The sequence below is a fragment of the Hypanus sabinus genome (genome assembly GCF_030144855.1).
Source record: "Hypanus sabinus isolate sHypSab1 chromosome 5 unlocalized genomic scaffold, sHypSab1.hap1 SUPER_5_unloc_4, whole genome shotgun sequence".
Taxonomy (NCBI): domain Eukaryota; kingdom Metazoa; phylum Chordata; class Chondrichthyes; order Myliobatiformes; family Dasyatidae; genus Hypanus; species Hypanus sabinus.
Genome location: NW_026778920.1, coordinates 290,741 through 362,463, shown reverse-complemented (window position 1 = coordinate 362,463; position 71,723 = coordinate 290,741). Strand labels below are relative to the sequence as shown.

Here is a 71,723-nt window from a genome sequence, read left to right as displayed (position 1 = left end):
CGGGACCGGGGGCAGACTCGGGCAGCGCGGCCCGGGATGTGGGGAGACTCGGGCAGCGCATTCCCGAGACCGGTGGAAGACACGGGCAGCGCGGCCCTGGGACTGGGGGCAGACTCGGGCAGCGCGGCCCTGGGACCGGGGGAGACTCGGGCAGCGCAGCCCTGGGACTGGGGGCAGACTCGGGCAGCGCGGCCCTGGGACTGAGGGAGACTCGGGCAGCGCGGCCCTGGGACTGGGGGCAGACTCGGGCAGAGCGGCCCCGGGGATCGGTGTGAGACTCGGGCAGCGCGGCCCCGGCACCGGGTACAGACTCGGGCAGCGCGGCCCCGGGGCAGCGTGGAAAGTCGGCCAGCGCGGCCCCGGGACAGGGGGGGAGATTCGGGCAGCGCAGTCCCTGGACTTGGGGGAGACTCGGGCAGCGCGGCCCCGGGACCGGGGGCAGACTCGGGCAGCGCGGCCCCGGGATGTGGGGAGACTCGGGCAGCGCATTCCCGAGACCGGTGGAAGACACGGGCAGCGCGGCCCTGGGACTGGGGGCAGACTCGGGCAGCGCGGCCCTGGGACCGGGGGAGACTCGGGCAGCGCGGCCCTGGGACTGGGGGCAGACTCGGGCAGCGCGGCCCTGGGACTGAGGGAGACTCGGGCAGCGCGGCCCTGGGACTGGGGGCAGACTCGGGCAGAGCGGCCCCGGGGATCGGTGTGAGACTCGGGCAGCGCGGCCCCGGCACCGGGTACAGACTCGGGCAGCGCGGCCCCGGGGCAGCGTGGAACGTCGGGCAGCGCGGCCCCGGGGCAGCGTGGAACGTCGGGCAGCGCGGCCCCGGGACAGGGGGGAGATTCGGGCAGCGCAGTCCCTGGACTTGGGGGAGACTCGGGCAGCGCGGCCCCGGGACCGGGGGCAGACTCGGGCAGCGCGGCCCCGGCACCGGGTACAGACTCGGGCAGCGCGGCCCCGGGATCGGGGGGAGACTCGGGCAGTGAGGCCCCGGGACCGGGGGGAAACTCGGGCAGCGCGGCCCCGGAACGCGGAGAGACTCGGGCAGCGCGGCCCCGGGACCGGGGCGAGCCTCGGGCAGCGCATTCCCGGGACCGTGGGAAGACTCGGGCAGCGCGGCCCCGGGATGTGGGGAGACTCGGGCAGCGCATTCCCGAGACCGGTGGAAGACACGGGCAGCGCGGCCCTGGGACTGGGGGCAGACTCGGGCAGCGCGGCCCTGGGACCGGGGGAGACTCGGGCAGCGCGGCCCTGGGACTGGGGGCAGACTCGGGCAGCGCGGCCCTGGGACTGAGGGAGACTCGGGCAGCGCGGCCCTGGGACTGGGGGCAGACTCGGGCAGAGCGGCCCCGGGGATCGGTGTGAGACTCGGGCAGCGCGGCCCCGGCACCGGGTACAGACTCGGGCAGCGCGGCCCCGGGGCAGCGTGGAACGTCGGGCAGCGCGGCCCCGGGGCAGCGTGGAACGTCGGGCAGCGCGGCCCCGGGACAGGGGGGAGATTCGGGCAGCGCAGTCCCTGGACTTGGGGGAGACTCGGGCAGCGCGGCCCCTGGACTAGGGGCAGACTCGGGCAGCCCGGCCCCGGGGATCGGAGGGTGACTCGGGCAGCTCGGCCCCGATACGGGAGTGAGACTCGGGCAGCGCGGCCCGGGACTTGGGGCAGACTCGGGCAGCGCGGCCCGGGACTTGGGGCAGATTCGGGCAGCGCGGCCCCGGGGATCGGAGGGAGACTCGGGCAGCTCGGCCCCGATACCGGGGCAAGCCTCGGGCAACGCATTCCCGGGATGTGGGGGGACTCGGGCAGCGCGGCCCCGGGACAGGGGCTGGGGGGAGACTCGGGAAGCGCGGCCCAGGGGCTGGGGGGAGACTCGGGCAGCGCGGGACCGGGACTTGCGGGCGACTCCGGCAGCGCGGCCTCGGGGATCGGCGGGAGACTCGGGTAGCGCAGCCCCGGGACTTAGGGGAGACTTGGGCAACGCGGCCTCGGGGATCGGAGGGAGACTCGGGCAGCGCGGCCCCGGGACCGGGGCGAGCCTCGGGCAACGCATTCCCGGGATGTGGGGGGAGTCGGGCAGCGCGGCCCCGGGACTGAGGGGAGACTCGGGCAGCTCGGCCCCGGTACGGGATTGAGACTCGGGCAGCGCGGCCCCGGTACCGGGGTGTCTCGGGCAGCTCGGCCCCGGTACGGGAGTGAGACTCGGGCAGCTCGGCCCCGGTACCGGGGTGAGACTCGGGCAGCGCGGCCCCGGGGATCGGAGGGAGACTCGGGCAGCGTGGCACCGGGTCCGGGGGGGAGTCTCGGGCACCGCGGCCCCGGGACTTGGTGGAGAATCGGGCAGCGCGGCCCCGGGACTTGGTGGAGACTCTGGCAGCGCGGCCCCGGGATCGGGGGCAGACCCTTGGGAGCGCGGCCCCGGGTATCGGAGGGAGACTCGGGCAGCGCGGCCCCGGGACCGGGGCGAGCCTCGGGCAACGCATTCCCGGGATGTGGGGCGCCTCGGGAAGCACGGCCCGGGGACCGGTAGAAGACTCGGGCAGCGCGGCTACCGGACCGGGGGCATACTCGGGCAGCGCGGACCCGGGATGTTGGGAGACTCGGGAAGCACGGCCCGGGGACCGGTGGAAGACACGGGCAGCGCGGCCCTGGGACCGGGGGCAGACTCGGGCAGAGCGGCCCCGGGGATCGGTGTGAGACTCGGGCAGCGCGGCCCCGGCACCGGGTACAGACTCGGGCAGCGCGGCCCCGGGGCAGCGTGGAAATTCGGCCAGCGCGGCCCCGGGACAGGGGGGGGAGATTCGGGCAGCGCAGTCCCTGGACTTGGGGGAGACTCGGGCAGCGCGGCCCCGGGACCGGGGGCAGACTCGGGCAGCGCGGCCCCGGGATGTGGGGAGACTCGGGCAGCGCATTCCCGAGACCGGTGGAAGACACGGGCAGCGCGGCCCTGGGACTGGGGGCAGACTCGGGCAGCGCGGCCCTGGGACCGGGGGAGACTCGGGCAGCGCAGCCCTGGGACTGGGGGCAGACTCGGGCAGCGCGGCCCTGGGACTGAGGGAGACTCGGGCAGCGCGGCCCTGGGACTGGGGGCAGACTCGGGCAGAGCGGCCCCGGGGATCGGTGTGAGACTCGGGCAGCGCGGCCCCGGCACCGGGTACAGACTCGGGCAGCGCGGCCCCGGGGCAGCGTGGAAAGTCGGCCAGCGCGGCCCCGGGACAGGGGGGGAGATTCGGGCAGCGCAGTCCCTGGACTTGGGGGAGACTCGGGCAGCGCGGCCCCGGGACCGGGGGCAGACTCGGGCAGCGCGGCCCCGGGATGTGGGGAGACTCGGGCAGCGCATTCCCGAGACCGGTGGAAGACACGGGCAGCGCGGCCCTGGGACTGGGGGCAGACTCGGGCAGCGCGGCCCTGGGACCGGGGGAGACTCGGGCAGCGCGGCCCTGGGACTGGGGGCAGACTCGGGCAGCGCGGCCCTGGGACTGAGGGAGACTCGGGCAGCGCGGCCCTGGGACTGGGGGCAGACTCGGGCAGAGCGGCCCCGGGGATCGGTGTGAGACTCGGGCAGCGCGGCCCCGGCACCGGGTACAGACTCGGGCAGCGCGGCCCCGGGGCAGCGTGGAACGTCGGGCAGCGCGGCCCCGGGGCAGCGTGGAACGTCGGGCAGCGCGGCCCCGGGACAGGGGGGAGATTCGGGCAGCGCAGTCCCTGGACTTGGGGGAGACTCGGGCAGCGCGGCCCCGGGACCGGGGGCAGACTCGGGCAGCGCGGCCCCGGCACCGGGTACAGACTCGGGCAGCGCGGCCCCGGGATCGGGGGGAGACTCGGGCAGTGAGGCCCCGGGACCGGGGGGAAACTCGGGCAGCGCGGCCCCGGAACGCGGAGAGACTCGGGCAGCGCGGCCCCGGGACCGGGGCGAGCCTCGGGCAGCGCATTCCCGGGACCGTGGGAAGACTCGGGCAGCGCGGCCCCGGGATGTGGGGAGACTCGGGCAGCGCATTCCCGAGACCGGTGGAAGACACGGGCAGCGCGGCCCTGGGACTGGGGGCAGACTCGGGCAGCGCGGCCCTGGGACCGGGGGAGACTCGGGCAGCGCGGCCCTGGGACTGGGGGCAGACTCGGGCAGCGCGGCCCTGGGACTGAGGGAGACTCGGGCAGCGCGGCCCTGGGACTGGGGGCAGACTCGGGCAGAGCGGCCCCGGGGATCGGTGTGAGACTCGGGCAGCGCGGCCCCGGCACCGGGTACAGACTCGGGCAGCGCGGCCCCGGGGCAGCGTGGAACGTCGGGCAGCGCGGCCCCGGGGCAGCGTGGAACGTCGGGCAGCGCGGCCCCGGGACAGGGGGGAGATTCGGGCAGCGCAGTCCCTGGACTTGGGGGAGACTCGGGCAGCGCGGCCCCTGGACTAGGGGCAGACTCGGGCAGCCCGGCCCCGGGGATCGGAGGGTGACTCGGGCAGCTCGGCCCCGATACGGGAGTGAGACTCGGGCAGCGCGGCCCGGGACTTGGGGCAGACTCGGGCAGCGCGGCCCGGGACTTGGGGCAGATTCGGGCAGCGCGGCCCCGGGGATCGGAGGGAGACTCGGGCAGCTCGGCCCCGATACCGGGGCAAGCCTCGGGCAACGCATTCCCGGGATGTGGGGGGACTCGGGCAGCGCGGCCCCGGGACAGGGGCTGGGGGGAGACTCGGGAAGCGCGGCCCAGGGGCTGGGGGGAGACTCGGGCAGCGCGGGACCGGGACTTGCGGGCGACTCCGGCAGCGCGGCCTCGGGGATCGGCGGGAGACTCGGGTAGCGCAGCCCCGGGACTTAGGGGAGACTTGGGCAACGCGGCCTCGGGGATCGGAGGGAGACTCGGGCAGCGCGGCCCCGGGACCGGGGCGAGCCTCGGGCAACGCATTCCCGGGATGTGGGGGGAGTCGGGCAGCGCGGCCCCGGGACTGAGGGGAGACTCGGGCAGCGCGGCCCCGGGACTTGGGGGCACAGGGAATCGGAGGGAGACTGGGGCAGCGGGGCCCCGGGGATCCGAGGGAGACTCGGGCAGCGCGGCACCGGGACTGGGGGGAAACTCGGGCAGCGCGGCCCCGGGACTGGCGATGGGGTAGACTTGGGCAGCGCGGCATCGGGCCCGGGGGAAGACACGAGCAGCGCGGCCCTGAGACCTGGGGTAGACTCGGGCAGCGTGGCCCCGGTGCCTCGTGGAGACTCGGGCAGCGCGGCCCCGGGACTTGGTGGAGACTCGGTCACCGCGGCCCCGGGACTGGCGATGGGGTAGACTTGGGCAGCGCGGCATCGGGCCCGGGGGAAGACACGAGCAGCGCGGCCCTGAGACCTGGGGTAGACTCGGGCAGCGTGGCCCCGGTGCCTCGTGGAGACTCGGGCAGCGCGGCCCCGGTACCGGGGTGAGAATCGGGCAGCGCGGTCCCGGGACTAAGGGCAGACTCGGACAGCGCGGCCCCGGGGATCGGAGGGAGACTCGGGCAGCTCGGCCCGGGTACGGGAGTGAGACTCGGGCAGCGCGGGATGAATCGGGCAGCGCGGCCCCGGGACTTGGGGGAGACTCGGACAGCGCTGCTCCGGGACCGGGTGGAGACTCGGGCAGCGCGGCCCCTGGACCGGGGGGAGACTCGGGCCTCGCGGCCCCGGGACTTGGGGCAGGATCGGGCAGCGCGGCCCCGGGACCGCGGGATGAATCGGGCAGCGCTGCTCCGGGACCGGGTAGAGACTCGGGCAGCGCGGCCCTGGGACTTGGGACATACTCGGGCAGCGCGAACCCGGGATGTGGGAAGATTCGGGAAGCGCGGCCCGGGCACCGGATACAGATTCGGGCAGCGCGGCCCCGGGACTTGGGGGAGACTCGGGCAGCTCGGCCCCGGGACCGGGGCGACCCTCGGGCAACGCATTCCCGGGATGTGGGGGGACTCGGGCAGCGCGGCCCCGGGACTGGGGGGAGACTCGGGCAGCGCGGCCCCGGGACTTGGGGGCACAGGGAATCGGAGGGAGACTGGGGCAGCGGGGCCCCGGGGATCCGAGGGAGACTCGGGCAGCGTGGCCCCGGGACTGGGGGGAAACTCGGGCAGCGCGGCCCCGGTACCGGGGTGAGAATCCGGCAGCGCGGCCCCGGGACCGCGGGATGAATCGGGCAGCGCGGCCCCGGGACTGGCGATGGGGTAGACTTGGGCAGCGCGGCATCGGGCCCGAGGGAAGACACGAGCAACGCGGCTCTCAGAGTTGGGGTACACTCGGGCAGCGTGGCCCCGGTGCCTCGTGGAGACTCGGGCAGCTCGGCCCCGGTACGGGATTGAGACTCGGGCAGCGCGGCCCCGGTACCGGGGTGTCTCGGGCAGCTCGGCCCCGGTACGGGAGTGAGACTCGGGCAGCTCGGCCCCGGTACCGGGGTGAGACTCGGGCAGCGCGGCCCCGGGGATCGGAGGGAGACTCGGGCAGCGTGGCACCGGGTCCGGGGGGGAGTCTCGGGCACCGCGGCCCCGGGACTTGGTGGAGAATCGGGCAGCGCGGCCCCGGGACTTGGTGGAGACTCTGGCAGCGCGGCCCCGGGATCGGGGGCAGACCCTTGGGAGCGCGGCCCCGGGTATCGGAGGGAGACTCGGGCAGCGCGGCCCCGGGACCGGGGCGAGCCTCGGGCAACGCATTCCCGGGATGTGGGGCGCCTCGGGAAGCACGGCCCGGGGACCGGTAGAAGACTCGGGCAGCGCGGCTACCGGACCGGGGGCATACTCGGGCAGCGCGGACCCGGGATGTTGGGAGACTCGGGAAGCACGGCCCGGGGACCGGTGGAAGACACGGGCAGCGCGGCCCTGGGACCGGGGGCAGACTCGGGCAGAGCGGCCCCGGGGATCGGTGTGAGACTCGGGCAGCGCGGCCCCGGCACCGGGTACAGACTCGGGCAGCGCGGCCCCGGGGCAGCGTGGAAATTCGGCCAGCGCGGCCCCGGGACAGGGGGGGGAGATTCGGGCAGCGCAGTCCCTGGACTTGGGGGAGACTCGGGCAGCGCGGCCCCGGGACCGGGGGCAGACTCGGGCAGCGCGGCCCCGGGATGTGGGGAGACTCGGGCAGCGCATTCCCGAGACCGGTGGAAGACACGGGCAGCGCGGCCCTGGGACTGGGGGCAGACTCGGGCAGCGCGGCCCTGGGACCGGGGGAGACTCGGGCAGCGCAGCCCTGGGACTGGGGGCAGACTCGGGCAGCGCGGCCCTGGGACTGAGGGAGACTCGGGCAGCGCGGCCCTGGGACTGGGGGCAGACTCGGGCAGAGCGGCCCCGGGGATCGGTGTGAGACTCGGGCAGCGCGGCCCCGGCACCGGGTACAGACTCGGGCAGCGCGGCCCCGGGGCAGCGTGGAAAGTCGGCCAGCGCGGCCCCGGGACAGGGGGGGAGATTCGGGCAGCGCAGTCCCTGGACTTGGGGGAGACTCGGGCAGCGCGGCCCCGGGACCGGGGGCAGACTCGGGCAGCGCGGCCCCGGGATGTGGGGAGACTCGGGCAGCGCATTCCCGAGACCGGTGGAAGACACGGGCAGCGCGGCCCTGGGACTGGGGGCAGACTCGGGCAGCGCGGCCCTGGGACCGGGGGAGACTCGGGCAGCGCGGCCCTGGGACTGGGGGCAGACTCGGGCAGCGCGGCCCTGGGACTGAGGGAGACTCGGGCAGCGCGGCCCTGGGACTGGGGGCAGACTCGGGCAGAGCGGCCCCGGGGATCGGTGTGAGACTCGGGCAGCGCGGCCCCGGCACCGGGTACAGACTCGGGCAGCGCGGCCCCGGGGCAGCGTGGAACGTCGGGCAGCGCGGCCCCGGGGCAGCGTGGAACGTCGGGCAGCGCGGCCCCGGGACAGGGGGGAGATTCGGGCAGCGCAGTCCCTGGACTTGGGGGAGACTCGGGCAGCGCGGCCCCGGGACCGGGGGCAGACTCGGGCAGCGCGGCCCCGGCACCGGGTACAGACTCGGGCAGCGCGGCCCCGGGATCGGGGGGAGACTCGGGCAGTGAGGCCCCGGGACCGGGGGGAAACTCGGGCAGCGCGGCCCCGGAACGCGGAGAGACTCGGGCAGCGCGGCCCCGGGACCGGGGCGAGCCTCGGGCAGCGCATTCCCGGGACCGTGGGAAGACTCGGGCAGCGCGGCCCCGGGATGTGGGGAGACTCGGGCAGCGCATTCCCGAGACCGGTGGAAGACACGGGCAGCGCGGCCCTGGGACTGGGGGCAGACTCGGGCAGCGCGGCCCTGGGACCGGGGGAGACTCGGGCAGCGCGGCCCTGGGACTGGGGGCAGACTCGGGCAGCGCGGCCCTGGGACTGAGGGAGACTCGGGCAGCGCGGCCCTGGGACTGGGGGCAGACTCGGGCAGAGCGGCCCCGGGGATCGGTGTGAGACTCGGGCAGCGCGGCCCCGGCACCGGGTACAGACTCGGGCAGCGCGGCCCCGGGGCAGCGTGGAACGTCGGGCAGCGCGGCCCCGGGGCAGCGTGGAACGTCGGGCAGCGCGGCCCCGGGACAGGGGGGAGATTCGGGCAGCGCAGTCCCTGGACTTGGGGGAGACTCGGGCAGCGCGGCCCCGGGACCGGGGGCAGACTCGGGCAGCGCGGCCTCGGCACCGGGTACAGACTCGGGCAGCGCGGCCCCGGGATCGGGGGGAGACTCGGGCAGTGAGGCCCCGGGACCGGGGGGAAACTCGGGCAGCGCGGCCCCGGAACGCGGAGAGACTCGGGCAGCGCGGCCCCGGGACCGGGGCGAGCCTCGGGCAGCGCATTCCCGGGACCGTGGGAAGACTCGGGCAGCGCGGCCCCGGAACTTGTTCGAAATGTCGGGCGCGATTACTTCGAAGTGACAGCCGCCAGTTCTGGGAAAGTGTGGGAAAATGCGTTTGGTTCGACTGGAAGTCAAATGCCGCAGCTGGGGAGCTTATCATATCCGTGGCAGGAGATTGGTGGGAAGTTTTTAGGGTATCCCTTTTGGCTACGGGGGCAGATAAATTGCTTGTGGTGCCAAGGGGATCTGTCAAGGGGATCAGTTGTTCCGTTGATTCGAGAGGTGTCAGGAAACTTAGAGGAGGCCCAGTGGGGGAACGGCTTGGGGTCTCTGGGGGAGCAGGTTCCCAGCAATATACTAAGGAACTCCCGAAAGGAGCAGACCCTATTCCTGAAGGCTTAGAGGGACCACGCACTCAAGTGTTGTTACGGTTAAAGCCATGTTAAAGCCATCCTCGACACCGGGGCGTCGGTTAAGTTGTTGTACAGTTTGCTTTATAACCGTTATTGGAAGCATTTACCCTTGACGACATTGAGGACACTGGAGATTCGGGGTACCAGTGCCGGTGATTATCCAGACGTCGGTTGTTGGTCAGTGAAAATGGAGTCCTTAGAGGCAAATGTGGAGGAGTCTGAGGTTCATGAATCGTTAATGCTGATGTGTCCGGACACTGTTGAGACGGAAAGCGTTTTAGTTTTGGAGAGAACCAATATCCTGCTGGTGCGCTTGGGGACCTGCCCGGAGGAGGCGGGTGAGCGCTGTTTGGAGACATTGTCGATGCACCCAGAGTTTCGAGCTGCTTGTGCGGACGTGTGTAGCAGCATTGGGCCGATACCGAATTCAAACAAGAGCCAGTGGCGGTACGGCCTGGGGGAAGTATCTGAGGGTGAGACCCTCTCAGTGGACGCTGCGAAATACCACGAGGAAGGGAAGTTGACCGCTGAAGACACCTCGGAGAGAGAGAGGTTGCGGCGACTGGCCCCTGAAGCTGTGGAAGACGTAGGCAGCGTGTGTGTGGATTATATTGCGTTGAAGAGGCGCACTGTCAGTGACCAGAATATGGCCCTGAGGGCCGAAGAGGCGATGGCCTGCCTGAGTGGTGTGAAGTGGTTTAAGGTGCTGGATCTGAGGAGTGGATGTTGCCAGATCCCGATGAGTGGGGCCGACAAGGAGAAGACGGCCGTTATAAGTTCCCTATGAGTCTTCCAGTCCGAAAAGATGCCACAGGGCATATCCGGAGCCCTTGCATCCTTCCCGCGGGGCAGGTGGAAGACCCTGGGGGATGTGGAGGCGTTTGGTCTTCTGGTGTATGTGGATGATCTCTTGGTGTTTGGATTTGCCTCAGGAGAATATGAAGTGAGGTCGTTGCAGGAGCGGCTGAGAACTACAGAGTTAAAGTGTTTTCGGGACACGTGCCAGGGCTGGCGAAGTTCGCAGCTCCTGAGTGTCTGTCTCTACGGAATCAAGTTTGAAATGAAGACGGAGAGACTGGAGAAAGTGATCTGGAAGAAGTCATGAGGAAGAAAAAGCTGGAGAGAAGGGCAGTGAATACTGAACTGGATGCTGACCAATCTTTAACTGCTGCTTTTCCGGTCGGGGTGGAAGAAGCTGTTGGAGTAACTGCGTCGCAGATTGAGATGGCCAGGATGCGTGAGTCAGAACTGCTGAGCCTGTGGCGAGATTTGGAGGGGCCAGAGAAGAAGCTGATCTTTCGATTGCAGGATGCTGAAGAGACTGCAGGAGCAGTGCAGGCCACGTGTTTCCGTTGGAGAAGATCAAACAGCAGCTACCGATCGCAGAAATGAGGAAGAATACAGATTCGAAGGATGACGCGCTGGATGTGTGGTACATGCTGCCTTTTGCTGACTTTCCCTCAACTGAGGAAGAGACCTTTGGCCCTTCTCCCACTGAGTCAGGTGTAGTGGGGAGGGTTAGCTGTGTGTAGTAGGGGCATGAGTGAGAGGTTGAGAGAGGAGTTGGTAGTGGGCCCGAGGTATCCCCAGTTGTGTCCGAGCCTGAAGAGTTTAGGTGAGGGGGTACGGAGGTCTCAGAGGGTTAGGAAACTCCCAGATAAATTGGCCTATGTAGCGCCTGAGGAACAGGGCGTGAGGTTTACTGTTTGGGGAGCAATGTCACTGTTTGTGCCTGGGTTAGGGTTTGGGTTTGCGTTGGCAGGAAGAGTGGGCGAGTTATTTAATAGTCATGAGGACATGACTTTTATTTGCTGGGGGGAGAGTGTAAAGGGGGGTTTCTTCTTTTTCTTTGTTACTGCGTATGTTAATCGAAATGGCTTCTCTGTTAAAAGTAGGAATGCTTCTTTGTTGCGAGAGAGTGCTGGAAGCTTGTTTGGGTTAAAATTTACTGATAACGAGAATTTTATTCCTTTGTAAACCAATTGGGATTAATGTTGTTCTTTATTCTGAGTCTGTAAGCATTTGTTGACGGGCATTTTGGGGACATCGGCGCGAGGGGGTGAGAGAGAGATAACGTGATGCTGTAAACTGGGCGAGGAACGGACCCCAAGCGGGGGTCCAAGGCCAGGAGGTACCCCGAGGAGAGGAGACGAAGAGAGATGTGCTTGGTTGACCACTTCGGGTGGTCATGAGCTGTTTGGAGAGTCGAGGAGTTCGGAGGGTCCTGAGCTGCGAGTCGAGGAGTTCGGAGGGTCCTGAGCTGCGAGTCGAGGAGTTCGGAGGGTCCTGAGCTGCGAGTCGAGGAGTTCGGAGGGTCCTGAGCTGCGAGTCGAGGAGTTCGGAGGGGATCAAATGGTGGCCGGAAGACTTCAGTAATTGAGCTCCAACGGCTGTGCACGAAGTGGTTTGGACTTTGATAAGTTTGGCGCCTTTTCTTTATTTTTTTCTTCATATATACTGTATCGTTATTAATCACTTAGTTAGAGTAACCTTTATAAATTGTACTCATTTAATCGCATATGGTGTATTGTCTGTTTTTGGGCGAGGCGGGGACATCACACAGCATCCACACCAGCTGATTACCCAGTTTGGCGGGGCCGAAGGCTGCTCCCCCTAGACGAGAACGAGCTGAGCGAGCCTGAGGCGACCCAGGGGGTTACAAAATGAAAAGAAAAAGCATTCCACCAAAATGTGTTGTTTAACTCAAGGTAATATTCCAAAGAAAAAGATATGAACTAATACTTAAGAAAAAATATAAAAACAAGTAAACAGATTTTACACAATAACCTACCGGCGAAAAACTCTGAGAATAAATGTACTGACTGAAGAAAGGATGATGGAAAGAAAAACAGAGAGAAAAGAAAGTCCTTCTCCACCAGTGTAAGCAATCAGACCGAACCAGGGCGAGTCGAAATCACTGGGAGGTCATCGATACATTTCTGGGCATCTGAAGCCGAGTTAAACCTCTTCTCGTCTCCACTAGTGAGAATTCTTCAGAGGCGAGCTGGAAATCGAAGGGAAGGCCTGAATCAGCGATTAAATAATTATTTCCTAACTCCTTTAACCACGGCTCGCAGGCTCAGAACTTGGGGAGCACAGCCCTCGCCAACACGAACTGGTTGACCCTTATGTTCCAGCTTTCCACTCTGACGAGCTTCTTAAGTGAGGAAATCTTTTGTCTGCTCGTGATGAAACCAGATAATTACCGGACGTGGCCTGTGTCCTGGGTCCGGGATAGGCCCTGAAGTGCGGTGAGCCCTGTCTGCCTTGGGCGGGGTCGAAGGTACTTCATAGAACATGGAATAGTACAGTACAGTACAGTACAGTACAGTACAGTACAGGCCCTTTGGCCCACAATGCTGTGCCAACGCCTAAACCCTGCCTCACATGTAATCTTAAATTCCTCCATATGCCTGTCTCGTGGTCTCTTAAATTTCACGAGTGTATCTGCCTGGTGCGCTGTCAATAACTCTAGGAGACAGGAAGTAGAGTACAAAATGACAGGCTTTTATTAACAGCGGAAACGGCCACGACCATGTTGAAGACTGAGGGAGGAGCAATGCCCCTCTCGTCTTTATACAGGGGTCTGTGGGAGGAGCCACAGGAGCAATCGGCAGAGGGGCGTGTCCAGACAGGTATACATGGTTTACCACATTCACCCCTCGTTTTTTTTGAAAGAGAGTCCCCACAGAGCGAAGTTCCTTACAAGTATATTTACAGGTCGAGTCTATCAGGCGCTCGAGTCTGTCGCTGCGATCTCCGTAGCACCCGGCGGTGATTGCAGCGGTGACGGTGGTTCTGCCAGCCCGTTAGGCGTCAGTGATCCCTCATGCGTGTGCGTGGTGCCCGGTACGGGAGTGTCGAGAGGAGTCTGTGTAGGGCTTGGTGTGCGCGGTGTCTCGTGGGTATATACATCGACCAGCAACCCTTTTGACTTAAGGGCTAAAAGTGTGGCCTTCCACACTGTGGCATTCTCCCTCTCCGCCTGTCCATTTCCCTGGGGATTATAGCTCATGGTCCGACTAATAGCAATGTCCCTACCCAGCAGGTACTGGCACAGCTCGTCACTCACAAACGAAGACCCTCTGTCACTGTGGATATAGCAGGGATATCCGAACAGAGTGAAGAGCTTGCGCAGGGCTTTTATGACGGACATGGTAGTGGTGTCGGCGCAGGGGATGGCAAAGGGGAACCGCGAGTACTCGTCGATTACGTTAAGAAAGTAGACATTGCGGTCAGTGGAGGGAAGGGGGCCCTTAAAGTCGATACTATGTCGCTCAAAGGGGCGGGTGGCCTTGATAAGTTGCGCCTTTTCGGATCGGTAGAAGTGCGGTTTGCACTCTGCGCAGACTTGGCAGTCCCTGGTCATCGTCCTGGTCTCCGGGCTTTCACGAAGTGAAAAAACCCGGAGACTCCCGGGTGCCAAAGATCTGCATGTCGGGCATATAGCCGGTCGATCTGTGTGCGCTGACCCATGTTCCCCGGGATAGGGCATCAGGGGCTCACTGAGCCGTCCAGGCCGGTACAGGATGTCGTAGTTGTATGTGGAGAGTTCGATTCTCCACCTCAAAATTTTATCATTTTTGTTTTTGCCCCGCTGTTGGTTGCTAAACATGAACGCGACTGAGCGCTGGTCGGTCAGCAAGGTGAACCTTTTGCCGGCGAGATAGTGCCTCCAGTGCCTAATAGCTTCCTCTATGGCCTGGGCTTCTTTCTCCACCGCGGAGTGCCGAATTTCAGGGCCTCGAAGGGTACGGGAGAAGAACGCCACCGGTCTTCCCGCCTGATTGAGGGTAGCAGCCAGCGCGAAGTCGGAGGCGTCACTCTCTACTTGGAAGGGAATGGTCTCGTCCACTGCATGCATTGCTGCTTTGGCAATGTCCCCTTTAATGTGGCTGAAGGCCGCGCGGGCCTCGGTTGAGAGGGAAATGCGGTGGACTTGACCAGGGGGCGGGCCTTGTCGGCGTAGTGAGGGACCCATTGGGCATAATAGGAAAAGAAGCCCAGGCACCGTCTGAGGCTCTGAGGGTGTTTGGAAGAGGGAGTCCTAACAGGGGGCGCATACGGTCGGGTTCAGGGCCAATGACCCCATTCTCCACGACATACCCAAGGATAGCGAGCCAGGTGGTTCCGAACGCAGACTTGTCCCTGTTATAGGTGAGCTTAAAAGGCTTGGCCGCCTGGAAAAAATCGTTGGAGGTCGGTGTCGTGATCTTGCCAGTTGTGACCGCAGATGGTGATGTTATCCAGATAGGGAAATGTGGCCTTCAGTTGGTACTAGTCCACCATCCGGTCCATTTCCCTCTGGAAGACAGAGACAATGTTCGTGACACTGAAGGGGATGCGCAGGAAGTGATAGAGCCTTTCGCCCGCCTCGAAGGCGGTGTAAGAGCGGTCCTCTGGGCGGATGGGGAGCTGCTGATAAGCGGATTTCAGATCAATGGTCGAGAACACCTTGTACTGAGCTATCTGGTTGACCATATCCGCGATGCGGGGTAGTGGGTACGCGTCAAGCTGCGTGAACCTATTGATGGTCTGGCTATAGTCCACGACCATCCTATTTTTCTGCACGGTCCGAACAACGACCACCTGGGCCCTCCAAGGACTTGTGTTTGGCTGAATGATCCCCTCCCTGAGCAGCCGCTGCACCTCTGACTGAATGAAGGCCCTGTCCCCCACGCTGTACCTCCTGCTTTTAGTTGCCACAGGTTTACAGTCGGGGTCAGGTTGGCGAACAGCGATGGGGGAGGGATCTTGAGGGTGGAGAGGCTGCAAGTGGTGCCCGTAGCGCGGCTGTTGGCATGGTGTTGGGTGGGATGTGCGGGTCAGTGTGTGGGGGTGGTCAGTAGCGGGGTATATGACGTATTCCTACAGAACTGAGGATTTCTGACGGTGATTGGTGGGAGGAGCCCATCATTGTCACGCTTTTCAGGTGGCTCTGGATGTCGAGCCCCAATATCACAGGGGCACACAATTGAGGCATGACCAGTAATGTAAAGTCTCGATATTCTGTGCCCTGAACCACTAACGTCGCTACACAACCCCACCCCCACCCCCAGATGTCTGTTATATGCGACCCAGAAACCATGGCGACCCTTTGGCTTACCGGCCGTGTCACAAGTCCGCAACGCTGCACCGAGTCCGGGTGGATAAAACTCTCTGTGCTGCCCGTGTCAAGCACGCAGCTTGTCCTGCGCCCCTCCACCAGGATATCCATCATTGACCTTGCGAGCTGGTGGGGAGCGCTTTGGTCGAGGGTCACGGAGGCCAGAGTTGAATCGCTGTCTTGGTCCGGCGCGGTGGGATTCCTGGTTAGCACCCATGGGTCGTAGGCGGTGTGAGGTGGCGCCAACCAAGATGGCGACCCCCATGCCTCGCACATGGTGGCGGCGTACAGGCAGGATGGCGACCCCCTATGTCTCGCACACGGCGCTGCTCGATCCCGCTCACGGTTTGGACATACAGGCCTTGGCCAAGTGGCCCTTCTTTCTGCAGCTGGAGCAGGAAGCTTCTCGGGCCGGGCAGAGTTTCTGGGGGTGCTTCTCAAGTCTGCAGAAGTAACACTTAGTGGAGTCGCGAGTGGCAGCAGCCGTGGTCGATTCGCCGGCGGCTTGCGGGTTCTGCGGCGGGAGATTGCGTGCCTGGAGAGCGTCAGTGTTGTGCAGCCTGTCAGCCAGCTCAATCGCCGAACGTAAGGTAAGATCGGGGTGTTCCAGCACGTACACTGACCTGATCCCTGTGACGAAGGCGTCTCTTACTAGCAGCTCGGCATGCTGTTCCGCCGTCAGCCCCCGGCAATCGCAGGCCCGCACGAGTGTCTGTAGGGCCCGGACAAACTCAGCGCTCGACTCTCCCGCCCGCTGCTGCCGGGTTGCTAAGCGACGTCTTGCGTAGACGGTGTTCACCGGCCGCAGGTTTTGTCGTTTGAGGGCGTCCATCGCGCCCTGGTAGCTCGGTTGGTCCTTGGTCATCGAGTAGACCCGTGGACTGACCCTGGAGAGGAGAACTCTGCGCATCGTGGCAGACTCGGTCACTTGAATCTCCTCCAGGGACGATTGGAAGCAGACTAGCCAGAGTTCAAAAGCGTTGCCGGCCTCCTGGGAATGGGGGTCGAGATCCAATCTGTCGGGTCGTAAAATGGATTCCATGTTTTAAAATCGCTGTTAATGAAATTGATGCGCTATCAATAACTCTAGGAGACAGGAGGTAGAGTACAAAATGACAGGCTGTTATTAACCGCGAAAACGGCCACGACCATGTTGAAGACTGAGGGAAGAGCAGTGCCTCAATCACCTTTATACAGGGGTCTGTGGGAGGAGCCACAGGAGCAGTCAGCAGAGGGGAGTGTCCAGACAGGTATATGTAGTTTACCAGCTGCCTCCACCACTGACTCAGGCAGTGCATCCCATGCACCAACCACTCTCCGAGTAAAACACTTTCCTCTAATATCCCCCTTGAACTTCCCTCCCCTTGAGTTAGGAGTCATGGAGGGATTGTCTACTGAGTCTCTGTGGGTGGAAGTTAGAAACAGGAAGGGGTCAATAACTAGCGGCTGTTTTTTATAGACCACAGAATAGTAACAGACATTGAGGAGCAGATAGGGAGACAGATTCTGGAACAATGCAATAATAACAGGGTTGTTGTGATGGGGGATTATAATTTCCCTGATATTGATTGACACCTCCCTGAAGCAAGGGGTTTCGATGGGGTGGAGTTTGTTAGGTGTGTTCAGGAAGGTTTCCGGACAGTATGTAGTTAAGCGTACAAGAGGAGAGGCTGTATACGATCTGGTATAGGGAAATGAACGTGGTCAGGTGTCAGGTCTCTCAGTGGGAGAGCATTTTGGAGATACAGATCACAATTCTATCTCCTGCACCATAGCATTGGAGAGAGATAGGAACAGACAAATTAGGAAAGTTTTTAATTGGAGTAAGGGGAAATACGAGCCGATCAGGCAGGAATTTGGAAGCATAAATTGGGAACAGATGTTCTCAGGGAAATGTCCGGCAGAAATGTGGCAAATCCTTGGGGAATATTTGCGTGCTGTTCTGCATAGGTACGTTTCAATGAGGCAGGGTAAGGATGGTAGGGTACAGGAACCATGGTGTACAAAGGCAGTTGAAAATCTAGTCAAAAGAAAAGAAAAGCTTATGAAATGTTCAAAAAACTAGGTAATGATAGAGAACTAGAAGATTATAGGGCTAGCAGGAAGGAGCTTCAGAATGAAATTAGGAGAGCCAGAAGGGGCCATGAGAAGGCCTTGGCGAGCAGGGTTAAGGAAAACCTGAAGGCATTCTACAAATATGTGAAGAGCAAGAGGGTAAGATGTGACAGAATAGGACCAATCAAGTGTGACAGTGGATAGGTGTGTATAGAACAGGAGGAGACAGCAGAGGTACTTAATGAATTCTTAGCTTCAGTATTCTCTACGGAAAAGGATCTTGGCGATTGTAGTGATGACTTACAGCAGACTGAAATGCTTGAGCAAATAGACTTTAAGAAAGATGATGCGTTGGAGTTTTTGGAAAGCATCAAGTTGGATAAGTCACTGGAACCGGACGAGATGTACCCCAGGCTACTGTGGGAGGCAAGGGAAGAGATTGCTGAGCCTCTGGCAATCATCTTTGCATCATCAATGCGGAGGATTGGAGGGTTACGGATGTTGTTCTCTTATTCAAGAAAGGGAGCAGAGATAGCCCAGGAAATTATAGACCAGTGAGTCTTGATTGGGATCCAAGGGGACCTTGCTTTTTGGATCTAGAACTGGCTTGCACACAGAAGGCAAAGCGTGGTGGTAGATGGGTCATATTCTATTAGAGGACAGTGACCAGTGGTGTGTCTCAGGGATCTGCTCTGGGTCACCTTCCCTTGTGATTTTTATAAATGACCTGATGAGGAAGTGGAGGGATGGGTTAGTAAATTTCCTAATGACGCAAAGGTTGAGGATGTTGTGGATAGTGTGGCCGGCTGTCAGTTTACAGCTGGGCATCGACAGGATACAAAACTGGGCTGAGAAGTTGCAGATGGACTCGACCCCAGGTAAGTGTGAGATGGCTCATTTTGGTAGGTCAAATATGATGGCAAAATATAGTATTAATGGTGAGACTCTTGGCAGTGGGGAAGAACAGAGGGATCTTGGAGTCTGAGTCAATAGGACACTCAAAGCTGCTGCGCAGGTTGACTCTGTGGTTACGATGCATTGGCCTTCATCAATCATGGGATTGAGTTTAAGAGCGGAGAGAAAATGTTGCAGCTATATAGGACCCTGGTCAGACCCCACTTGGAGTATTGTGCTCAGTCCTGGTCACCACACTACAGGAAGGATGTGGAAGCTATAGAAAGGGTGCAGAGGAGATTTACAAGGAAGTTGCCTGGATTGGGGAGCATGCCTCATGAGGAAAGGATTACTGAACTTGGCCTTTTCTCCTTGGAGCGACGGAGGATGAGAGGTGACCTGATAGAGGTCTATAATGAGAGGCATTGATCGTGTGGATAGTCAGAGGCTTTTATCCCAAGGATAAAATGGCTAAAACGAGAGGGCACAGTTTTATGGTGCTTGGAAGTAGGTATGGAGGACATGTCAGGGGTAAGTTTTTTTTTTACGCAAAGAGTGCTGCATATGTGGAATAGGGAGCCAGTGACGGTGGTGGATGTGGGTACAATAGGGTCTTTTAATAGACTCCTGGATAGGGACGTGGAGATTAGAAGAATAGAGGGCTATAGGTAACCCGAGGTAATTTCTAAAGTAAGGACATGTTCGGCTCAGCATTGTGGGCGAAGGGCCTGACTGTGTTGTAGGTTTTCTATGTTTCAAGGAAAGTTTCCATTCTGGATAAAGCAGTGGCTGCTTGGCAGGTGGCAAAAGGTGGGAATAAAGGGAGCCTTTTCTGTTTGGCTGCCTGTGTCTCGTGGTGTTCCAGAGGGGCCTGTGTTAGGACCGATACCTTTTACGTTCTATGTCAAAGATAGAATTGATAGCTGTGTTGTTACGTTCAGCCGATGTGAAGATCAGTTGAGGGGCAAGTAGTTTTGAGGAAGCAGAGAGGCTTCATAAGACTCACAGATTAGGAGAGTGGACAAAGAGATGTCAAATGGAATACAGTGTCGGAAATTGTATGGTCATGCACTTTGGTAAAAATGGTTGACGTTTTTTCTAGGTGGAGAGAAAATACAAAGTGCAAGGGAATCCTTGTGCACGATTCCCTGAAGATTAGTTTGCAGTACGAGTCTGTGTCGAGGAAGGCAAGAGCGATGTTAACATTCATTTTAAGAGTACTAGGATATGAAAGCAAGGATGTAATATTGAAAATTCATAAAACACTGGTGAGGCCTCGCTTTGAGTATAGTGAGTAGCTTTGGGTCCTTTATCTTAGAAAGGGTGTGCCGAAACTGACCAGGGTTCAGGAGTTTTACCAAAATGATTCCACAATTGACTGGCTTGTCATTGGAAGAGCTTTCGATGGCTCTGGGCCTGTTTTCACTCAAATTCCGAAGAATGAGGGGTGACCTAATGGAACACTATTGAACGGTGTAAAGGGCTTGGTAGAGTGGATGTGCAGAGAATGTTTCCTATGGTGGGGGTGTCTAAGACCAGAGGACACAGCCTTAGGCATCCTTATGGAATACAGGTCCTCAATTCATTGAAAGGGACGTCACAGGTAAAAACTTTTGAAGAAAGCCGTTAGCGCATTGGTCTTCATGAATCACAGTACCGAGTGGAAGAGATGGGATGTTGAAGATGGCGATTCCCAGTTGGAGTATTGTGTCTAGTTACCAATGGAAACATGTAAGTGAGGTTGGAAGAGTCCTGATAAAACCCACAGGGATGTTGCAGAGTCTGGAAAGTTAGAGGCAGAGTGAAGGATTGAACGCTTCCTTGGATTGAGAGAATTTTTATAGAGCTATACACCGTTATGGGAGGTGTAGATGGGGACATACAAGCGAGCTTTCCGCACTGTGGTTGGGTGAGACTACAAGTAGGGGTCATGGGGGAAGTGTGAAGGGTGGAAAGTTTAAGGAGAACAGGAGGGGGTAACTTCCCTGAGAGGAGAGTGAGAGCGTCAGCGCAGGTGGTGCATGCGAGCTCGATTTCAACGTTTGAGAGAAGTTTGGATCGGTACATGGATGATGGAGGGCTCTGGTCCCTGTGTGTGCCGATGGCAGCAGTGAGAGTAAAGGGCTTGATTCGGACTTTCGGGACCGAAGGCCTGTTCCTGTTTCGTATTTCACAATGTCTGTGTGACTGTGTTCAGTTGAATCAGAAATACTACCCTCACGGGCTTGTTGGACCAACAAGCCTCGACCATGCCGCAGCTTAGAATCGCAGCTTCCGCCCGCATTCAAGGTGGTCACGGAGAGGCCGAGACCGTACAAACTCCTTTCAAGGAACGGCGCATTAGGGTTGATCCATTTTGCTGGCACTCTCAGAGCGTTACGCTGACTGCTGCACCACACCTGACCCGTTTCCAGAGCCAAAGTAGAACCGGAGCAGATTGTCAGCCACCTGTTTTCATCAACAGTCCAGGAAAAGAACGGATAACGTTTATCTCTGAATTTATTCGCAGTGAAGGTATGGGGATGGGGCTTGGTCTCCACGTTGTAAACTAAAGCCATCCCAGACTCCTAACTGAGATGAACTCCCACCCTCTGGCAGGGAGATGCAATTCAGGACTGAACTCGTTACCCGCCAGTTCAAGGGCCCAAACTCCGGTCTCGTGTATCAGTCCTCCCGCTGTCTTTCTCTGCACAGACTCTGGAGACAAGATTCAGGGAGAAGATTTAGGACGGAGATGAGGAGAAACTGTTTTTCCCAGAGAGTGGTGAATCTGTGGAATTCTCTGCCCAGGGAAGCAGCTAAGGCTTCTTCACCAAATATATTTAAGAAACAGTTAGATAGATTTTTACATAGTAGGGTAATTAAGGGTTATGGGGAAAAGGCAGGTGGAGGGAGCTGAGTTTACGGACAGATCAGGCATTGAATGGGGAGGGGCAGCTCAATGGGCCGGATGGCCTACTCCTGCTCCTATTTCTTATGTGCTTATGTGCCAGTCGTCAGCATTCGAGGGGGAGCCTTTAGGACCGAGATGAGGAAAAACTTCTTCACACAGAGCGTGGTGAATCTGTGGAATTCTCTGCCACAGGAAACAGTTGAGGCTGGTTCATTGGCTATATTTAAGAGGAAGTTAGACATGGCCCTTGTGGCAAAGGGATCGGGGGTATGGAGAGAAAGCAGGTACAGGGTTCTGAGTTGGATGATCAGTCATGATCATACTGAATGGCGGTGCAGGCTCGAAGGGCCGAAGGGCCTACTCCACCTGTTTTCTATGTTTCTATGTTACATTGGAAGATCTGCAATTATTGAGGATACGAAACTGCGTTGATGATCTGACAGCAGATGTCTGTTAACTCTCAAATTCCTGGTGACAGCCAGGAGTATATCAAGGAGTCCTCGGCTGTCTATTTTCATTAATTCGACATTAATACATACGGAGAATCTTTTTAAAATGCTGTCTGTGATCTCATTAACTCTCTCCAGATTCTACCAGAGAGACACACAAGGAACAATGCACGGTTTCCAATTAACCCACCTATCCACAAGTCATATTTCAGGTAGTTATTACACTACAACAATCAGGTTAGTGAACCAGCGTGGATATCTGTTCACAACAACACTGACCTGTCTCCACAACCTAGAGACTCGCTTTCAAAGACTTTACAGCTCATGTTCTCTGTGTTATTTGTATTTTTATTGTTACTGTTTGCGCGATTTGTCATCTTTTACACATTGTTTGTTTGCTTGTCTTTGTTTAAGCATAGTTTTTTCATAAAGTCCATTGTATCGATTTTTCCTGAAAGAAAATGAATCTCAAAACACTATATGGTGACACACAATACTTTGATAAATTTAACCTTGACGCTCAGTTCCCCCTGCGGTACCGGCTTCGAGCAGCAGGTGGCAATCGTGCACCGTGAATCTCCGCCATCCGTTTGCCTCTGCAGACGTTGTTTGACACGCTACAACAGTCTTGGTCCAGTCCACACCCCCTCTCCTTACCAGGGAGGGATCCTCACAGACTGAGGGGATCACAAGGTACAGGGTACAGAAGTCAGGGTACAGGGTACAGGGTACACGGTGCTTCAGCAGCGGTCGAGGAAACGGTCACCAACTGACACAGACATGATAGACAGTCGGAGTCTCTTCATCCTCAGCGTGGGAATGTCAATTCCCCCAGGGAGTAAATGTAAAGAGGTTTAAAGGAGTTTAATGAGGCAAGTTTTTTTTTACACAGAGAATGGTCGGTGCCCGGAACGTGCTGTCACGGGAGGTGGTGGAAACAGATACAACAACAACATTTCAGTGACATTTAGACAGACACATGAACAGACAGGGAGTGGAGGGTTGTGGACCATGTACAGGCAGATGGGGTGAGATTGAATTGGCACAATGTTCATCACGAATGGCCTGTTCCTATGCTGTATTGTTCAGTGTTCTGTGTTCAGCTGTTGTTGACACAGCACTGAACAACAACAACTGGTATTTAGGTACAGTCGCTGTGTAAATGCAGTAAAGTGTCCCGGGTGCTTACACAGACGTGTTTCTCACTGGATACAAAAACAATGAACACAACAAAATCTGCATCCTGTTACAAACACTGGGGACAGTGGAGTGAATACAGTCAACACGGGGTACAGAGGATGCTCTACACAGTGTGCATTGGTTACTGCTCCCCTGTGTAATCCGACAGACTTGTCAGAAACACACTGAGTCTCAGCAATTTGCAGAACGGTAAACTTTATTTTTCGAGTCTGCAGAGTCGGACCCAACCAGCTCCTGCTAGATTGAGTGCCGAATTACACTTTGCACAGTTTTTTTATACCCTACTTGTTTACGACTTTGTGAGTTGCACCCATGTGAGGTGCAGACATTCTTCCTTAATCTCATTACAAATTACAAATGTGATTACCCTTTGGCCCACTTATCAGCCTCAGCGCATTAACACCATTATTGTTCAACCGTTAAGCATGTCTTCCCGTTACCCGTATCGCTTCTTTCATCAGCAAGCTATTGTTTCATCCTGATTTTGCAAATTGGTTTATACGTTGCCCTGCAAGTTGCTTTGCACGTTCTTTCTGTGTCAGCACATTCTAAATGGACTCCTTAAGTACCGTCTTTAATTTAATCATTTCTCTCAGACTGAAGACCAAAACATTAAAAGACACAAAAATCGATTTGTGTTTCAAGAAATTGAGAAACAGGAGCAGTTGTGGCCATTCGGCCCCTTATTCCGGCTCTGCCCTTCACTCAGATCATGGCTGATCATTGACCTCAGTGTCAATTTCCTGCACCATCCCATCATCGCTGTGCCCCTTAAATCCAGAAATCTTTTGTAGAGAATTCCACCACACACTGGGAGAGGAAGTTTTCCTCATCTCAGTCCTGCTGAGGCGACCTCTGATTGTGAGCCTGTGACCCCTGGTTCCACACCCCACCCAGGGGAAACATCATTCCTGCCTCTACCCTGTCAATACCCAGTGAGACTGCGTCTGTACCAGTGAGAACACCTCTTCTAATTCTGAGACAGTCTCACTTAGAGTGATCTCCCGTCAAGGGCAAAGCTATAAAATAAGATCATCAAAGTTGAACCGGGATGTTCAAGGAATGTTTTTGGACACAATGAGTGGTAACTTCCTGGAATGCACGGCCGGGATGGGGAGTGGTGGAATCAGATACGATCGTGATGTCTATCAGACATTTAAACAGGGAAATGAACAGACAGGGAATGGAGGGTTTGGATCTTTTACAGGCAAATGTGATTACATCATGGTCAGCACAGACAGTGTGGGCAGAATGGCCTGTTCCTGTGCTACACTGTTCTGTATTCAGTGTTTGAAATATCACAACCGGGGACCCAGCAATTTCTTCCCTGGATTCCCACCATGTCAGAGATACACTGGGCCAGACCCCCAGGTTTATCAGCTTTCTGTGTTTAAGCTGGCCAGCCTCCATCTGGCAAATGAGCGGCTTGAAAACTGAGTTTGTGAAGGCTCAGGATCAGCCTGTCCTTGTTAGAGTGAATAGTGAGACTGGAGGGATGAGGGAACCCTGGCTGTCGAGGGTCATTGAGGCTCTGGTCAGGATGGAGTCATGTCTCAGGGGAAAGAGGCTGAGCTCCTCAAGGGGTAGAAGGGGTGTGGAGAACACTAAAACGGGAAACTCAGATGGACATGAAGGGGACATGAGATAGCTTTAGGGGGTCAGATAAAGGTGTACCGATGTACCGATCCAAACTTCTCTCAAACGTTGAAATCGAGCTCGCATGCACCACCTGCGCTGACGCTCTCACTCTCCTCTCAGGGAAGTTACCCCCTCCTGTTCTCCTTAAACTTTCCACCCTTCACACTTCCCCCATGACCCCTACTTGTAGTCTCACCCAACCACAGTGCGGAAAGCTCGCTTGTATGTCCCCATCTACACCTCCCATAACGGTGTATAGCTCTATAAAAATTCTCTCAATCCAAGGAAGCGTTCAATCCTTCACTCTGCCTCTAACTTTCCAGACTCTGCAACATCCCTGTGGGTTTTATCAGGACTCTTCCAACCTCACTTACATGTTTCCATTGGTAACTAGACACAATACTCCAACTGGGAATCGCCATCTTCAACATCCCATCTTTTCCACTCGGTACTGTGATTCATGAAGACCAATGCGCTAACGGCTTTCTTCAAAAGTTTTTACCTGTGACATCCCTTTCAATGAATTGAGGACCTGTATTCCATAAGGATGCCTAAGGCTGTGTCCTCTGGTCTTAGACACCCCCACCATAGGAAACATTCTCTGCACATCCACTCTACCAAGCCCTTTACACCGTTCAATAGTGTTCCATTAGGTCACCCCTCATTCTTCGGAATTTGAGTGAAAACAGGCCCAGAGCCATCGAAAGCTCTTCCAATGACAAGCCAGTCAATTGTGGAATCATTTTGGTAAAACTCCTGAACCCTGGTCAGTTTCGGCACACCCTTTCTAAGATAAAGGACCCAAAGCTACTCACTATACTCAAAGCGAGGCCTCACCAGTGCTTTATGAATTTTCAATATTACATCCTTGCTTTCATATCCTAGTACTCTTAAAATGAATGTTAACATCGCTCTTGCCTTCCTCGACACAGACTCGTACTGCAAACTAAACTTCAGGGAATCGTGCACAAGGATTCCCTTGCACTTTGTATTTTCTCTCCACCTAGAAAAAACGTCAACCATTTTTACCAAAGTGCATGACCATACAATTTCCGACACTGTATTCCATTTGACATCTCTTTGTCCACTCTCCTAATCTGTGAGTCTTATGAAGCCTCTCTGCTTCCTCAAAACTACTTGCCCCTCAACTGATCTTCACATCGGCTGAACGTAACAACACAGCTATCAATTCTATCTTTGACATAGAACGTAAAAGGTATCGGTCCTAACACAGGCCCCTCTGGAACACCACGAGACACAGGCAGCCAAACAGAAAAGGCTCCCTTTATTCCCACCTTTTGCCACCTGCCAAGCAGCCACTGCTTTATCCAGAATGGAAACTTTCCTTGAAACATAGAAAACCTACAAAACAGTCAGGCCCTTCGCCCACAATGCTGAGCCGAACATGTCCTTACTTTAGAAATTACCTCGGGTTACCTATAGCCCTCTATTCTTCTAAGCTCCATGTCCCTATCCAGGAGTCTATTAAAACACCGTATTGTACCCACATCCACCACCGTCACTGGCTCCCTATTCCACATATGCAGCACTCTTTGTGTAAAAAAAAACTTACCCCTGACATCTCCCCTGTACCTACTTCCAAGCACCATAAAACTGTGCCCTCTAGTTTTAGCCATTTCAGCCCTGGGATAAAAGCCTCTGACTATCCACACGATCAATGCCTCTCATTATAGACCTCTATCAGGTCACCTCTCATCCTCCATCGCTCCAAGGAGAAAAGGCCACGTTCAGTAATCCTTTCCTCATAAGTCATGCTCCCCAATCCAGGCAACTTCCTTCTAAATCTCCTCTGCACCTTTTCTATAGCTTCCACATCCTTCCTGTAGTGAGGTGACCAGGACTGAGCACTGTACTCCAAGCAGGATCTGACCTGGGTCCTATATAGCTGCAACATTTTCTCTCAGCTCTTAAACTCAATCCCATGATTGATGAAGGCCAATGCATCGTAACCACAGAGTCAACCTGCGCAGCAGCTTTGAGTGTCCTATTGACTCAGACTCCAAGATCCCTCTGTTCTTCCCCACTGCCAAGAGTCTCACCATTAATACTATATTTTGCCATCATATTTGAACTACCAAAATGAACCATCTCACAATTACCTGGGGTCAAGTCCACCTGCCACTTCTCAGCCCAGTTTTGTATCCTGTCGATGCCCAGCTGTAAACTGACAGCCGGCCACACTATCCACAACATCCTCAACCTTTGCGTCATTAGCAAATTTACTAACCCATCCCTCCACTTCCTCATCAGGTTATTTATAAAAATCACAAGGGAAGGTGACCCAGAGCAGATCCCTGAGACACACCACTGGTCACTGTCCTCTAATAGAATATGACCCGTCTACCACCACGCTTTGCCTTCTGTGTGCAAGCCAGTTCTAGATCCAAAAAGCAAGGTCCCCTTGGATCCCAATCAAGTCTCACTGGTCTATAATTTCCTGGGCTATCTCTGCTCCCTTTCTTGAATAATAGAACAACATCTGCAGCCCTCCAATCCTCCGCATTGATGATGCAAAGATGATTGCCAGAGGCTCAGCAATCTCTTCCCTTGCCTCCCACAGTAGCCTGGGGTACATCTCGTCCGGTTCCAGTAACTTATCCAACTTGATGCTTTCCAGAAGCTCCAGCACATCCTCTTTCTTCGTGTCTATTTGCTCAAGCATTTCAGTCTGCTGTAAGTCAACCCGACAATCGCCAAGATCCTTTTCCGTAGAGAATATTGAAGCTAAGAATTCATTAAGTACCTCTGCTGTCTCCTCCTGTTCCATACACACCTATCCACTGTCACACTTGATTGGTCCTATTCTGTCACATCTTACCCTCTTGCTCTTCACATATTTGTAGAATACCTTCAGGTTTTTCTTAATCCTGCTGGCCAAGGCCTTCTCATGGCCCCTTCTGGCTCTCCTAATTTCATTCTGAAGCTCCTTCCTGCTAGCCGTATAATCTGGTTCTCTATCATTACCTAGTTTTTTGAACATTTCATAAGCTTTTCTTTTCTTTTGACTAGATTTTCAACTGCTTTTGTACACCATGGTTCCTGTACCCTACCATCCTTACCCTGCCTCATTGAAACGTACCTATGCAGAACGGCACGCAAATATTGCCACATTTCTGCCGGACATTTCCCAGAGAACATCTGTTCCATATTTATGCTTCCAAGTTCCTGCCTGATAGGCTCGTATTTCCCCTTACTCCAATTAACAGCTTTCCTAACTTGTCTGTTTCTATCCCTCTCCAATGCTATGGTGCAGGAGATAGAATTGTGATCACTATCTCCAAAATGCTCTCCCACTGAGAGACCTGACACCTGACCAGGTTCATTTCCCAATACCAGATCATATACAGCCTCTCCTCTTGTACGTTTAACTACATACTGTCCGGAAACCTTCCTGAACACACCTAACAAACTCTACCCCATCTAAACCCCTTGCTTCAGGGAGGTGTCAATCAATATCGGGGAAATTATAATCCCCCATCACAAAAACCTTGTTATTAAAATCCCCCATCACGTCAACCCTGTTATTCCTGCATTGTTTCAGAATTTGTCTCCCTATCTGCTCCTCAATGTCTGTTACTATTCTGTGGTCTATAAAAAACAGCCGCTAGTTATTGACCCCTTCCTGTTTCTAACTTCCACCCACAGAGACTCAGTAGACAATCCCTCCATGACTCCTAACTCAAGGGGTTGGAAGTTCAAGGGAGATATTAGAGGAAAATGTTTTACTCGGAGAGTGGTTGGTGCGTGGGATGCACTGCCTGAGTCAGTGGTGGAGGCAGCTGGTAAACTACATTTACCTGTCTGGACACGCCCCTCTGCTGACTGCTCCTGTGGCTCCTCCCACAGACCCCTGTATAAAGGTGATTGAGGCACTGCTCTTCCCTCAGTCTTCAACATGGTCGTGGCCATTTTCGCGGTTAATAACAGCCTGTCATTTTGTACTCTACTTCCTGTCTCCTAGAGTTATTGATAGCGCATCGATTTCATTAACAGCGATTTTAAAACATGGAATCCATTTTAGGACCCGACAGGTTGGATCTCGACCCCCATTCCCAGGAGGCCAGCAACGCTTTTGAACTCTGGCTAGTCTGCTTCATAATTTCCTGCCTCTCTCCCTTCTTGAAATGTGGAGTGACGTTTGCATTTTTCTTGTCTTCTGGAACTATTCCAGAACTTAGTGATTCTTGAAATGCATTACAAATGCCACGATATCCTGAAGTTGGACGGTGAACAGCCAGAGGTCATGGTACATATTGGTAACAACGACATGGGTAGAAAAAAAGAGGAGGTCTTTCAGACAGACTACAGGCAGTTAGGAAGGAAGTTGAGAAGCTGGACCTCAAATGTAGTAATCTCGGGATCACTGTCTGTGCCATGCAATAGTGAGGATAGGAACGGAGTGAGGTGGAGGATGTATGAATAGCTGAGGGATTGGAGCACAGGACAAGGGTTCAGATTTCTGGATCATTGAGACCTCCTTTGGGGCAGGCGTGACCTGTACAGAAAGGGCGGGTTGCACTTGAATCCGAGTGGGGGCAGTATCCTGGCAGGGAGGTTTGCTCAGACCGTTGGGGAGAGTTTAAGCTAGAATTGCTGTGGGGTGGGATCCGAAATGAAGAGACGGAGGTAGGGGCTGTTGACTCACTTATAGAGAAAGCTTGGAGACAGTGCGAGAGGAAGGATAGGCAGGTGATAGAGAAGGGATACACTCAGACTGATGGTTTGAGATGTGTCTGTTTCAACGCAAGAATCACCATGAACACCTGACCTGCTGAGTTCCTGTTTGTGTGTTTGGCGTTGGATTGTCAGCATCTGCAAATTCTATCTTGTTTGTGAGTCGATTCCTGCACTGCGAAGTCTCTTCCAGGGATGCCTATGCTGAAGAAGTTTAAATCTTTCAATCGATGGGAATTCAATGAAACGCTCTTTCACAGCTCCCCCCTGATGCCCTCTATCCTGTTGAAGTGTCTCGGCCAGAAACAGTCACTGTTTATTCAGCTCCAGAGATGCTGCCGGAAGTGCAGAGTTAATCCGGCATATTCCGTGCTTTGCCTTGGAATTCCGGCATCTGCAGAGTTTGTCATGTTTGTGCTATCACAACCTCACATTTCTTGCAACTCTATCTGAGCACTCTACAAATCTGCCCCTCTATATCCGTGGACTGTTTGATGGTCTGCAATACAGCCCCGTTAATGTGGTCATACATTTCTTGTTCCTCAGTTCAACCTATAACGACTCATTAGGCGAGTTCTCCAGTCCATCCTGACTGAGCATCGTTGTGACATTCCCAGACTAGCAATGCCTCGCCTCCTTTAACCCCTCACACTCTATTGCGCCTAGAACAACTGAATTAAGGAATATTGAGCTACCATTCCTGCCCTTCCTGTAATCAAGTCTGACTAATGGCTATAATACCACAATTCCATGTGTTGATCCATGTCCTGCGCTCATCTGCCTTTCCTACGATATTTCTTCCATTGAAATATTCGCAGCACAAATATTCCTCACATCATGCTCAATGTCTTGATTCCGGAAATTGTCCGAGGTCTTAACAACATCTGTCACCTCAACCTCTCCACTGTATGTTCTGGCACTCTGGTTCCATTTCAGGTGCAAACCGTCTGTTCTTACCAGGCCCACTTTTTCTGGAAGAGAGCCCAACCAATTGATCAAAAATCTGACGCTGTCCATCCTAAGCCAACTCCTTAGCCACATGTTAAACAAAAGGGTAACTGGTGAGGGAATATGCCCCTTGAAGGATCCGTGTGGTCATCTATGTGTGGAGACACAGCAGATGGGTGAGGTCTGAAATGAATACTTCTCATCTGAATTCACTGTGGAGAAGGTGATGGAAGCTGGGGAATTCCGGGAGGAGAATACGTATGTCCTGAAACATACCGACATTACAAAGGAGGCTGGCCAGATTAAACACAGAAAGCTGAATAAATCCCGGGGTCTGGCCCAGTGTATCGTCTGACATGGTGGGAATCCAGGGAAGAAATTGCTGGGTCCCTGGCTGTGATATTTCAAACACTGAACATGGAACAGTACAGCACAGGAAGAGGCCATTCAGCCCAACGTGTACTGTTCTTCTAATTTTGAGACTGGCCAGTCAGTGTCATCTCTCTGAGGACACCACGTGAAGGGTAAAGTTTCAAAATGGAATCAGGCTGTTGAAGGAATGTTTCCTGACACAATGAGTGGTTTGTTCCTGGAATGACGGCCGGGATAGGGAGTGGTGGAAACAGACACAATCGTGATGTTTAAGAGGTTCAAAGGTTCATTTTATTATCAAAGTTTACAAGTCGGAAATTCTTCAGTTCAAACAGGCATTTAAACAGGGAAATGAACAGGTAGGGAATGGAGGGTATGGAGTGTTGTAGAATAGAGATACCCAGGGGAACAAGTACACAGTCCCTGAGAGTAGAGACACAGGTAGACAGTGTAGTGAAGAAGGGGTCTGGTACGCTGGCCTTCATCGATCAGGGATTAAGTAGATGAGATGGTTTGTCGTTGAGAGAAATGATTCTTAAGGAGTCCATTTAGAATGTGCTGACACAGAAAGAACGTGCAAAGCAACTTGCAGGGCAACGTATAAACCAATTTGCAAAATCAGGATGAAACAATAGCTTGCTGATTAAAGAAGCGATACAGGTAACGGGAAGACATGCTTAATGATTGAACAATAACGGTGTTAATGCGCTGAGGCTGATAAGTGGGCCAAAGGGTAGTCACATTTGTAATTTTGTAATGAGATTAAGGAAGAATGTCTGCACCTCACATGGGTGCAACTCACAAAATTGTAAACAACTAGGGTATAAAAAAACTGCAAAGTGTAATTCGGCACTCAATCTAGCAGGAGCTGGTTGGGTCCGACTCTGCAGACTCGAAAAATAAAGTTTACCGTTCTGCAAATTGCTGAGACTCAGTGTGTTTCTGACAACGTGGGGGCTCGTCCGGGATCCACACTCCGGCCGCGGTGGACACGAGGAAGGACATCGGAGACGGTGCACCCCGCCGAGTTTGGCGGTCCCTGACTCCTTGCTCGTCGCTCCAACGCGGCTTGAGCGAGTGATATCCGGACAGCGCAGAGCGGTAAACGGGGAGAAGGGGACAGTACCTGGTACTGGAAGACCCCAGGACGCACCGGGTAAGTGCCTACTATTATAGTAGAAAGGTGCAGGAATAAGTAAGGACGGAGAAGACCGGGATCGCTACCCGGGGGTCCTCCTGATTAAGTAAGAGCGGAATAAGATGGGAGGGGGTGGCTCTAAAAAGAAAGAGGAAACGGAGAGACCGGGACCATACCCGGGGGTTCCTCCTGATAGTCCCCTCGGTAGAATGTTTGAGAATTGGGGATGTGGAAGACTAAAAGGGAAACAAAAGAAAAAAAAAATGATACAGTACTGTTTAATTTGGTCGAAACAGCCGATAGAAAAACCTGCGGTCTGGTGGCCGCGGCTTGGGTCTGAGGAGGATTGGGTATGACAAGCCTTAAACATTTACGTTAATTCAAAACCAAATGTAAAACCGGAAGAAATTGCTTATGCTTTTTGTTGGGCTCCCTGGCCAGGAGTAACAACAAAGAGTTTTAAATTGGGCATTAAAGGGGAGCGGAAGTGGGACCCACTCGATCATTTACCCCCTCCCTATGTCCAGCCTTCTGCGCCCCTTGCGGGAGCAGAGGGAAGACGTGAAGAAAGTGAAAAAACAGAAGAAATAGACCCGAAGAGGGAAGAGAGGGATGTTAGGGAAAAAGCAAAAGCAAGGATCGAAACAAGGAGTGTGACAGGAGCAGATAAGAAAAAGAAAGACGAATTAAAAAAGGAAGAGGTACAGCTGTGTCCCCTTCGAGAGGTTCCAATGGGAGGAGAACGGGGAGGAACAGGATTTGTAAACGTCCCTCTGACAAGTACCGAAGTACGAGGATTTAAGAAAGATATGAAAACTTTATTAGAAGATCCGATGGGACTGGCAGAACAGTTGGATCAATTCTTAGGACCTAATGTTTACACTTGGGAAGAAATGCATGCGATTCTGAGAACGCTATTTTCTGCACAAGAGAGGCAAATGATACGACAAGCTGCAATATCAATTTGGGGAAGGGAACAGCCGAATGAGTTACCGGGGGACCGGAAATTTCCAGTAAACGACCCACAGTGGGACAAACAAGCAGAAGAGAGAAGACGGCAATATCCCATTGCCATGGAAGGGAGGAGGGGATTACAACCTGTAATTGAGACATTAGTATCAGATGGACTCCTGGAAGAATGTATGTCACCCTTTAATACCCCCATCCTACCGGTCCGAAAGCCCGACGGCACGTATCGAATGGTTCAAGATCTGAGAGGCTTAAATGCGGTAGTCCAAACACGATACCCGGTAGTGCCTAACCCCTATACATTAATGAGCAAAATACCTCCTGAACATGAATGGTTCAGTGTGATAGATCTAAAAGATGCCTTTTGGAGTTGCCCGTTGGAGGAAGGTAGCCGAGATATGTTCGCATTTGAATGGGAAAATCCATTCACTGGGCGGAAGAAGCAACTCCGGTGGACCGTCTTGCCCCAAGGGTTCACGGAGTCCCCAAACCTATTCGAACAGGTACTGGAGCAAGTATTGGCTGGATTCCATTGTACCGAAAAGAACCAACTATTACAGTATGTCGATGACCTACTACTATCGGGACCAGCAGAGGAGGTAGTGCGAGACGATACTATAAGACTCCTGAATTACCTAGGAGAAAAAGGATTGCGGGTGTCCAAGAAGAAACTGCAATTTGTCGAGAAGGAAATAACATATCTCGGACACAGAGTCAGTAAAGGGCACTGCCAAATAACCCCAGAAAGAATAGCGGGAATAACTAAAATACCGCTTCCCAGGACAAAGAAGGAAATAAGACAATTTCTGGGCTTAGTGGGCTATTGCCGGATTTGGATAGAGAATTATACCTCCCTGGTGAAGTTTATGTACGACAAATTGGCAAAGGAAGACCGGGGAATAATCAGCTGGACCGAAGAAGAAGAACAGAAGTTTAGGAAAATAAAAGGGCAACTAATTCGGGCCCCGGTATTAACACTGCCAGCACTGGAAAAGCCCTTTCAGCTGTATGCAACAAACAATGAAGGAACTGCGTTAGGAGTACTAACCCAAGAAAAAGGAGGAAAGCGGCAACCTGTGGCCTTTTTATCAAAAATGTTAGACCCGGTATCCCGGGGATGGCCGACGTGCATACAAGCCGTAGCTGCAGCAGCCGTACTAGTAGAAGAAGCACGGAAATTAACCTTTGGGGGAAGAATGACGGTGTATACCCAGCACTCCGTTAGCACCCTCTTAGCCCAAAAAGCTCAGCGGTGGTTGACGGACTCTCGCATACTGAAATACGAAACCATTCTGATGGTCGGGGATGATGTAAGCTTTGAAAGGAACAATAGTTGTAACCCGGCACAGTTCTTATACGGGGAATCAACAGGGGAGCCCGACAAACATCAGAAGGCGAGTGGACGACCCCCGACGGACGGCAAGTACTGAATAAGGAAGTAACTCGTCATATACTGCAACAACTACACCAACAAAGCCATTGGGGAGTGCAAGCTATGTGCGACACTATCCTAAGGGACTATGTTTGTAAAGGGATATTCACACTAGCTCAACAGGAGGTGTGGGGCTGTTACACCTGCCAAAAGGTAAACAAGAAAATGATGCGTGCCACCCATAAGGGGGGACAAACACTAGCCGTCCGACCGTTCCATCGGATCCAAATAGACTTTACGGAACTACCACAAGTTCAGAGATGGAAGTACCTGTTAGTAATTGTGGATCACTTCACTCGGTGGGTGGAAGCATTCCCAACCACTAAAGCGGACGCCCCTACAGTGGCACGGATCCTATTAGAAAATATAGTCCCGAGATATGGAATAATGGGGTCTATTGATTCAGATAGGGGAACACACTTTGCCTCAAAAACACACCAGCTAATCTGTGACGCCTTAGGAATCCAGTGGAAGCTGCACACCCCCTGGCACCCTCAGAGCTCAGAAAGAGTTGAGAGGATGAACAGCACTTTGAAGACGCAATTGACAAAACTGATGATGGAAACCAAGCTACCCTGGACCAAGTGTCTACCCCTGGCCCTACTAAGAATCCGCACGGCTCCTCGAAAAGATATAGGAGTATCCCCTTATGAAATGTTGTTTGGCCTTCCATATTGGAACAAGGTGGAGGGCTATCCTTCCCTGCAAGGGGGAGATGTCTTTGTAAGGGACTATTTACAGGCACTGTCTCGTTCTTTTGCAGAATTGCGCAGGAAGGGGTTACTCGCACAAACCCCACCTCTGGACTTCGCACTCCACCGAACTCAGCCCGGTGACTGGGTCCTGATTAAGACTTGGAAGCCAGAGAAGTTACAGCCGCAGTGGGAAGGCCCATTCCAGGTGCTACTGACCACCGAAGCCGCAGTAAGGACAAAAGAAAAAGGGTGGACCCACGCCGCGAGAATCAAGGGACCCGTAAAGCCCGAAGAAGGTGCAGAATGGACTTGCGTCCAGGGAGAAGACCCGATGGTGCTAAAGCTCAAAAGACGGACAGAATGAACTTTGGGACTGTAATGTATATACTGCTATTGTTGAGAAGCGCTGAAGGGGGATGTGATAAGTGCAGGACGACGGTAAGGGTGGGCATGACGGTTTTTCCAGGGTCCTTTGTATCACACTCGCATGTAAACGAGAAATGTTATGACTACAACAAAAAGGAGGAGTATGTGGAAAGTTTAATCTAACCAACTGCTGCTTAAAGATAGATGACAACGGAAAGGTGGTTCAAAAAATATCAGATAAAATAAGGAAACTGGCCCACGTGCCGGTACAGACCTGGAAGCCGCTGGGGTATTGGGACTGGCTGGACGGATGGTTGACAGGAGGCTGGTGGCGAACCGCTTTAGGGGTTATAGGAGGGGGATTGATGGTCCTCCTTCTGCTACCATGTCTGATCCCCTGCTTGCGGGAGCTAGTAGCTAGGGTGGCAAGACAAGTCATGCAACCAGGGGCCCCAGCTGATCCTGTTCAGGTACTCCTACAAAGGGAAATAGAGCTAGAGGAAGAAGCCTATGTAAACCCGTGGCAAAAGCCCAACTGATAGCACATTCTAAAAAGAAAAAGGGTGGATTGAGAGAAATGATTCTTAAGGAGTCCATTTAGAATGTGCTGACACAGAAAGAACGTGCAAAGCAACTTGCAGGGCAACGTATAAACCAATTTGCAAAATCAGGATGAAACAATAGCTTGCTGATTAAAGAAGCGATACAGGTAACGGGAAGACATGCTTAATGATTGAACAATAACGGTGTTAATGCGCTGAGGCTGATAAGTGGGCCAAAGGGTAGTCACATTTGTAATTTTGTAATGAGATTAAGGAAGAATGTCTGCACCTCACATGGGTGCAACTCACAAAATTGTAAACAACTAGGGTATAAAAAAACTGCAAAGTGTAATTCGGCACTCAATCTAGCAGGAGCTGGTTGGGTCCGACTCTGCAGACTCGAAAAATAAAGTTTACCGTTCTGCAAATTGCTGAGACTCAGTGTGTTTCTGACAGTCGTGTTACAGCTGTACAAGACATTGGTGAGACCACACTCAGAGTACTGGGTGCAGTTCTGCTCACCGAGCTGTAGAAAGGATGACATTCAGCTGGAATGTGTGCAGACAAGATTCACAGGAATGTTACCGAGGCTCAGGGGCTTCAGGAGAATCTGGATCGACCGGGACTGTTTCCCTGGAGCAAAGTCAAGGGGGGTGGGTATCGGGTGTGTGTGTGTGTGTGTGTGTGTGTGTGGTGTGTGTGTGTGTGTGTGTGTTGTCGTGGTTTCTCGTGCCTCACAAATGACCAGGAGACGCAGAAGATTCTTCAAGAAGGGTTAAACTTTAATTTGCAAATCAAAGCTGAGACAGTCATTGAGCTAGTCGCTGATTGGCCACCGATCCTCGGACACGGCATTTTTATCGCAAAATCCTGGTCTAGTTTCACAAGCACCACACCTCCAGTTCTAATCTACATTTCTTTAGCTACCCTCCATTAACACACCATTGTCTTTTACATTCCTAAGATTTCATTCTCTTGCTAAATTGGGTACTTGCATAGCAAATAGCAAGTTTCAAAGCTGACCACATCTCCTTGCTACCTCTCATTAACATATATTAACACACCATTGTATTCTACATTCCTAGGATTTCATCTTGGGTACATGCATAGCAAGCTGACTACATAGTTTTGGTTACACAGCAAATGATACAAGTTTTAGACTCCATAATATTTTTATACTCCAATAGTGTGTGTGTGTCCACGATTGTTTTTAATTGTCGGCGTGTGTTTTATTGCCGATCCGACCGCTGTAAATTGCGTGTGTGTTGCTCCTGTTGCCATTTTCCCACGTTTGCCTTCTGTAAATAAAATCCTTTACTACCAAGACTGTGTGTCCAGAGTCCTTGTCTGTGAGACCTATCGAATCTGTTTCCTCACTCACAACAGTCGGTAAGTGGGACGAGCTGCCAGAGGAAATGGTAGACACAGATAGAACTGAACCATTTTTAAGACATTTCGACAAGTTCCTGATTGAAAACGTTTAGAGGGATGCTGGCCAGGTGGGATGTGCTGAGGAAGCCTCTGTGGTTGTCAGGGACATGTTACGTCGAAGGGCCGGTGTGTGTGCTGTCACCTCCATTAGTCTCATTCGGAAGAGTGGGACCTCACATCAGAGGAGGGCTGTACAGGGGGGAAGTCAGGAAGTTTTCCTGCATCCGTGTTTGAGTAATCCCGGTGTATCCGACACCTCACAATCTTCTGCTGCATCAAGATTCCACATTTCAGTGTCAAAGATATTTTCCTAACAATTTAAATAATTGATATTTAATCACCTTTCCACCCTCCTGCTTTACACCTCTATTTATTCCCCGGACCCTTCTATCCTCCCTCTGGTCAGTCTGTACACTGCTCTGAAGAACATCAGAAACAGAGGCAAGGAGGCCATTCAGCCCCTCACACCTGCTCTCCCATTAGACATGATCAATACCACTTCCCTGTGCTCATGCTGTTTCTACTGATTCACTTTGTATCCAAAACTCTATCCACATCTCTCCTCAACATAGTTACTGTGTAAGTGTGCAGAGCCCTGTTAGATTGTGAGCTGTGTAAATACATTTACTCACCTCTGAATGGTTGTCCCTCACTGTGCCTCATCATCCTGATCACCTGGGAGCCTGGAGTAAATCTCAGACTCTCTCTCTCTGTCTCCGCCATACACAAATATACTCGGGGGCTTCACCATTTACATTTCTCCATTGCGTCAATGACCAACACAATCTGCCCGAGGATTGTGCTGGGATCAGCCGGCTTGTGTTCCCACACTTCCGGCTCCACGTCCCTCTCACCTTCACCGTACCTCTCCGGGTAGTTCCAATCTGAGCATCGGTTTCCCTAATGGCCCACTCCCCCCTCCTATCACATTCCTCCTCCTTTATCCCCCTTCCGGAGGAAATTACACTGCACTCCCGTTTTGTCTTCAATCAGATGCTGGAAGAACTAAAACAAAACAGAAATTACTTGAAACCCGCAACAGAGCAGGCAGTGTTTGAATCTTGTGGGAGAGGTCACCGACGAGGAACGTGAAGCTTGTTCCTCTCTCCACAGATCCTGACCAACCTGCTGAGTTTTTCCTGCATTTCCTGATTGTTCTGGATCCATTTTGGATGCTGTTGAGGGGGTGACCACAACGATTGGAGCCTGGTTGTGTGGTGCAGACGGGAGAAAAGATGAGGAAAGCGGTTGTCAGAGGGGATTCCATAGTGAGGGGAACAGGCTGGAGGTTCTGTCAGCCTGATAGAGATACCCCCATGGTGTGTTGCCTCCCAGGGGCCAGGGTATGGGATGTCTCGGATCGGGTGCAGAGGATTCTGAAGTCAGAGCGTGACCAGCCAGAAGTCTTGGTGCACGTTCGTACCAATCACACGGGTAGAAACAGGGACTAGGCTAAATCATGCATATTTGGCTAAATTTGCAGATGATACAACATAGGTGGAGGAGTGGGTAGTGATAAGGAAACAGAGAGCCTGCAGAGAGACTTAGATAGTTCAGAGGAATGGCGAAAGAAGTGGCAAATTAAATACAATGTTGGAAAGTGTACGGTTATGCACTTCGGTGGAAGAAATAAACAGGCAGACTATTATGTAGATGGGGAGAGAATGCAAAATGCAGACACCCTACAGGTTAACTGGGTGTGTTTAACGCAGAGATCAATAGGTTCTTGACTAGCCAGGAGATCAAAGGGAATGGGGAGAGGGCAGTGGATGGGGATGACTGGAGGAAATCAGCAGGTCAGGCAGCAAACCACTTGTGATTCTGTATCTTCTGGTCTTAAACTGAATATCTGATTCAATGTGGAGATCCCGGCTCCATTTGTCTCGAAAATTAGAGGATCGGCTCCTCATGTTCCACCAGGGTGGCCGGCAACCTGACGGCATCAACATCGATTTCTGGTGGTCGCTCCCTCTCCGTCACTTTTCCTGTTTAATCGTCTCTCTCCTCCTGATCCACCAGCACCACCAACCCTATCACTTTCCCCTCCTTCCCGACCCTCTCCATCTGTCCATCATCCACACACTCCTCCCCACCCTCTGCATCTGTCCATCACCACACACCTCCCCACCCTCTCCATCTGTCCATCACCCACACACTCCTCCGCACCCTCTGCATCTGTCCATCACCACACACCTCCCCACCCTCTCCATCTGTCCATCCCCCACACACTCCTCCCCACCCTCTCCATCTGTCCATCACCCACACACTCCTCCCCACCCTCTCCATCTGTCCATCCGCCAAACACTCCGCCCCACCCTCTCCATCTGTCCATCACCCACACACTCCTCCCCACCCTCTCCATCTGTCCATCCCCCACACACTCCTCCCCACCCTCTCCATCTGTCCATCCGCCAAACACTCCGCCCTACCCTCTCCATCTGTCCATCACCCACACACTCCTCCCCACCCTCTGCATCTGTCCATCATCACACTCCTCCCCACCCTCTCCATCTGTCCATCCCCCACACACTCCTCCCCACCCTCTCCATCTGTCCATCACCCACACACTCCTCCCCACCCTCTCCATCTGTCCATCACCCACACACTCCTCCCCACCCTCTCCATCTGTCCATCACCCACACACTCCTCCCCACCCTCTCCATCTGTCCATCCCCCACACACTCCTCCCCACCCTCTCCATCTGTCCATCACCCACACACTCCTCCCCACCCTCTCCATCTGTCCATCTGCCAAACACTCCGCCCTACCCTCTCCATCTGTCCATCACCCACACACTCCTCCCCACCCTCTCCATCTGTCCACCCCCCACACACTCCTCCCCACCCTCTCCATCTGCCCATCACCCACACACTCCTCCCCACCCTCTCCATCTGCCCATCACCCATACACTCCTCCCCAACCTCTCCATCTGCCCATCACCCACAAACTACTCCCCACACACTCCATCTGCCCATCACCCACACACTCCTCCCACTCTCTCCATCTGCCCATCCCCCACACACTCCTCCACACCCTCTCCAGCTGCCCATCACTCACACACTCCTCCCTACTCTCTCCATCTGCCCATCACTCACACACTCCTCCCCACCCTCTCCATCTGCCCATCACCCACACACTCCTCCCCACCCTCTCCATCTGCCCATCCTCCAAACACTGCTCCCCACCCTCTGCATCTGCCCATACCCCACACACTCCTCCCCACACTCTCCATCTGTCCATCCCCCACACACTCCTCCCCACCCTCCATCTGCCCATCACCCACACACTCCTCCCCACCCTCTCCATCTGACCATCACCCACACTCTCCTCCCCACCCTCTCCATCTGACCATCACCCACACACTCCTCCCCACCCTCTCCATCTGCCCGTCACCCACACACTCCTCCCACCCTCTCCATCCGCCCATCACCCACATTCCTCCCCACCCTCTCCATCTGCCCATCACGCACACACTCCTCCCCATATGCCCATCACCCACACACTCCTCCCCACCCTCTCCATCTGCCCATCACACACACACTCCACCCCACACTCTCCATCTGCCCATCTCCCACATACTCCTCCCCATCCTCTCCATCTGCCCATCCCCACACACTCCTCCCCACCCTCCATCTGCCCATCACGCACACACTCTTCCCCACCCTCTCCATCTGCCCATCACACACACTCCTCCCCACCTTCTCCATCTGCCCATCACCCACACACTCCTCCAAGCCCTCTCCATCTGCCCATCACGCACACACTCCTCTCCATCCGCCCATCACCCACACACTCCTCCCCACCCTCTCCATCTGCCCATCACCCAGACACTCCTCCCCACCCTCTCCATCTGCCCATCCCCCACACACTCCTCCCCACCCTCTCCATCTGTCCATCCCCCACACACTCCTCCCCACCCTCTCCATCTGTCCACCCCCCACACAGACACTCCTCCCCACCCTCTCCATCTGCCCATCACCCATACACTCCTCCCCACCCTCTCCATCTGCCCATCACCCATACACTCCTCCCCAACCTCTCCATCTGCCCATCACCCACAAACTACTCCCCACACACTCCATCTGCCCATCACCCACACACTCCTCCCACTCTCTCCATCTGCCCATCCCCCACACACTCCTCCACACCCTCTCCAGCTGCCCATCACTCACACACTCCTCCCTACTCTCTCCATCTGCCCATCACTCACACACTCCTCCCCACCCTCTCCATCTGCCCATCCTCCAAACACTGCTCCCCACCCTCTGCATCTGCCCATACCCCACACACTCCTCCCCACACTCTCCATCTGTCCATCCCCCACACACTCCTCCCCACCCTCCATCTGCCCATCACCCACACACTCCTCCCTACCCTCTCCATCTGTCCATCACCCACACACTCCTCCCCACCCTCTCCATCTGACCATCACCCACACTCTCCTCCCCACCCTCTCCATCTGACCATCACCCACACTCTCCTCCCAATCCTCTCCATCTGCCCATCCTCCAAACACTGCTCCCCACCCTCTGCATCTGCCCATCACCCACACACTCCTCCCCACCCTCTCCATCTGACCATCACCCACACTCTCCTCCCCACCCTCTCCATCTGACCATCACCCACACTCTCCTCCCAATCCTCTCCATCTGCCCATACCCCACACACTCCTCCCCACACTCTCCATCTGTCCATCCCCCACACACTCCTCCCCACCCTCCATCTGCCCATCACCCACACACTCCTCCCCACCATCTCCATCTGCTCATCACCCACACACTCCTCCACACCCTCTCCATCTGCCCATCACCCACACACTGCTCCCCACCCTCTCCATCTGTCCATCCCCCACACACTCCTCCCCACCATCTCCATCTGCCCATCACCCACACACTCCTCCCCACCCTCTCCATCTGTCCATCACTCACACACTCCTCCCCACCCTCTCCATTTGTCCATCACCCACACACTCCTCCCCTACCCTCTCCATTTGTCCATCACCCTCACACTCTACCCCACTCTCTCCATCTGTCCATCCCCCACACACTCCTCCCCAGCCTCTCCATTTGTCCATCACCCACACACTCCTCCCCACCCTCTCCATCTGTCTATCACCCTCACACTCCTCCCCACCCTCTCCATCTGTCCATCACCCACACACTCCTCCCCACCCTCTCCATCTGTCCATCACACACACACTCCTCCCCACCCTCTCCATCTGTCCATCACACACACACTCCTCCCCACCCTCTCCATCTGTCCATCCCCCACACACTCCTCCCCACCCTCTCCATCTGTCCACCCCCCACACAGACACTCCTCCCCACCCTCTCCATCTGCCCATCACCCATACACTCCTCCCCACCCTCTCCATCTGCCCATCACCCATACACTCCTCCCCAACCTCTCCATCTGCCCATCACCCACAAACTACTCCCCACACACTCCATCTGCCCATCACCCACACACTCCTCCCACTCTCTCCATCTGCCCATCCCCCACACACTCCTCCACACCCTCTCCAGCTGCCCATCACTCACACACTCCTCCCTACTCTCTCCATCTGCCCATCACTCACACACTCCTCCCCACCCTCTCCATCTGCCCATCCTCCAAACACTGCTCCCCACCCTCTGCATCTGCCCATACCCCACACACTCCTCCCCACACTCTCCATCTGTCCATCCCCCACACACTCCTCCCCACCCTCCATCTGCCCATCACCCACACACTCCTCCCTACCCTCTCCATCTGTCCATCACCCACACACTCCTCCCCACCCTCTCCATCTGACCATCACCCACACTCTCCTCCCCACCCTCTCCATCTGACCATCACCCACACTCTCCTCCCAATCCTCTCCATCTGCCCATCCTCCAAACACTGCTCCCCACCCTCTGCATCTGCCCATCACCCACACACTCCTCCCCACCCTCTCCATCTGACCATCACCCACACTCTCCTCCCCACCCTCTCCATCTGACCATCACCCACACTCTCCTCCCAATCCTCTCCATCTGCCCATACCCCACACACTCCTCCCCACACTCTCCATCTGTCCATCCCCCACACACTCCTCCCCACCCTCCATCTGCCCATCACCCACACACTCCTCCCCACCGTCTCCATCTGCTCATCACCCACACACTCCTCCACACCCTCTCCATCTGCCCATCACCCACACACTGCTCCCCACCCTCTCCATCTGTCCATCCCCCACACACTCCTCCCCACCATCTCCATCTGCCCATCACCCACACACTCCTCCCCACCCTCTCCATTTGTCCATCACCCACACACTCCTCCCCTACCCTCTCCATTTGTCCATCACCCTCACACTCTACCCCACTCTCTCCATCTGTCCATCCCCCACACACTCCTCCCCAGCCTCTCCATTTGTCCATCACCCACACACTCCTCCCCACCCTCTCCATCTGTCTATCACCCTCACACTCCTCCCCACCCTCTCCATCTGTCCATCACCCACACACTCCTCCCCACCCTCTCCATCTGTCCATCACACACACACTCCTCCCCACCCTCTCCATCTGTCCATCACACACACACTCCTCCCCACCCTCTCCATCTGTCCATCACACACACACTCCTCCCCACCCTCTCCATCTGCCCATCCCCGATTTTCCAGTCCGTTACCGTCACGTGTCCCGCCTCCCCAAGATTCACCTTGACCTGCCTCTCCCAGTCATCACCACCACTTGTCCCACTTCACCTGTCCTGGGGTGGGTGGACTTTAGCACCCGGGGGAGCCGGGGAGCTCAGGACCCGCCGCCCGCGGCTGCTGCTGAATCCGCAGTGTATCTGTTCCGTTGACGGATGCGGTGAACGGGTTAAAACTAATGGATCGATAATTCTCACTTCCTGTTTATTTCACTCTCTGCACATTTATATTTACACTGACTTACTCCTGACTCCGGTCCTGGACCCGACCCGTTTACAGTCCCGGAGCGGAACCGGAGCAGGTTCTCAGCCATTCGTTTTTATATCCAGTGGAGAAGAAAGGATAAAGTTTCTCTGTGAATTTATTTCCACTGAAGGTGTGGAGATGGGACTTGGTCTCTGCGTTGTAAAATGAAACTGTCCCGGACTCGTAACTGAGATAAACTCCCACCCTCCTGGGGATGGGACCGGCCGGGAGACGGGACGCAGGGGAGGTGAGAACCCACATCATGTCATCACGCCGCGCGATGGTCCAGAATCCGGTCTCCGGTCTCAGACTAAACAATCCCTTCCTCTGCACAGACTCTGCGGCGACTCCCAGACACCACCACAGATTCCCCGTCACCTCCCAGTAATGTCTCCCCGATGTGAATCCCTCCGATCCCAGCACACAAGCCCAGTCTGTGAATCTCTTCCCGGTGTCAGGGAGATTCCTCCGGGTCCCGGTCCCGGTCCATTTCACACTCTTCCGATCCTCAGACATCTCGAGCACCGGACTCGCCGTTTCCACATCCAGGGTGACAGAGACTGGGGGGAGAAGCAGAGAATTAGAGAGTTCCCGGGGATCGGGGGAGAATCCGGGAGCGCGGCCCCGGGATCGGGGGGAGATTCGGGCAGCGCGGCCCCGGAAATCGGGGGGAGACTCTGGCAGGGCAGTCCCGGGTCCGAGGGAAACTCGCACAGTCGGGTAGCGACAGGAACCTTTCCCGGGGTTTTTCCCAGAGGGGTGAGTGATGATGAGACGCGCCTGAGGTGACTGGACTGAGGAGAGGAGAGGGATGATGAGTGGAGTCTGAGGTGATTGTGGACTGAGGAGGGGTGAGGGAATAGGCGGAGGCTGAGGTGACGGTGGACTGAGGAGGGTGAGGGATGATGAGGAGTCTGAGATGACTGTGGACTGAGGAGGGGTGAGGGATGATGAGACGAGCCTGAGGTGACTGTGGACTGAGGAGGTTGAGGGATGATGAGACGAGTCTGAGGTGACGGTGGACTGAGGAGGGTGAGGGATGATGAGGAGTCTGAGGTGACTGTGGACTGAGGAGCGGTGAGGGATGATGAGACGAGCCTGAGGTGACTGTGGACTGAGGAGGTTGAGGGATGATGAGGCGAGTCTGAGGTGACTGTGGACTGAGGAGGGGTGAGGGATGATGGGACGAGTCTGAGGTGACTGTGGACTGAGGAGGGGTGAGGGATGATGAGACGAGTCTGAGGTGACTGTGGACTGAGGAGGGGTGAGGGATGATGAGACGAGTCTGAGGTGACTGTGGACTGAGGAGGGGTGAGGGATGATGAGTCTGAGGTGACTGTGGACTGAGGAGGGGTGAGGGATGATGGGACGAGTCTGAGGTGACTGTGGACTGAGGAGGGGTGAGGGATGATGAGACGAGTCTGAGGTGACTGTGGACTGAGGAGGGGTGAGGGATGATGAGACGAGCCTGAGGTGACTGTGGACTGAGGAGGTTGAGGGATGATGAGGCGAGTCTGAGGTGACTGTGGACTGAGGAGGGGTGAGGGATGATGGGACGAGTCTGAGGTGACTGTGGACTGAGGAGGGGTGAGGGATGATGAGACGAGTCTGAGGTGACTGTGGACTGAGGAGGGGTGAGGGATGATGAGACGAGTCTGAGGTGACTGTGGACTGAGGAGGGGTGAGGGATGATGAGACGAGTCTGAGGTGACTGTGGACTGAGGAGGGGTGAGGGATGATGAGACGAGTCTGAGGTGACTGTGGACTGAGGAGGGGTGAGGGATGATGAGTCTGAGGTGACTGTGGTCTGAGGAGGGGTGAGGGATGAAGAGATGATTCTGAGGTGAATGTGGACTGTGGAGGGGTGAGGGATGATGAGATGAGTCTGAGGTGACTGTGGACTGAGGAGGGGTGAGGGATGTTGAGACGAGTCTGAGGTGACTCGGGACTGAGGAGGTTGAGGGATGATGAGACGAGTCTGAGGTGACTGTGGACTGAGGAGGGGTGAGGGATGATGAGACGAGTCTGAGGTGACTGTGGACTGAGGAGGGGTGAGGGATGATGAGATGAGTCTGAGGTGACTGTGGACTGAGGAGGGGTGAGGGATGATGAGGAGACTGAGGTGACTGTGGACAGGAGGGGTGAGGGATGATGAGGAGTCTGAGGTGACTGTGGACTGAGGAGGGGTGAGGGATGATCAGGAGTCTGAGGTGACTGTGGACTGAGGAGGGGTGAGGGATGATGAGACGAGTCTGAGGTGACTGTGGACTGAGGAGGGGTGAGGGATGATGATGAGTCTGAGGTGAATGTGGACTGTGGAGAGGTGAGGGATGATGATGAGTCTGAGGTGAATGTGGACTGTGGAGGGTGAGGGATGATGAGACGAGTCTGAGGTGACTGTGGACTGAGGAGGGGTGAGGGATGATGAGACGAGTCTGAGGTGACTGTGGACTGAGGAGGGGTGAGGGATGATGAGACGAGTCTGAGGTGACTGTGGACTGAGGAGTTTGAGGGATGATGAGGCGAGTCTGAGGTGACTGTGGACTGAGGAGGGGTGAAGGATGATGAGGAGTCTGAAGTGAATGTGGACTGAGGAGGGGTGAGGGATGATGAGACGAGTCTGAGGTGACTGTGGACTGAGGAGGGGTGAGGGATGATGAGACGAGTCTGAGTTGACTGTGGACTGAGGAGTGGAGAGGGATGATGAGACGAGTCTGAGGTGATTATGGACTGAAGAGGGTGAGGGATGGTGTGACGAGTCTGAGGTGACTGTGGACTGAGGAGGGGAGAGGGATGATGAGACGAGTCTGAGGTGACTGTGGACTGAGGAGGGGTGAGGGATGATGGTACGAGTCTGAGGTGACTGAGGACTTAGGAGGGGTGAGGGATGATGGTACGAGTCTGAGGTGACTGAGGAGGGGTGAGGGATGAAGAGACGAGTCTGAGGTGACTGTGGACTGAGGAGGTTGAGGGATGATGTGGCGAGTCTGAGGTGACTGTGGACTGAGGAGGGGTGAGGGATGATGGTACGAGTCTGAGGTGACTGAGGACTGAGGAGGGGTGAGGGATGAAGAGACGAGTCTGAGGTGACTGTGGACTGAGGAGGTTGAGGGATGATGAGACGAGTCTGAGGTGACTGTGGACTGAGGAGGGGAGAGGGATGATGAGACGAGTCTGAGGTGACTGTGGACTGAGGAGGGGTGAGGGATGATGGTACGAGTCTGAGGTGACTGAGGACTGAGGAGGGGTGAGGGATGATGGTACGAGTCTGAGGTGACTGAGGACTGAGGAGGGGTGAGGGATGAAGAGACGAGTCTGAGGTGACTGTGGACTGAGGAGGTTGAGGGATGATGTGGCGAGTCTGAGGTGACTGAGGACTGAGGAGGGGTGAGGGATGATGAGATGAGTCTGAGGTGACTGTGGACTGAGGAGGGGTGAGGGATGATGAGGAGACTGAGGTGACTGTGGACAGGAGGGGTGAGGGATGATGAGGAGTCTGAGGTGACTGTGGACTGAGGAGGGGTGAGGGATGATCAGGAGTCTGAGGTGACTGTGGACTGAGGAGGGGTGAGGGATGATGAGACGAGTCTGAGGTGACTGTGGACTGAGGAGGGGTGAGGGATGATGATGAGTCTGAGGTGAATGTGGACTGTGGAGAGGTGAGGGATGATGATGAGTCTGAGGTGAATGTGGACTGTGGAGGGTGAGGGATGATGAGACGAGTCTGAGGTGACTGTGGACTGAGGAGGGGTGAGGGATGATGAGACGAGTCTGAGGTGACTGTGGACTGAGGAGGGGTGAGGGATGATGAGACGAGTCTGAGGTGACTGTGGACTGAGGAGGTTGAGGGATGATGAGGCGAGTCTGAGGTGACTGTGGACTGAGGAGGGGTGAAGGATGATGAGGAGTCTGAAGTGAATGTGGACTGAGGAGGGGTGAGGGATGATGAGACGAGTCTGAGGTGACTGTGGACTGAGGAGGGGTGAGGGATGATGAGACGAGTCTGAGTTGACTGTGGACTGAGGAGTGGAGAGGGATGATGAGACGAGTCTGAGGTGATTATGGACTGAAGAGGGTGAGGGATGGTGTGACGAGTCTGAGGTGACTGTGGACTGAGGAGGGGAGAGGGATGATGAGACGAGTCTGAGGTGACTGTGGACTGAGGAGGGGTGAGGGATGATGGTACGAGTCTGAGGTGACTGAGGACTTAGGAGGGGTGAGGGATGATGGTACGAGTCTGAGGTGACTGAGGAGGGGTGAGGGATGAAGAGACGAGTCTGAGGTGACTGTGGACTGAGGAGGTTGAGGGATGATGTGGCGAGTCTGAGGTGACTGTGGACTGAGGAGGGGTGAGGGATGATGGTACGAGTCTGAGGTGACTGAGGACTGAGGAGGGGTGAGGGATGAAGAGACGAGTCTGAGGTGACTGTGGACTGAGGAGGTTGAGGGATGATGAGACGAGTCTGAGGTGACTGTGGACTGAGGAGGGGAGAGGGATGATGAGACGAGTCTGAGGTGACTGTGGACTGAGGAGGGGTGAGGGATGATGGTACGAGTCTGAGGTGACTGAGGACTGAGGAGGGGTGAGGGATGATGGTACGAGTCTGAGGTGACTGAGGACTGAGGAGGGGTGAGGGATGAAGAGACGAGTCTGAGGTGACTGTGGACTGAGGAGGTTGAGGGATGATGTGGCGAGTCTGAGGTGACTGTGGACTGAGGAGGGGTGAGGGATGATGGTACGAGTCTGAGGTGACTGAGGACTGAGGAGGGGTGAGGGATGAAGAGACGAGTCTGAGGTGACTGTGGACTGAGGCGGGGTGAGGGATTGTGCGGAGTCTGAGGTGACTGTGGACTCAGGAGGGGTGAGGTATGATGAGGAGTCTGAGGTGACTGCAGACTGAGGAGGGGTGAGGGATGATGAGGAGTCTGAGGTGACTGCAGACTGAGGAGGGGTGAGGGATGATGAGTCTGAGGTGACTGTGGATTGAGGAGGGGTGAGGGATGATGAGACGAGTCCGAGGTGACTGTGGATTGAGGAGGGGTGAGGGATGATGAGACGAGTCTGAGGTGACTGTGGAATGAGGAGGTTGAGGGATGATGAGACGAGTCTGAGGTGACTGTGGAATGAGGAGGGGTCAGAGATTGTGAGGAGTCTGAGGTGATTGGTGACTGAGGAGGGGTGAGGGATGATGAGATGAGTCTGAGGTGACAGTGGACTGAGGAGGGGTGAGGGATGACGAGTCTGAGGTGACTGTGGACTGAGGAGGGGTGAGGGATGATGAGTCTGAGGTGACTGTGGTCTGAGGAGGGGTGAGGGATGATGATGAGTCTGAGGTGACTATGGATTGAGGAGGGGTGAGGGATGATGAGTCTGAGGTGACTGTGGACTGAGAAGGGGTGAGGGATGATGAGACGAGTCTGAGGCGATTGTGGACCGAGTAGGGGTGAGGGATGATGAGACGAGTCTGAGGTGAACGTGGACTGAGAAGGGGTGAGGGATGATGAGACGAGTCTGAGGTGATTGTGGACCGAGTAGGGATGAGGGATGATGAGACGAGTCTGAGGTGACTGTGGACTGAGAAGGGGTGAGGGATGATGAGACGAGTCTGAGGTGACTGTGGACTGAGGATTGGTGAGGGATGATGAGACGAGTCTGAGGTGACTGTGGACTGAGGAGGGGTGAGGGAGGATGAGTCTGAGGTGACTGTGGACTGAGGAGGGGTGAGGGATGATGAGGAGTCTGAGGTGACTGCGGACTGAGGAGGGGTGAGGGATGATGAGGAGTCTGAGGTGTGTGGATTGAGGAGGGGTGAGGGATGATGAGGAGTCTGAGGTGTGTGGATTGAGGAGGGATGAGGGATGGTGGGACTAGTCTGAGGTGACTGTGGACTGAGGTGGGGTGAGGGATGATGAGACAAGTCTGAGATGATTGGTGACTGAGGAGGGGTGAGGGATGATGAGATGAGTCTGAGGTGACTGTGGACTGAGGAGGGGTGAGGGATGACGAGTCTGAGGTGACTGTGGACTGAGGAGGGGTGAGGGATGATGAGTCTGAGGTGACTGTGGTCTGAGGAGGGGTGAGGGATGATGATGAGTCTGAGGTGACTATGGACTGAGGAGAGGTGAGGGATGATGAGACGACTGATGTGACTGTGGACTGAGGAGGGTGAGGGATGATGAGACGACTCTGAGGTGACTGTGGACTGAGGAGGGGTGAGGGAAGATTGGACGAGTATGAGGTGACTGTGGACTGAGGAGGGGTGAGGAATGATGAGACGAGTCTGAGGTGACTGTGGACTGAGGAGGGGTGAGGGATGAGGAGATGAGTCTGATGTGACTGTGGACTGAGGAGGGGTGAGGGATGATGAGACGAGTCTGAGGTGACTGTGGACTGAGAAGGGGTGAGGGATGATGAGACGAGTCTGAGGTGACTGTGGACTGAGGAGGGGTGAGGGATGATGAGGAGTCTGAGGTGACTGTGGACTGAGGAGGGGTGAGGGATGATGAGACGAGTCTGAGGTGATTGTGGACTGAGAAGGGGTGAGGGATGATGAGACGAGTCTGAGGTGATTGTGGACCGAGTAGGGATGAGGGATGATGAGACGAGTCTGAGGTGACTGTGGACTGAGAAGGGGTGAGGGATGATGAGACGAGTCTGAGGTGACTGTGGACTGAGGAGGGGTGAGGGATGATGAGACGAGTCTGAGGTGACTGTGGACTGAGGAGGGGTGAGGGATGATGAGACGAGTCTGAGGTGATTGTGGACTGAGGAGGGGTGAGTGATGACGAGTCTGAGGTGACTGTGGACTGAGGAGGTGTGAGGGAGGATGAGTCTGAGGTGACTGTGGACTGAGGAGGGGTGAGGGATGATGAGGAGTCTGAGGTGACTGCAGACTGAGGAGGGGTGAGGGATGATGAGGAGTCTGAGGTGTGTGGATTGAGGAGGGGTGAGGGATGATGAGACGAGTCTGAGGTGACTGTGGACTGAGGTGGGGTGAGGGATGGTGGGACGAGTCTGAGGTGACTGTGGACTGAGGTGGGGTGAGGGATGATGAGACGAGTCTGAGGTGATTGGTGACTGAGGAGGGGTGAGGGATGATGAGTCTGAGGTGACTGTGGACTGAGGAGGGGTGAGTGATGACGAGTCTGAGGTGACTGGACTGAGGAGGGGTGAGGGATGACGAGTTGAGGTGACTGGACTGAGGAGGGGTGAGGGATGACGAGTATGAGGTGACTGGGCTGAGGAGGAGTGAGGGATGATAGGACTGGTCTGAGGTGACTGTGGACTGAGGAGGGGAGAGGAACGATGAGACGAGTCTGAGGTGACTGTGGACTGAGGAGGGTGAGGGATGATGAGACGAGTCTGAGGTGACTGTGGACTGGGGAGGGTGAGGATGATGAGATGAGTCTGAGGTGACTGTGGACTGAGGAGGGGTGAGGGATGATGAGGAGTCTGAGGTGACTGTGGACTGAGGAGGGGAGAGGGATGATGAGACGAGTCTGAGGTGACTGTGGACTGGGGAGGGTGAGGATGATGAGACGAGTCTGAGGTGACTGTGGACTGAGGAGGGGTGAGGGATGATGAGACGAGTCTGAGGTGACTGTGGACTGAGGAGAGGTGAGGGATGATGAGACGAGTCTGAGGTGACTGTGGAATGAGGAGGGTGAGGGATGATGAAGAGTCTGAGGTGACTGTGGACTGAGGAGGGGTGAAGGATGATGAGGAGTCTGAGGTGACTGTGGACTGAGGAGGGGTGAGGGTTGCTGAGGAGTCTGAGGTGACTGTGGACTGAGGAGGGGTGAGGGATGATGTGGAGTCTGAGGTGACTGTGGACTGAGGGGGGTGAGGGATGATGAGGACTCTGAGGTGACTGGACTGAGGAGCGGTGAGGGATGATGAGGAGTCTGAGGTGACTGTGGACTGAGGAGGGGTGAGGGATGATGAGGAGTCTGAGGTGACCGGACTGAGGAGGGGTGAGGGATGATGAGGAGTCTGAGGTGACTGTGGACTGAGGAGCGGTGAGGGATGATGGGACGAGTCTGAGGTGACTGTGGACTGAGGAGGGGTGAGGGATGATGATGAGTCTGAGGTGACTGTGGACTGAGGAGGGATGAGGGATGATGAGGAGTCTGAGGTGACTGTGGACTGAGGAGGGGTGAGCCCCGGGGATCGGGAGGAGACTCGGGCAGCGCGGCCCTGGGATCGGGGGGGGGGGGGGGTGTCGGGCAGCGCGGCCCCGGGGATCGGGGGAGACTCGGGCAGCGCGGCCCCGGGGATCGGGGGGAGACTCGGGCAGCGCGGCCCCGGGACCAGGGGAGAGGCCGCTGGGGATGCTGGTTGTCCATCCGTTGACATCGAGGGTAGACCACACTCGGAGTACTGTGGCATTCCTGGTTCCCGGACTATGGGACGGATGTCATCACACTGGACAGGAAGCTTCAGGCGGATGTTACCAGGACTGGAGGGTTTGCCTTAAAATGAGAGTGGATAAGCTGGGGCTATTTCCCTGGAGTGTAGGGGTGACCCCTGGTCAAAGTATATAAACTCATAGGGGGCATTGATAGTGTGTCTTTTTCCAGAATAAGGTGTCCAAAACCAGAGGGTGTAGATTTAAGGTGAGAATGGAATGATTTACAAGGGATCTTTGTCCCCCTTCCCACAAACCCCCTCCCACACGGCCCCTCATCACCCACACACTCCACTCTCTGTCTGGATGCAGGGTTTTTCATTAAGGATCAGTTTAATAGACACAGAGGGGAATGATTTATAAGGGATCTTTGTCCCCCTTCCCACAAACCCCCTCCCACACGGCCCCTCATCACCCACACACTCCACTCTCTGTCTGGATGCAGGGTTTTTCATTAAGGATCAGTTTAATAGACACAGAGGGGAATGATTTATAAGGGATCTTTGTCCCCCTTCCCACAAACCCCCTCCCACACGGCCCCTCATCACCCACACACTCCACTCTCTGTCTGGATGCAGGGTTTTTCATTAAGGATCAGTTTAATAGACACAGAGGGGAATCGGCCCTTCCAGCCCTTCGATCCACACCACACAGCAATCCCCTGATTTAATCCCAGACGCATCACGGGACAATTTACAATGACCGACCAACCGGTACATCTCTGGACTGTGGGAGGAAACCGGAGCACACGGAGGAAACCCACACGGTCCCGGGGAGAACGTACAAACTCCGTGCGGGCAGCAGTGGGAATTGAACCCTTGTCACCTGTACTGTGAAACGTTGTGCTCACCACTGTGCCCCCTATCCTAATAATAGACCAGAGGACCATAAGATAAAGGAGCAGAATTAGGCCATTCAGCCCATCGAGTCTGCTCAGCCATTCCATCTTGGCCTATCCCAGATCCCACTCAAACCTACTACATCTGCCCTCTCCACAAACCGACCAATCAGAAAACGATCAATTTTCACTTTAAATATACCCATGGTCTTGTCCTCCACAGCTCTCTGTGGCAGAATATTCCACAGATTCACTACACTCTGACTAAAAAAATTCCTCCTCATCTCTGTTCGAAAGGGTCACCCCTCAATTATGAGGCTGTGCCCTCGAGTTCTGGACACTCCCACCATAGGAAGCATCCTCTCCACATCCACCCTATCGAGTACTTTCAACATTCGGTAGGTTTCACGAGATCCCCCACATCCTCCTAAATTCCAGTGAGTACAGGCCCAAAGCTGACAAACACTCCCCATGTGTTAACCCTTTAACTACTGGAATCATCCTCGTGAACCTTCTCTGAACTCTCTCCAATGACAACACATCCTTTCTGAGATAGGAGCAATTATTAAGAATTATAAAGCTCGATTGTTTAATCACATATTCTGTACTGTCTGTTATTGCGGGGTACTGATTTGTAACAGGAACACATCACGCAGTATCCACCCAAGTGAGATTTCTTAAGTTTGGCCGGGCTGAGGACTGTCACCCCCAATATTAAGCCGCTAGCCGAAGCAAGAGTTACACCAACATTGCATTTGCCATCTTTACCACAGACTCCACCCGTAAATTAACCTTCGGGGAGTCTTGCATGAGGACCACTAAATCCCTCTGCACCTCTGATGTTTGAATTTTCTCCCCATTTGGATAACAGTCTGCACTATTGTTCCTTTCACCAAAATGCATTATCATACACCCGGCATTATCATAGACCGTCACCTCTCTTTTACTCTTTATGTATCTGAAAATCTTTTCATATCCTCTTCTATATTATTTGCCAGATAACTTTCATATTTCATCTTTTCTCTCCTCATTCCTTTTTTCAGTTGCTTTCTGTTGACGTTTAAAAGATTTCAATGCTCTAACATCACTATTTCTTTGCTGTATTCTATGCCCTCTTGCTTTTATTTCAGGTGTGTTTGCCTCATTCTCCCTTTAGAATTCTTCTTCATATTTGGAATGTGAAATGGCCACCACCCAGGCCATGCTCTCTTCTCACTGCTGCCATTAGGAAGAAGGTACAGGAGCCTCAGGACTCACACCACTAGGTTCAGGAACAGTTATTATCATCTCTCACCTCTCCTCCCTGTTAATCTGCAGGGTGAATTCTCTCATGTGATGATCACCATCTACTAAAGGTTCCTTTACCTTAAGGTCCCCAATCAAATTCAGTTCATTACACAACACTCAATGCAGAATACCCGATCTCCTTGTATGCTCGAGCACAAGCTGCTCTAAAAGCCATCTTATAGACATCCTCCAAATTCCATTTCTTAGGCTCCAGCTCAACTAGATTTTCCCAACCCAGTTACATATTGAAATCCCCCACAGTTATCGGAACGTTGCCCGTATTACAGGACCTTTTTATCTCCCATTGTGATGTATATCCCATATCCAGGCCACTGTTCGGAGGAATGTGTCTAACTCCCAACAGGGTCTTTTTCCCTTTGCAGTCTCTTAGCTCGACCCACAAGAATCCAAACCTTCCAATCCCGTGTCACCTCTTTCTGAGGATTTGATTTCAATTTTTACCAACAGAGCCACCACACCCACTCTGCCTACCTGCCGGTCCTTTCGATGCAATGTGTATCCTTGGATGTTCAGCTCCCAACTATGATCTTCTTTCAGCCACGATTCAGTGGTGCCCATGATGTCACACGTCTCTAACTATGCTACAAGATCATCTACCTTATTCTCTGTACCTAATGCATTCACCTTCAGTCCTGTATCGGTCACTCTTTCTGATTTTGCCCCGTTTGACTGCAGCTCAACCCACCGACTGCAATTCTGTCCCATCATCTGCCTGTTCTTCCTCACAGTCCCACTACACAATGCATCAACTTGTATATCAACTGCCCCTTCCTCAGTCCTATCACTCCGGTTCCCATCCCCTCCACATTAGGGATTTTCCCCAGGGAGGGTGTGTGAAGAACAGGAGTGCAAAGGTTGATGATCAGAGGCGATGGATTTAAAAGGGACATCAGGAACTTTTCTTCACACACAGGGTGGTGCATATTTGGAATGAGCTGATGGAAATAAGCAACGTTTAAAAGAATCTACAGTGGATCGCACATGGATTGAAGAGTTTTATTGGGTTTTGGACCGAATGTGGGCAGATATCACCAGCTCACTGGGCAACACAGTCTGCATGGTCATTGGGTCAAATGTATGACACCCTGACTCGAACAGGTCACCCTGAGGATCAATGTGGTCATCGATAAAGGAGAGGGGGGAGGTTTTAAATGAATATGTCCCAGGGAGAGGGTCACGGAAGCTGAGGAATTAAGGAAAACGAACAGTAATGTCCCGGAACATATCACAGTGCAAAAGCGAAGGTGCTGGAGGTATTAGAGGTGGATGAGCCCCAGACCGTGATCTGCTCTGTCTGATACCTCCAGACTGGGGAACCAATTCCAGGGCCCTGGAGGATAAATTTGCTTCACATTTCACCCCAGGTGAGCTGCTGGAAGACAGGAGGGTGGCTCAGGTGTTGTCTGGAGTTCAGAAGGACAGGAAGGTCAAGCCAGGGAACTCCAGGCCACTGAGCCTAACATCAGTGGTGGGACAATTACTGGAATGGACACTGAGAGACAGATTTACCAGCATTTGGAAAGGCAGGGACTGAGTCAGGATAGTCAACACTGTTTATACCCGGGAAATAGTGACTCACAAATTTAATTAATTTTTCTTTGATGAGGGGACAGAAAGGATTGTTCAGAATACGGTGATAGACATTGTCCACATGAACTTCATTCCATGTTTATATCTCAGTGACTGGAATGAGATATCGACAGAGGATGTGGGGGTGTTGCTGCAGCTTTTCACTGAATGTCCTGTTTCTCAACTCGATAAAAGATCCACCCGAGGGGAGGGAACGAGGATCTGACAGCCGCAGAAACACTGGGGATTCAGTGTAGGGAGGTGCCGGTTTCTGAAATGATCAAATCTCCGTGCAGTCAGATTTGTGGGGAGAGGAGAAATAAAGTGAACGAAAGCTGTAACTGGAGCCTCAGTGAACAACCACAGAAGGTTCACAGTTTACTGGCCACAACTGTGTGTTGTTGTCCCCGTGAATAAACTTCTGCCAAACCCCTTCCCAGATCATCCTCCTGAGGAATCTCACCCTGGAGCCTGGCTGTGTTGAGGAATTCCATGGAAAGGTATAAATTTCTAACAAGACTCGACGGGCTGGACGCAGGGAGAATGTTTCCCTTGGCCGAGGAGTCTGGAACCAGGGCTCACCGACTCTGAATAAGGGAAATGTCATTCAGGATGGAGAAGAGGAGAACTTTCTTCTCGCAGAGGGGTGTGAATCTTTGGATCTCTCTATCCTGGTGGCTCTGGAGTCTCAGTCACTGGGTTCCCTCACAACCGGAATCTTGCCGGCCACACACACAAAACGCCAGACAAACTCGAGTCACGCACGGTTTACGGAGGGAAATGAACACTTCGGGCTGAGACCCTTCACCCGGACTGGAGAGGAAGGCAACAGGATGCAGAATAAGGAGCTGAGGGAGGGGGATGAGCAAAAGCTGAAAGACTCACCAGGAGAGTCCAGGCGAGGGAGAAGGTAGGTGGAGGGGAGAGGGGGATGATAGGGAACGATGTGAGAAACTGCGATGTGATAGGTGGAAAACACAAAGGTCTAAAGAAGGAATCTGATTAGGGAGGGCAATAGACCTTGGAATAAATGGAAGGAGGTGGGGAGGAGATGAGCAGGTCATGAGGTACTTGGAAGCTTTGTTGAGGATTTGGCCACAATCTGCCAGTCGGTCTGTGTATGTGTGTGAGGGAGCTTTGCCAGTCCGGCTATGATGTGTGAGCTTCTCCCGAGATGAAATCTGGACCAATGTCAATGCTGGTTGGTGTGTCCGGGCTCAGTCTGACAACACTTCCATGTGGGGGTTTGATAATAGTGAGACTCGTGAGTCCAGCAGGGGGCAGACCTGAGTCAATCAGGGTCTGTGGTCACGGACGGCTCAGACAGGCCGAGTGACGCAGATTTCCTTCTCTGAAGGGCTCGTATGTATTTTTCTGAAAATCCCAGTCACCTGGCAGACACCAGCTTTTATTACCTGGTGATGTCTTGGTGTGTTTATACAGTGTGAATTGGTTCAGGATTCAGTGGGTAATCTAACAGTCGCATGTATTGGGTGTAGTGTGTCCCAGTGTTGGTGTGTTCAGGGGTCGGACATCTCCAGCTGACCATGTGACAGTGGTACCTTCACCCAGAGTTACAGACAGTCCTTGCGAGCAAATATCACTTAAAATTGTTCACAGACATGGAGAAAGGAAACTGTAAATGTTTACCTCGCTTAATTGTATCAGACATTTCTCTCAACGTTGTGTTCAACAAAAAGAGGTGATCAAATTTTTCAACAGATAGGGTGCAATGTGTCACCGACAGCACCTGGACATCTTCACTAATCCTGTAAATATTACACAACTGGTTATAAACTGAACATCAGTGATATTTGAACTATTTTACAAATCCACAGTGTTTAAGAAAAGACCATGTCTTACCTCCTCTTCCGATGAGCGTTCTCCTGAAATAAATCAAACACAGATCTCAATTGACTGACTGTATCCTGACCGCAGGAATTTGAGCCAAGTTATTACAAGCTGCTGAAATTTCCCACTTCCCAGCTCTCTCTCGCTGACACACACGGAGAAAGGGGAGACTGTAACAAGGGGCACAGAACCCGGGAGAAAGTTGATAATTATCCCATAACTGAGAGGATGAAACTGACGGGAAAGACTGGACAGGCTGCGAATGTTTTTCTGGATATGAGGTCAGGGAGGATCAGATGCCGGAATTTAAGATTAGTGATGGATTGGATTGGGTGTGGGTGGAGAACGCATCTCTGCTTGAAATGTAGTGAAGGGAATGTGGAACTCACTGTCACAGGAGTGGTTGAAGTGGAACAGCAGAGATTGAATGTGATGGGGAAGCCGGATAAACACATACAGACTCCAGTGCAACTCTGCGTGTTGTTGGGGAGAGTGTGAGAGTGAGAGAAAGAGGTTTGGCTGGTTTGGCCTGTAGCATTCTTTTGTTCTATTTTAAATCACAGACACGACTGCTTCTATAACTTGTGTTTGCTCACCTTACAGGGGCAGCAAAGGAATATTTTTCTGGCCTATGCCTTGTTTTGAGCGGCCATGCATAAGCAGTTCACCAGCACCCACGGTAACAGAGGCACTGAGCGTGTTTTATCAAAGACAGAAAGACAACCAATGATGAGAATAGTGATGGGATTGTCGCAGGACGAACAAGGCGGGACTAATAGTTGCTTCGCAGTGTAGTTTACTGGTGGACAGAGCAGAGTTCACCGATTTTGCCTCAAGAGGCTTCGGTGAGGAGGAACAGTTGATCAGCTGGTAGAGGTTTTGGAGGGGATGAATAAAAAGTCACCAAACTACAACTAATTAAATAAAGTAGGGATGATGCAGGATCGGGCGATGTGCTGTAGCTGCATGATGTGGGAGCTGGTGGGCCCCATTGTGGGTCCTGGTGACCACATCTGCAGCGAGTGTCGGCAGCTCGAGGAACTCAGGCTCAAAGTTGATGACCTGGAATCTGAGCTTCAAACACTGCGGCACATCAGGGAGGGGAGGGTTCCCTGGATTCTCTGTTTTCAGGAGGTACATCAGGGAGGGGAGGGTTCCCTGGATTCTCTGTTTCAGGAGGTACATCAGGGAGGGGAGGGTTCCCTGGATTCTCTGTTTCAGGAGGTACATCAGGGAGGGGAGGGTTCCCTGGATTCTCTGTTTCAGGAGGTACATCAGGGAGGGGAGGGCTCCCTGGATTCTCTGTTTCAGGAGGTACATCAGGGAGGGGAGGGTTCCCTGGATTCTCTGTTTCAGGAGGTACATCAGGGAGGGGAGGGCTCCCTGGATTCTCTGTTTCAGGAGGTACATCAGGGAGGGGAGGGTTCCCTGGATTCTCTGTTTCAGGAGGTACATCAGGGAGGGGAGGGTTCCCTGGATTCTCTGTTTCAGGAGGTACATCAGGGAGGGGAGGGTTCCCTGGATTCTCTGTGCCGGAGGTACATCAGGGAGGGGAGGGTTCCCTGGATTCTCTGTGCCGGAGGTACATCAGGGAGGGGAGGGTTCCCTGGATTCTCTGTGCCGGAGGTACATCAGGGAGGGGAGGGTTCCCTGGATTCTCTGTTTCAGGAGGTACATCAGGGAGGGGAGGGTTCCCTGGATTCTCTGTTTCAGGAGGTACATCAGGGAGGGGAGGGTTCCCTGGATTCTCTGTTTCAGGAGGTACATCAGGGAGGGGAGGGTTCCCTGGATTCTCTGTTTCAGGAGGTACATCAGGGAGGGGAGGGTTCCCTGGATTCTCTGTTTCAGGAGGTACATCAGGGAGGGGAGGGTTACCCAGATTCTCTGTTTCAGGAGGTACATCAGGGAGGGGAGGGTTCCCTGGATTCTCTGTTTCAGGAGGTAGTCACACCCGTTAGATTATCTGCCACAACTTCGGTCTGAGTCAGGGACAAGAGGGTGTGACTGCGAGTGAGGCGGGTAGTGGGATCCAAGAGACGGCGATCGAGGAGCCTCAGCCCTTGAGCTTCTCCATCAGGTCTGAGATTCTTGCTCCCTGTGTGGGTGAGAGTGGGGGCAGTAGGAAGGATGAGCAACCTACCTGTGGCACAGTGGTACAGGGGGCATTCAAGAGGGGGGGAGAGAAGAGAAATGTAGTGGTGATGGGGATAGTATAGTCAGGGAACTAGACAAAGTTCGCTGTTGTGAGGATAGAACATCCCAAACGTTCTGTTGCTTTCATGGTGCCTGGGTTTGGGGCATCTTATCTGTCGTGAGGAAGTTGCAGTGGGAGGGGAAAGATCCATTTGTCATGGTCCATGTGGGTACCAACAATGTAGGTAGAATGAGGAAAGAGGTTCTGCTGAGGGAATTTGAGTAGCTAGGGACTAAATTATAAAGCAGAGCCTTATCCAGAGTCTTCTCTGGATTCACCTGCAAATTGGCCCAGGGTTAAGAAGATTCAGAGAGCTCAGTGTGCGGCTCCACCATTGGTGTGGGGGAAGTGGGTTTGAATTCACGGGAAACTGGCACCAGTACTGGGGAAGGAGGGAGCTGTTCTATTGGGATCGGCTCCACCATTGGTGTGGGGGAAGTGGGTTTGAATTCAAGGGAAACTGGCACCAGTACTGGGCAAGGAGGGAGCTGTTCTATTGGGATCGGCTCCACCATTGGTGTGGGGGAAGTGGGTTTGAATTCACGGGAAACTGGCACCAGTACTGGGGAAGGAGGGAGCTGTTCCATTGGGATCGGCTCCACCATTGGTGTGGGAGAAGTGGGTTTGAATTCATGGGAAACTGGCACCAGTACTGGGGAAGGAGGGAGCTGTTCTATTGGGATCGGCTCCACCATTGGTGTGGGGGAAGTGGGTTTGAATTCACGGGAAACTGGCACCAGTACTGGGGAAGGAGGGAGCTGTTCTATTGGGATCGGCTCCACCATTGGTGTGGGGGAAGTGGGTTTGAATTCACGGGAAACTGGCACCAGTACTGGGGAAGGAGGGAGCTGTTCTGTTGGGATCGGCTCCACCTGAACCAGGATGGGACCCGGATCCTGCTGAATCGCATACCTGAGACTGCGGGTTCAGCTTTAAATTAAATAGCAGGGGGGTAGGTCCAACAGATCGGATTAGTATGGAGAAAGTAAAAGAGAAAAGCAAAGATAAAGAAAAATCAAAAGTTAAAAAAGAGAAAAGTAAGGGCAGAATAGACAAGTGGAAAAGATGCAAAGGTTACTGGATTGTAAGGACACTTTACCTGAAAGCCCAGAGTATTCGTAACAAGGTCAGTGAGTCGTGGCACCAGTCAGTATAAAGGGGTATGGTTTAATGGTCATTACAGAAACATGGTTGCAGGGTGGAGAGGATTGGGAATTTAATATCCGAGGATATCAGGTAACACGGAAGGATAGGCAGGAAGGGAAGGGAGGTGGGGTAACGCTCTTAATTAAAGGTGAGATCAGGGCGATAGTGAGAGACTGTACAAGATCTAAGGAGCAGAATGTTGAATCCATCTGGGTAGCGATTAGGAATCGTAAAGGGAAAAATCACTGGTGGGAGTTGTCTATCGGCCACTGAACAATTACATCACAGTGACACGGGCAATAAACGGGGAAATATCTGAGGCACGAGCAGTTATCGTGGGGTAGTTTAACTGGGTGATCAAGTTGGTCCAGGCAGGCCTGAGGAGGACTTCACAGAATAATATGTGATAGCTGTCTTGAACAACATGTTACTGATCCTACAAGGGAACGTGCTGTCTTGGATCTGGTCTTGTGCAGTGAGAAAGGTAAAATTAGCAATTTGTAGTTAAGGATCGTTTTGGGAAGAGTGATCAAGCTATGGGTGAGTTTCTCATACAAATGGAGGGTGCAATAGTTTCATCTAAAACCAGTGTATTAAGCCTAAACGAGGGAGGGAGGAGGGAGAAGTTGTACAGGATGGACTGGGAACACAGGAGGGATGGTTGAGGAACAGTGGACGACTTCCAAACAGATTTGTCACAGTGCTTAACAAAAGTATATTCCAGTTAAAATCAAGGACAGTAAGGGTGGAGAGAGCCTGCCATGGATAACTAAGGAAATAAAGGAAGGCATCAAACTAAAAGCTCGTGTGTGCAAAGTTGCCAAGAGTAGTGGGAAACTCAAAGATTGGGAAAACTTTAAAAAGCAACAAAGAACTACTAAACGAGCAATAAAGAAAGGGAAGATAGATAATGAAAATAAACTAGCACAAAATATAAAAATGGATAGTAAAAGTTTTTATCATTATATAAAGCAGAAGAAAATGGCCAAACTGAATGTTGGTCCCTTGGAGGACGAGAAGGGGAAATTGATATTGGGTAAAATGTCCTGACGAAGAGTCTCGGCCTGAAACGTCGACTGTACTTCTTCCTATAGATGCTGCCTGGCCTGCTGCGTTCCACCAGCAATTTGTGTGTGTTGCTTGGGTAATGAGAAAATGGCCGAGGCTTTGAATGACTATTCTGTGTCAGTCTTCATGGTGGAGAACACAACTAACATGCCAAAGAGAGATGTTATGGATGTGATAGGAGGTGAGGACCTCAACACAAGACGTAGAGCTGAGCAAACTTGTGGGCCTGAAGATAATAAGTCCCCTGGAATGTGTCCCAGGGTACTGAAAGAAGTGGCAAAGAATCTCGTGATAATTTACCAAAATTCTCCAGATTCTGGGCAGGTCCCAGTGGATTGGAATAAGGTGAATGTCACACCACTGTTCAAAAAAGGATGTAGGCAAAAGGCAGGTAACTGTAGGCCAGTTAATTTAATGTCTGTAGTTGGGAAAATGCTTGAAGCTATCATTAAAGAAGAAATAGCAAGAAATGGACCCATCAGGCAGAGCAGCATGGATTCAGCAAAGGCAGGTCGGTTTGACAAACTGACTGGAGTTCTTTGAGGATATAACGGGCGCAGTGGATAGAGGGGAACGGATGGATGTCATTTACTTGGATTTCCAGAAGGTGTTCAATAAGGTGCCACATGAAAGACTTATCCATAAAATAAGGATGCATGGAGTTGGGGGTGATGTATTAGCCTGGATAGAGGATTAGTTAACCAATAGAAAGCAGAGAGTTGTGAGACATGGATGTTTCTCTGGTTGGCAATCAGTGGTGAGGGGTGTGTCACAGGGGTCGGTGAAGGGCCCACAACTGTTGGCGATAGACATTAATGATCTGGAAGAGGGGACAGAGTGTAACGTATCTAAGTTTGCTGGTGACACAAAACTGGGAGTAAAAGGATATTGTGCAGAGAGATTTACATCGGTTAATCGAGTGGCCGAGGGCCTGGCAGATGGAGGACATTGTTGGTCAATGGAAGGTTTTGCTCTTCACCGACTGGATTTTGATCGGAAATATTTGACTGGTACTCAAAGGCCTATAAAAGATCCTTCCCCTTGGAAGCTGGTCTCGCCATCTTTGGATGTTCACAATCCACTCTACGCTTCCCTGCACCATACAACAGTCCCTGATGCCTGGGATGACTGTCGCTAAAGACTCATCCTGAGGGAACGGAAATCACCCTCTCCACTTTCTCTCCGGAGATGGACGGCTGACAGATGGAGAGACTCAGGTTCTTGAGAACCAATTCAATTAAAACTTTTCGCCTATCTGGGATCCATTTCTTGCCTACCTAGACGAGGCCGGTGGCAGATGAACAATTTCCCCCCAGCTAATCTTTCACGGCCCTCAATTGAGACTTAATGTTTAACACGTTTGAGAACTCTGTACAACAGGCATCCCTCTAATGTTATGTCCTTTCTTTTTGCTCATTTTATCTTCACACATGTCTGAGCTCATGTGTTCTTGTTGGTATTATTGCTTTTTGAATGTTTGAAAATAAAGTAATTAAAAAAAGAAAACAAAGGGAATGTGACCTTCATTGCTGGAGCAGGGAGGTTATGCAGCAACTATACAGGGTACTGGTGAGGTAACTGTACAGGGTAGTGGTGAGGCGACTGTACGGGGTACTGGTGAGCTGACTGTACGGGGTACTGGTGAGGTGACTGTACGGGGTACTGGTGAGGTGACTGTACGGGGTACTGGTGAGGCGACTGTACGGGGTACTGGTGAGGCGACTGTACGGGGTACTGGTGAGGAGACTGTACGGGGTACTGGTGAGGAGACTGTACGTGGTACTGGTGAGGAGACTGTATAGGGTACTGGTGAGGAGACTGTACATGGGGACTGGTGAGGAGACTGTACAGGGTACTGGTGAGGAGACTGTACAGGGTACTGGTGAGGAGACTGTACGGGGTACTGGTGAGGAGACTGTACAGGGTCCTGGTGAGGAGACTGTACAGGGTACTGGTGAGGAGACTGTTCGGGGTACTGGTGAGGAGACTGTACAGGGTACTGGTGAGGTGACTGTACAGGGTACTGGTGAGGAGACTGTACAGGGTACTGGTGAGGAGACTGTACAGGGTACTGGTGAGGAGACTGTACAGGGTACTGGTGAGGTCACTGTACAGGGTACTGGTGAGGTCACTGTACAGGGTACTGGTGAGGTCACTGTACAGGGTACTGGTGAGGTCACTGTACAGGGTACAGGTGAGGAGACTGTACAGGGTACTGGTGAGGAGACTGTACGGGGTACTGGTGAGGAGACTGTACGGGGTACTGGTGAGGAGACTGTACGGGGTACTGGTGAGGAGACTGTACGTGGTACTGGTGAGGAGACTGTATAGGGTACTGGTGAGGAGACTGTACATGGGGACTGGTGAGGAGACTGTACAGGGTACTGGTGAGGAGACTGTACGGGGTACTGGTGAGGAGACTGTACGGGGTACTGGTGAGGAGACTGTACAGGGTACTGGTGAGGAGACTGTACAGGGTACTGGTGAGGTCACTGTACGGGGTACTGGTGAGGAGACTGTACATGGGGACTGGTGAGGAGACTGTACAGGGTACTGGTGAGGAGACTGTACGGGGTACTGGTGAGGAGACTGTACAGGGTACTGGTGAGGTCACTGTACAGGGTACTGGTGAGGAGACTGTACAGGGTACTGGTGAGGCGACTGTACAGGGTACTGGTGAGGAGACTGTACGGGGTACTGGTGAGGCGACTGTACAGGGTACTGGTGAGGAGACTGTACAGGGTACTGGTGAGGCGACTGTACCGGGTACTGGTGAGGCGACTGTACCGGGTACTGGTGAGGCGACTGTACCGGGTACTGGTGAGGCGACTGTACCGGGTACTGGTGAGGAGACTGTACAGGGTACTGATGAGGAGACTGTACAGGGTACTGGTGAGGTCACTGTACAGGGTACTGGTGAGGAGACTGTACAGGGTACTGGTGAGGTGACTGTACAGGGTACTGGTGAGGAGACTGTACAGGGTACTGGGGAGCTGACTGTACAGGGTACTGATGAGGAGACTGTACAGGGTACTGGTGAGGTCACTGTACAGGGTACTGGTGAGGAGACTGTACAGGGTACTGATGAGGAGACTGTACAGGGTACTGGTGAGGTCACTGTACAGGGTACTGGTGAGGAGACTGTACAGGGTACTGGTGAGGTCACTGTACGTGGTACTGGTGAGGAGACTGTACAGGGTACTGGTGAGGAGACTGTACAGGGTACTGGTGAGGAGACTGTACAGGGTACTGGTGAGGAGACTGTACGGGGTACTGGTGAGGAGACTGTATGGGGTACTGGTGAGGTGACTGTACAGGGTACTGGTGAGGAGACTGTACGGGGTCCTGGTGAGGAGACTGTACAGGGTACTGGTGAGGAGACTGTACGGGGTACTGGTGAGGAGACTGTACGGGGTACTGGTGAGGAGACTGTACATGGGGACTGGTGAGGAGACTGTACAGGGTACTGGTGAGGAGACTGTACGGGGTACTGGTGAGGAGACTGTACGGGGTACTGGTGAGGAGACTGTACAGGGTCCTGGTGAGGTGACTGTACAGGGTACTGGTGAGGAGACTGTACAGGGTACTGGTGAGGAGACTGTACAGGGTCCTGGTGAGGAGACTGTACAGGGTACTGGTGAGGAGACTGTACAGGGTACTGGTGAGGAGACTGTACAGGGTACTGGTGAGGAGACTGTACGGGGTACTGGTGAGGAGACTGTACGGGGTACTGGTGAGGAGACTGTACATGGGGACTGGTGAGGAGACTGTACAGGGTACTGGTGAGGAGACTGTACGGGGTACTGGTGAGGAGACTGTACAGGGTCCTGGTGAGGAGACTGTACAGGGTACTGGTGAGGAGACTGTACAGGGTACTGGTGAGGTGACTGTACAGGGTCCTGGTGAGGAGACTGTACAGGGTACTGGTGAGGAGACTGTACAGGGTCCTGGTGAGGAGACTGTACAGGGTCCTGGTGAGGAGACTGTACAGGGTACTGGTGAGGAGACTGTACAGGGTACTGGTGAGGAGACTGTACAGGGTACTGGTGAGGAGACTGTACGGGGTACTGGTGAGGAGACTGTACGGGGTACTGGTGAGGAGACTGTACATGGGGACTGGTGAGGAGACTGTACAGGGTACTGGTGAGGAGACTGTACGGGGTACTGGTGAGGAGACTGTACAGGGTCCTGGTGAGGAGACTGTACAGGGTACTGGTGAGGAGACTGTACAGGGTACTGGTGAGGTGACTGTACAGGGTCCTGGTGAGGAGACTGTACAGGGTACTGGTGAGGAGACTGTACGGGGTACTGGTGAGGAGACTGTACGGGGTACTGGTGAGGAGACTGTACAGGGTCCTGGTGAGGAGACTGTACGGGGTACTGGTGAGGAGACTGTACGGGGTACTGGTGAGGAGACTGTACGGGGTACTGGTGAGGAGACTGTACATGGGGACTGGTGAGGAGACTGTACGGGGTACTGGTGAGGAGACTGTACGGGGTACTGGTGAGGAGACTGTACAGGGTCCTGGTGAGGAGACTGTACAGGGTACTGGTGAGGAGACTGTACGGGGTACTGGTGAGGAGACTGTACAGGGTACTGGTGAGATGACTGTACAGGGTACTGGTGAGGAGACTGTACAGGGTACTGGTGAGGCGACTGTACAGGGTACTGGTGAGGAGACTGTACAGGGTACTGGTGAGGAGACTGTACGGGGTACTGGTGAGGAGACTGTACGGGGTACTGGTGAGGTCACTGTACAGGGTACTGGTGAGGAGACTGTACAGGGTACTGGTGAGGCGACTGTACGGGGTACTGGTGAGGAGACTGTACAGGGTACTGGTGAGGAGACTGTACAGGGTACTGGTGAGGCGACTGTACAGGGTACTGGTGAGGTCACTGTACAGGGTACTGGTGAGGAGACTGTACGGGGTACTGGTGAGGAGACTGTACGGGGTACTGGTGAGGAGACTGTACGGGGTACTGGTGAGGAGACTGTACGGGGTACTGGTGAGGAGACTGTACGGGGTACTGGTGAGGAGACTGTACAGGGTACTGGTGAGGAGACTGTACAGGGTACTGGTGAGGTGACTGTACAGGGTACTGGTGAGGCGACTGTACGGGGTACTGGTGAGGAGACTGTACCGGGTACTGGTGAGGTCACTGTATGGGGTACTGGTGAGGAGACTGTACAGGGTACTGGTGAGGAGACTGTACAGGGTACTGGTGAGGAGACTGTACAGGGTACTGGTGAGGAGACTGTACAGGGTACTGGTGAGGCGACTGTACGGGGTACTGGTGAGGTGACTGTACAGGGTACTGGTGAGGAGACTGTACAGGGTACTGGTGAGGAGACTGTACAGGGTACTGGTGAGGTCACTGTACAGGGTACTGGTGAGGAGACTGTACAGGGTACTGGTGAGGCGACTGTACAGGGTACTGGTGAGGAGACTGTACAGGGTACTGGTGAGGTCACTGTACAGGGTACTGGTGAGGTCACTGTACAGGGTACCGGTGAGGAGACTGTACAGGGTACCGGTGAGGTGACTGTACGGGGTACTGGTGAGGCGACTGTACAGGGTACTGGTGAGGTGACTGTACAGGGTACCGGTGAGGAGACTGTACGGGGTACTGGTGAGGAGACTGTACGGGGTACTGGTGAGGCGACTGTACAGGGTACTGGTGAGGAGACTACAGGGTCCTGGTGAGGAGACTGTACAGGGTCCTGGTGAGGTCACTGTACAGGGTACTGGCCAGAAGGCACACGGGAGACTGAAACCAGCAGGACGAAGGTTCTCTGGTCTGAGGAAACCAAAATTGAGCATTTTGGCCATCAGTCTACATGCTATTTTGGGCCTGGTGGTGGCTGCATCATGCTTCACTGCAGCAGGCCCTAGAAGGCTTGTAAAGGTAGAGACTGAAATGAATGCAGCAAAATACAGGGAAATCCTGGAGGAAAACCTGATGTATTCTGCAAGAGAACTGTGACTTGGAAGAAGATTTGTTCTCCAGCAAGACAATGACCCCAAGCATAAAGCCAAAGCTACACAGGAATGGCTTAAAATGAACAAAGTTAATGTCCTGGAGAGGCCGAGTCAGCGTCCAGACTCAATCCATTGAGAACTGTGGCTGGAATTGACAAGGGCTGTTCACTCACGATCCCCGTGCAATCTGACAGAGCGTGTGCAGTTTTGTAAAGAAGAATGGGGAGAGATTGCAGTGTCCGGATGTGCAAAGCTGATAGAGACCGATCCACACTGGCTCAAGGTTGTAATTGCTGACAAAGATGCATCTACTAAATACTGACTTCAAGGGGATGAATACTTATGCAATCAGTTATTTTGTTTGATATTTCTAATTAATTTAGATTAATGTAGAGATCTGTTTTCACTTTGAGACAATGAAACATGAAAAACAATGAAACTTCCAAGCCGGGGGAGGGGTTGGTGGTGAATACTTTTTACAGACACTGTGGATGTTTAATCTGATGTGTGGGTCACAATGTGAAATTCAATCTCAGTTCCCACTGATCGACAGAGTGACCCTCACACCCACCACACCAGACACACTCACAGCCTGTGACTGTAACTGGGTGTTACTCTGAGTATCGGGGATATTATACGCGGGAATCACGGAAACGATCACCAGCTCAGTGCTCTGCTCAGAGTAACTCATTCCCGAGAAGGTTGCAGACTGTACTGTGATGTACAGATGTTGTGGGAGGCCGGTTTGGGGAACACAACAGTCAAAACATCTGTCACGTTTAAATCTGTTTACAATGATAGTATCTGTAAATACCACACTGAGTTACAATACATCATTCTGAGTCGGTGCACTTTTACAGAACCAAACTGAAATCTCTCACCATGAGGAATGTCACATTGTCTTGCTGATCCATCTGTTCCTGTAACTTTGACATTTTCTCCCGGATAGAATTTAAATTCTCTTGAATCTTTTGAAGATTTTTCTTAATTGGATTCAGAATCCTCTCCTCCTCTTCCCTGAGATCTCGGAGTGCGCGCTGCTCTTTCTCGGTGATAATGCGGCGCAGTTCATCAAACTGGGATGTGATGTGGGACTGAACACTGTGTGACTGTTCCTGTTGAATGAAAGGAGAGGCTGGTTTATTATTTGGCTGTTAAGTATTTCCCTGTGACATTGAAGGAGACCATTCAGCCCACTGACCCTATGCTATTTCTCAGATATTCACTCCCATTCATTCACGTCTCCCTGAAACCGATTCTTCCTCACTGATCCATCAACTCCCACCTGGTTCACAGACCACCCGCCATCACAGGGTTAATTACAGCCCCGAATTATACATTCATCTAGATTTCTTGGCAATGCCGGCCCACTGTGATCTCAAGGAGAACATGCAAACTCCACGCAGAAAGCACCAGAGGTCAGGATCGAACCCAGGTCACTGGAGCTGCGATACTCTGCTACTCGGCATTAAAGGAAACAAAACTACACAATATCATTGGAAATTCTGCTCAGGAAGCCTCACCCGAACTGCAGAAACCTTCTCTTTCTGTTGCCGCTCCACGTCCTCGAGCTCGCGTTTCTTTTCTGTGAGAGAGTCTAACGCAGATTTAACCCGGCGCTGGGAGACAGAGAGTGAAGGAATTAGACAATAAAGATGCAGTGCTGAGTCGAGCCAATTGATTGTCATATACAAATAAATATAAAATGAAAAAAAAATCAGGTGATCAAAATCGATTTGATTTTACCTTATAGACTGTAGCAGCTTCTTTAATCGGCAGGAAGCGGTGCTCCCTGTGTTCCCGCGAATCTCTACAGATCAGACAGAGCAGTTTCTTGTCCGTCTGACAAAACAGCTTCAGTTCTTCCTCGTGTTCCTCGCAGTGAAGTTTACTCTCCTTCCCTTTCGGATTCAGGTTTAGTTTTCGAGCTTTCTCAGACAGATTTGCCAAGGCCCGATTGACCCTGAGGGTGCGGTCTGCAAACTCCTCTCTACATTCCGGGCAGGAGTTTCTCTCCTCCCTTTCCCAACACCGAGTGATACAGGAACGGCAGTAGTTGTGTCCACAATCCAGTATAACCGGATCGGTGAAGAAATCGTGGCAGATGGGACAAATTACCTCCTCGGTTAAACTCTCGACCTGTCCTTTCGAAGCCATGTTAACTCCTGGTGCTTCCCGGTTCAAGGTCCATTCCCTTTCGGGGAGCTGCTGAACCCTGCGGTACCGGGACTGTCCTCCAGGGGCGCTGCGGTACAGCGATTGTCCACCAGGGGCGCTGCGGTCTCGGGATTGTCCACCGGGGTGCTGCGGTACCGCGACTGTCCACTAGAGGCGCTGCGGTCTCGGGATTGTCCACCGGGGCGCCGCAGTACCGCGGTTTCCCACTAGAGGCGCTGCGGTCTCGGGAATGAACGTTGTGTTGTTGCCGGTGAAACGGCTTCACTGGGCGTGTCTGGAGCTCCTCGCAAACAGCCACCGGACTCAGCGGCGAGAAAAACACTTCTCCCACTCTCTGTATCTCTAGGGTAGATATGACTTGGTCCCCTAAACCCATGAGGTTGGAATGTCTTGCCCATCCGAACCCTGACCTTTGTAACTTACTGCTCCGATGCAATCACCCGGCGGCACAAATAACAGACCATACACTGCATGCAATTCTCAAGAAAGTACAGTGGCATGCAAAAGTTTGGTCAAAATTTCTGTTACTGTGAATAGCTAAGTGAGTAAAAGATGACCTCATTGTGGATTCTGAGGTGTGTTTAGGATCAATAACCTGTCGTAGAAGCCATTCTCTTTTCATCTTCAGCTTCTTTACAGACGGTGTGATGTTTGCTTCCAGAATTTGCTGGTATTTAATTGAATTCATTCTTCGCTCTACCAGTGAAATGTTCCCCGCGCCACTGGCTGCAACACAAGCCCAAAGCATGATCGATCCACCCCTGTGCTGAACAGTTGGAGAGGTGTTCTTTTCATGAAATTCTGCACTCCTTTTTCTCCAAACACACTTTTGCTCATTGCGGCCAAAAAGTTCTGTTTGAACTTCATCAGTCCACAGGACTCGTTTCTAAAATGCATCAGGCTTGTTCAGATGTTCCTTTGCAAACTTCTGACGCTGAATTTTGTGGTGAGGATGCAGGAAAGGTTTTCCTCTGATAACTCTTCCATAAAGGTTATATTTGTGCAGGTGCATATTTGGGGTGTATGGGGTATCAGGGAGGGGTAGCACCTTTGATGGGGGAATATGTCGTCCCTTTCAGGTGGTTTGTCCACCGGTGGGCCCCACCTGGCACTCAGCTCTCACCTGTGGCTCCCCGTAGCTGCTTTCATGTGACAGCGGTCACACCCCGGGCAACGGCCTCGACAAGCCGCCTGAACCAGGTGAGGGTAGCCAATGGGTCTCAAACCCTCGGTGAGATAGGTAGTTGTCTATCCCAGCATGTGAAGACAGACTCCGGC

At 53.9% G+C, this 71,723-nt stretch overlaps 1 protein-coding gene across 1 annotated transcript; it reads right to left on the bottom strand.

Annotated features, from left to right (window-relative positions):
• Positions 1-43,838: 43,838 nt before the first annotated feature.
• On the bottom strand, positions 43,839-70,450 carry LOC132385448 (nuclear factor 7, brain-like). The gene is made up of 6 exons (XM_059957526.1): positions 70,014-70,450; positions 69,791-69,886; positions 69,149-69,382; positions 57,890-57,912; positions 57,677-57,795; positions 43,839-44,463 (listed from the first exon to the last, which is right to left on the bottom strand). Exons 1-6 carry the CDS (start codon positions 70,422-70,424, stop codon positions 43,931-43,933), a joined length of 1,416 nt encoding a protein of 471 aa, XP_059813509.1. The 5' UTR covers positions 70,425-70,450; the 3' UTR covers positions 43,839-43,930.
• Between the last annotated feature and the right edge of the window lie 1,273 nt (positions 70,451-71,723).

What these genes read in the sequence shown, in the direction of transcription:
- LOC132385448 (XM_059957526.1), bottom strand. Translation starts at nt 70,424, where the DNA reads ATGGCTTCGAAAGGACAGGTCGAGAGTTTAACCGAGGAGGTAATTTGT. An exon ending in AAGCTGCTACAGTCTATAAG is followed by an intron (nt 69,887 to 70,013) that starts GTAAAATCAAAT and finishes TCTGTCTCCCAG; the next exon opens with CGCCGGGTTAAATCTGCGTT. An exon ending in GTCTGATACAATTAAGCGAG is followed by an intron (nt 44,464 to 57,676) that starts GTAAACATTTAC and finishes TTCTCCCCCCAG; the next exon opens with TCTCTGTCACCCTGGATGTG.